The sequence below is a fragment of the Homalodisca vitripennis genome, chromosome 1 (assembly GCF_021130785.1).
Source record: "Homalodisca vitripennis isolate AUS2020 chromosome 1, UT_GWSS_2.1, whole genome shotgun sequence".
NCBI lineage: Eukaryota > Metazoa > Arthropoda > Insecta > Hemiptera > Cicadellidae > Homalodisca > Homalodisca vitripennis.
In genome coordinates, this window is record NC_060207.1 from 178,280,108 (window position 1) to 178,341,055 (window position 60,948).

General features: G+C 31.5%; 1 protein-coding gene across 2 annotated transcripts; it reads right to left on the reverse strand.

Moving 5' to 3' along the window:
• Positions 1-30,590: 30,590 nt before the first annotated feature.
• Positions 30,591-60,426, reverse strand: LOC124352771. 2 transcript variants are annotated; one of them, XM_046802433.1, is made up of 6 exons: positions 60,312-60,426; positions 59,804-59,880; positions 56,239-56,359; positions 52,501-52,702; positions 50,729-50,947; positions 30,591-30,809 (listed from the first exon to the last, which is right to left on the reverse strand). In XM_046802433.1, the coding sequence occupies exons 1-6, from the start codon at positions 60,388-60,390 to the stop codon at positions 30,647-30,649; spliced, it is 861 nt and encodes a 286-aa protein (XP_046658389.1). In that variant the 5' UTR covers positions 60,391-60,426; the 3' UTR covers positions 30,591-30,646. The 2 variants fall into 2 exon arrangements, with proteins under 2 accessions (XP_046658389.1, XP_046658390.1); XM_046802434.1 differs by having other exon boundaries at positions 59,804-59,877; positions 60,312-60,418.
• Positions 60,427-60,948: the final 522 nt, after the last annotated feature.

Below are 60,948 nucleotides of genomic sequence, written 5' to 3' on the forward strand. Positions count from 1 at the left end.
ACCATCAGATTCAGTCCACATTCAAAATTGTTTTTTTTGCTGAATACAAGGCGCTTCAATAAAGTTTTCCTCACTAATTCCCAAATTGGTAGAAAGCTTCAGTGCATGAGAAAAATTTGCACCACGATAAGAGTCGAGGTGATACGCCTGCTTAACATTTTTGTCAATAAAAAGGAGACTCCAATGCGAGCCACTGTCATCGCTTAGTTTATCTATACTATTGCTGACACAACAAAGAATAAGTTTTTTACTGTGTACTGACATTTGGCTTAGTAAACTTTGTGCTATCACTCCCTCACTTAGTTTAATCCAGTGAGCAGTGCAAGGGCCAAGCACAGTCACATCGTCTCTGTCAGCAATATGTTGCTCACAGGCATCCACGTAGCATTGAATAGTTTCGTCATCTACCCACCTAAGCTTACTCCACTCTTTATTACTAGGCTTAGAGTTAATATTATTCAGGGACTTCAGAAGTGAGGCCTTACATGAGTTCAACTCAGCAACTTTAATATTATTACTCTCAGCATCTTTGTTCAACTCAGAAATCCGATACTTTAAGCAATCGTTTTCTAAGCATACATTTTTTTAAAGCTACCTGGGAAGAACTAAGTTCGTCTTTAAGTTTACAAATTTTAGCCTCCAACTCGTCCCTTTCAAAAACTGCTTGGTCTTGGAATTTAAATGAATCGTTCATTTCAGAACGCCTTACTTCTTTCTCACACGAAAGTTTGCTTTCTAGTAAAGCTAGATTACAGCTAAGGTCATTTATTGTTGTTTGCAGTAATGTATAATCATATAGTGTGCTGTCAATTTCTTTCATGAGATATGCAAGTAAACTACAAGGTTTACCATAGTCAATATTTGGGTAATTAATAGTAAGGTACTTGAATTCACTAAGTAATTCAATGGAATAAAGACGTACTAATAGTTATCCTCTTGCGTAATTTAAAGCTTCTCATGTTAACAAATGCATTTTGACATATCTACTTAATATAAAATATTTGTCTTTAAAACCTTAGACAGTAAAAATAATTTTCCTTGTGAAAGGTCCGGTAAATTATCTAATAACCAATACCATTAATACATAGCTAAAGTAGTCATTTATACAGATAGACGGTTAATAAATCTTAAAAAAACGTACTATATCCTAATACTGGCTATGAACACTATCACATGATCACAAGTGTTCTTAACACACTCCTGTGATTACGGACTGCATCGATTTTGGAGCCATTGGTCTATTGTAGAGAGCATGGTTGAGAGTTTATAAAATTCTTGTCTGACTATCACTGGCTCAGGGATGCTACAAATAATGGCAGCCGATCACTTGCTTCCATGCTTGGTCCACAATCATATTGCGGCAATCATATTGGGATTCTTTTAATGCCAATAATTAAACGTTCACAGTTGTTGGAGAGGATGACACTTCTGTTGAAGCCGCAGCAGACGAGGCCACTTCAACTGAGAGCACTAGAGTGCGCGTGCTCGTGCGTGCGTACGTATTTAAACGTTTATTGTAAACTGAATAGAGATACATTTACATGAGTTTGGCAAAAGGATTACATTTCTCCTTGGATTAAATATTTCCTATGCAAACTTCAGGTTTCTGTTATTTCGGTCCGTTGAATTGTGACTTATGAGTTCTACTTTTTATTTGTGCTTCTTTATTAAGATTTATTAAATCCTTACAATATTAAAGCATTATTTACCGATAATCTTTAGAATACACTTATTAGATATGCTACAATCTTAATTATTATTTTCTAAATGGACTTTCTAGCCTATAATTTATATTAGCATCCAGACTACGTTAAATTACGTCTGCACCATAGCTACAGTTCAGTGAAACTTATATTTTAATAGCCGATAGTAAAGGTAAAATGTAAGTACAAATAAAATGCTATAAATAGCATAGTTTTAGAATGAAATGCGTTGGATTATCATATAGGCCACATTAGCATGACAACTAGATTCTGACTCTACCGTTAAATTTAATCACTTCCGTGTTCGGTTTCTCTAAAGGTTGGTCCTGAGTACTTTAAATGCATAGTACGAAACTATAGTTTTTATATCTCTCCTTAAAATATGCAATTTACGTAAGGTTAAGGTGAACCATAAATTATTCAAATGTGTTCAGTTTTTCTTTAGAGACTACCCCTACCTGTTTTCCATATATTCTTTGAAGCTAACACGCTTTTAATACTGGATATTTCCCCTGAGATATTGTTTCTATGACTACACGAGATCATTAGGTGTGACATTTAAACTATACAAATACACTCCGATTCACTTTAATGCAAAGTAATGCTGCTCATTGTTTTCCTTGAAATGTTAGAACAGGTGATTGTTAAAAGGTCGTTTTTTCACATTTTGTAATTATTGCTTTTTTCCAACTACAGATTAGTAGTTGACACACACTTAGTGTTTTCTCAGTAAGTGACAACAGGTACCTAATAAGTGAGTTACTTAGGTCCATTTTAACACTCAACGGTTGGTAGCACTTCAAACCATGTTCAACAGCTGTTTCTGTTTAAATATTTTTATTATTATCCTGGTTGTGATGTTTGATTAGCCACACTTAGGAGGTTATGTCACTGTAGTTTGCAAAATGAGTGGAGCCTAACAATTTAAATGACAGTCAAATTAAATCTAGAAAGAGGACGTACATTGCAGAAGTTTAAAAACGATATGGTACCAAGAAGTTTACATTACAAGGTAAAGAGTACAGATTGTAGCTTTTCAAAATTTCATGTATAAATCTGAACTATCTATCCAAAAGATGTATGACTTCTATAAGGTGAAATATCTTAACAAAATACCAAATATCTTTCTAAAGTTTGGACAATCTCAAATCAACACTTGTTGCTTTTATGAGGAAAAACGTATTCTTCACTTGGATGATACTGCAAAAAAGTTGCTAGTGCAGAATTGATGGTCCAAAGGTAGTGAATCTACTAAAAAGAGTAAGGAAGATGGAAATATATTAAACCTTATATATGACTACATGCGTAATGTTAATTTGCCGAAGATTACTATCCAAGAAATATTTTATTTACGCCAACTTACGGTGGTCATTAAGTGGTCAGTATTACAAAAAAGCACAATGGTGTTATCGAGTCAAGTGAGTATATAAGACCTGGTGGCTTTGAGAATGTACACACGTTTAATCTCAATAAAGCTCATATGTTACCCTTACCGAATCAAGAAGCATATCCACAAAGAAAAATACCTATCAAGAAGAAAGACATAAGAATTAAAAATTGAAGAAAAAACATATCTGATATATTTGTACAAGTTGTACAACTAACTTGTACAATGGCCAGTAATTGAAGATGTCCCCATTGATGATGATAAATTATTTATTTGTTTTTGAAATTTAATAATAATAGTTACGTACATATTGCAGAATTGAGTAGTTAGTAAATGAGTTTATTCACTATTTAATTATACCATTCTTATTTTTAGCCAAAACACCCCAATAACTTACTGAAAGGGTTCTAAAGCCATCAAGTGAAAAATTTTTTTATAGTTCTATATTAGGTACAGACCTTCAAATATATATGAAATTGTTGTTATATACATGTGCTTTATGATAAAATTTTACCAAATCGTTATTAAACGTGTTTAAAAAGATAAACGGTTTTTTTTTCTCAAAACTATGAAAAATGACTTACGTACCTTATAAAATTCACCACTTCTTTAGCAAAAACACAATTGATGCTAATAAGTTTATGTCGTTTAGCTGCGAATGTTGATTAAAAATGAAAAATTGGTGGTATTTCCATGAAGTTTTCACTGTTAAAGTTAAAAGACGAATTTTAAAATCACTTTCTGTGTTATCGTGTTATGCTAGAACATACACCAAATACACAAATACTCTCTCCTGAAAAAATTGAAGCTTAAAGAAAGTAGTGCCATATATCATTGAACAATACAATGACCTTTCAACGAACTTGTACAATGGCCAGTAACTGAAGATTTCCCCATTGATGATGATGAATGATTAATTTGTTTATATAATGTGATAATAATCATTACTCATCAAAGGCTTGAGTTTGTAGTATTTGGTAACTGATCTTATTCATTATTTAATCTTTTAAACAAAAAAAAAACGCCTTAAAATTTATTGAGTGTTCAAAGTGACTCAAGTTATCAATTTTAAACTATGCTTATAGTTCTCTATTAGGTACAGAACTTCAAAAATACATACAATTGTAGGTATGTAAATGTACTTTATGGTACAATTATACCAAATCGTTATTACACTTTCTTTTAAAGGTAATAGGTATTTACTCAAAACAATGAAAATTAACTTACTTACTTTACAAAAATAACTCTTTCATTACCAATAAATCAATTAATGCAAATAAATGTATATCGTTTAGGTGTGAATGATGTTTAAAAGTGAAAAAATTGTGGTGTTTCTTTGAATATAATCTGTTTAAATTAAAAGAGGAATTTTTAAAATCACTTTCTGAGTTATCGTGCTATGCTTGAACATACAACAAATACACAAATATTCAGGAGAATTGATTAAAGTATTTTTGAAGTGAGCGGAGGGCATCTTGTAAGTTCAAACATCCCTAACAAGGATCCGACAACAAACCGCACGTACATAGATTGTCAAAGGCAACGGCTCAAATACAGCTTTGAACCTCTAGATAATCAATTAGCTTTCCTTACTCCTCCAACCCCAAGCTAGCCTACCTGTCAGGATCATTCTGGCTCTATTTCAATGTGAATTAACATTATATCATAATATACTTACCACGCTGATAGCTTTATCTTGAAGTTAACAGATTTTATAAAAATGTTACATACTCATTTCTTAGCCTCATGAAAACTTATTCTAAAACATGGTAGGAGTTCACCACACCGCGTGTCACGGAAAAACCTTCGCTAACGCTGCAGACAAAATCTCATGTCTGTTGCTCATTTCAATCGGTCAAATTTGTTATTACCTTAAAAAGTTCATATGATTGTAATCAATTTATTTACAAATTATGAGTTGTGCGATTATATTGTTTTCATCACTGTTACCGAAAGACTAATGTAAATATGTTCGCTATACTCAGCCAAAATATGGAGGAGTGACATGCATCATCACAGAAATTTATCTTAATCGTATAGAATAGAATAATCGTACAAAGCTCTACAGATTACTTCCTTCTCGAAATATTCTGCGGGTTGATACACAGACACTATCCGTCTAGAAAGTAATTAAACTTTCTCACTCATTCTACAAGATACCAAGAATGATTTTGCAGAACTAGGTAGTTTTTGAGTATATATAAAAAGTTGAACTTAAAGTGTTAATTTGTTTGAGACCTTTTTAACAACAACTTTTTTTAAGTTTCTTGTCAATTTTTACATTATTTGGTTTAAATCTTCAGCATGGGCTGTATATGGGAATTTAATTCTCAAGCTCGACCAAGATTATTTATTGATAGATATAGTGAACATAAAGAATTTACTGATGCTTGAATAAAATTAAATGATTGGTTAGTTTGAATGTATGAGATTTTAATTAAAAATTACGAAAAGAAACAGTTATTAAACCAAAATAGGCTATTGCTTACGTTTCGGTTTCGGATCCTCCTGGCCTACAGAACACTATTTTAACAAATTTAGAGAGAATTTTTAAACATTATTATTATCACAATTTGACTACAAAACCTTTTGAATGACGAAATGGACTTAAATTTAATATATGCAATGAAAGTGTCCTGTTTAAAAGATGATCTGATTGTACTCCAACCGCTTAGAGTACACAAACCGTTTCCACGTCGTTATGACAGATAGATTTCACGCTGAGATAGCTTTGGGCAGAAAGAAACGAGATACGCTAACCTGTTTTATTATTTTCACTTCTTTACATTGAGTACGAAATTATATTAATTTAATTTTAAAATATCATATCCCTAATACCTTAAGAAAGTGTTTTTATATCTTACAAGTGCAAGATAATATATAATACTGACTGGATATACACTTTAATCTATAATATTACAAGAACACACAAGAAAATAGTAATTGTGGAAAAAAGTACTCATGACCTTAAAATTCTATTAGCCTACTTGCTTCACAATGTACGCCACTAAACTGTCTTACTCATATGTTTTGGACGATCGCCAGAACCGTTAAGGTTTCATTGGGTTGTGAAAGTGGCTGTCAGATTTTACGACCGTAGACCTTCCAGGATTTGTACATGAAGCATTTACTACTTTTACCCCTGAGTTGGATGAGGAAAACGTTTATCCAAATATTGTATTCATACATATGTATTTTAATGGTTAGTGAGATGTTTCTTAAAATTCTAGAACATAATTATTATCAGAGCTTAAAACTTAAAACTACAAAATATCATTAATTTTCATGGATATCTGTTTTCATGTCTTAAAGTAATCATATCCTGTATCCTATTCAGAATTTCCTTCACTAATGTTGAAAATAAAATTTAAATTGCTAAATTTTTTACTATGACTAATCTCAGGAATGGCTGGACCTAAGCAGCAGATTTTTTTTTGTATTCGTTGATGGCCGAGGATAAATTTTATTGGGAGAAAAATTGGAAACATGACCCGGAAAATGATAATTTTGAAATGTTTTATTACCTTAATTTAGGGTTTTACACTCTTCATCTTACATCGGAACAACATCAACTGAAGTAAGAGTATATAATTGTTGACTGAAGTAGTCTTTTAAGATTAAGAGTAGTCTAGTAACCTATTTATCTCTGCTCTAGAGGTAAAGCAGTACCTCATGAGTTATGCAGAACCTGTTTTTGTCTCTAGGCATATGAAAATTATATTGGCTATACATTTTTTCCATCCGTTATAAACGGTAACTTTAGGTAAATATGTGGATTTTCAAGTTGTCTACTTATATTGTGTAGACAAATGTTTCGCCTATGAACCTCCACCTTTTGGATCTATAATACCCTACAAATATTCTGGATTATTTCATTTAGCCATAGATGAGTAGATTATAAAACAGTTTCGCGTCTGTTTTATAAAAGAACCAGGTGGTCCCAAATTGACTTTTTACTTTAAATTTCCATGTTTTGATCATGAGATTATGTGATGGTACCATCACATTTTCGTAAGATTCTGTTCATAAGGACGGACATAATTTTGATGATAAATAAAACACAAAGAAATAATTTTATTAAAACATAGTGCAATAGTCAGATCATAACAGTTACCAAAAACTATTAAAAAGCCGTGATATTGATAATTAATGTAGGCTAACTGACATGACTAACGAGCTAAGTTCTGCACAAGCTAAGTGAAATTTCAACATACAACAAACTTGAACTATGTGATACATTTATTGTAAATGTGCTATTAACATTGTATCCACGATAGTCAACAAAGGATTATGCCATAACCAAAGTTCCTGCTTGTCAAAGCTATTAAGGTTTTATTACCACGGTTACGTAACTGAGAGTTTCCTCGCGGCTATCAAACAGCGCTTTTCAAGTTAACCTTAACGTTTTAAGGGAACATCACTCTTCTTGCAGAATGGCTGCCAATAATATCTCCAGAGTGGAATGATACATTACTCAATTACTCTAGGACACATTTTCTGGCTCTAAAATTTAGAGATAATAATTTACAGATTGTGTTTCTCAATATAAAATTCATATCAAATAAAGTTGTTATCCGCGTAATCTTACTGTCTAATAGGCTCAAGCCTGGTGGAAATCTCTAAAATAATAGTGTTACAGAATTATACAAAACCGACATGTGAACCAGTTTTTAATAATTTCGTAGTCTTATATTATTACTGTATTTTAATTAGGAAATGTTATTATATTTATTTCAGTCACATCTCTTATTAATTATGTTTATTGTGAGTATATTTAAAATGTTATTCTAACTGATAAAAATAACATATGTGGAAACACATAAAACACTTTCTTACTAGTTTATAGTACAGTATATTTCGCAGTGTTGTTACCAATCAATAAACAATAGAACAATAGATTCCCCTCGTTCCAAGTTCTCGCCGGTTCTCAGGGACTCAATCGGGTACAACTACAGTAGTCCTCCACTTAAAACTTTCTTAGCAGTTGTCGGTAAGTGGTTTAATATTTAACAAGCGTCACAACTGTGTTACAAGCCGGCTGAGTGTATCGTTTAACACATTATCCCACTTGAAGCTCAAATTTAATATAACGGTAATATTAAGAAATGCTTACTGAATTGTGTACGTATATTCATACCATATATCAAAATAGTGAGGTAGTAGACAATTACAAGCTGTAGGTTCTTAGGTGGAGTAACTTGGCACTCGCCCACTAGATTAAAAAGGTTAAGGGCTATTTTACTTGTTATTTTAACTGGAATTATTGCTAAAAACCGACATGGACGGAGACAGGACTTCATGCACCGTAGTTAAAAAAATATCTATCAAGTGGTACGTAGACGTAGAAACCTTTTAGTGAGTTCAACTTAACTAAGTAAAGATCATATGTCTTAAAATTAGGATTTAAATGTTTCATTTGCAATTTATAAAGATAAAAGGTTGGGCAATTCATGATTCTTATTTATTTTTTCTTTTCATTCAAATCTTTCTTTCGTAACTGAATGAACTTCATGACCTTACCATCATTGTGAATGTTGAGTTAAGATCCAATTCTTCATATTAAGTTCTTATGTTAGTTCTTAAGCTTAACAGTGTTTTATTTTTCATATTTTAAGCTGTAACTTACTATTTCATGTAAATACCCAATATTGATAGTTAAGCATAAACAACACTGTCAGATTTAAAGGGTGGCCCTATTGGCTCTAGAGCAAGTGGAGTGTTCACTTGACCTTGCTACTGAGTCACAGTGTTAGTCAAAAGGTTGACAGGTATCCTGCACTCTGCTATAAAGATCAACTGGAACGTACGCCCAACTAGACACTATCGTCTCAGATTTAGTTAGGCCCCATATGAGTATACACCACATAATAAACCGTTCATTAATCTGGGAAAATAATGTTATCACTTTTAATAATATAACATATAAATTTGGTTTTTAATTTTACATATTCTAATTTCTTGAAGAATATTATGGTGTAAAAGCATAAACTGAAAAGCATTCTGTAAATTACTGGATCCTAGATCAGTAGTGAAACAGTAATTCTAATTTTGTACTTATATTAAGAACGTGAACATTATATTTAAAGTTTCGAAAAAGAAGTGTGGCCAGTAGGCTTACGGGAATAGCTATCGTATTATTTAGTATATTTTAGTAAAATCTAGTAGAATATTAAGTGAATTAGAACAACTTAATATAAATATAAATGTGAATAGAAACTGCTACTCAAATATTAAGCAGATTAATTTAGCTATATGTATTAAAAAATACCCACGGACAATGTCGTCTCTTTACGTGCGCCTCCATTGCTCGAGGAAGCCAACATTTTCTCTCCCACGAGTAATCTGCTGAAATTGGCCGCTACAAGAATATTTGAAGCAGATGCAGTCTTGCTACTATTAATTGGTTGAACGTAGTGAAGCCTAGCAATCAACATGCAGCAACAATGTTAAAGTTTGTCTGGCAGTCAGTATGTCTATAAATACTACAATGTTCGTTATTTAACCCTATTAGGCCTGAGAGGCTTTTCCATACGATAAAAGCTATCACCAATAATTATGACATAATGCGCTTTAGGTGAGTCTTTTGCTTGTCACACGGTTGATTCCTTGTTTTTGGTTGCGTTTGCAAATAAAGCAATGAGTAACTGTTACAGTAAAAATACAACGTTATAATAAATTTGGAGGTAAGTGTTGACATGGGGAAAAGGTAAAAAATGAGAATAAAAGAACTAACGATAGAGTTGTGTCTCACCAAACTGAAAACTCTTCGTATCTGACACATGACAGACACCGGGTAACAGTCCGAGGCTTGGTGGTAGCATACGAAGCATTCTTCATACCACATATCAAAGTGGTGAGGTGGAAAACAGATAGACGTTGTAGGTACAGAACTTAAGCAATGGAACTTGGCTCTCGGCTCCAAGACAAAATGGTAAATGGCTTTATTGGGATTACTAAAGAAGACTGAGATGGAAGGAGACAGACATCATGTATGGTATCTATTAACTCACTTTTGATATGTTTGTTACGTACAAATATTTTATTAATTTCAAGTTAACATAATGCAGATCAAAAGTGTTTAAATTATGTTAGCTTAGAACTAGATAACACTGCTATAATATGCAGTTTACCTAGTAAACACTAGTATATATTTATTCAAGTGTTTGCTTATTCCTGGATAGTTTCATAACAACAGGGGCTACCTTCCAACATCTGAAAATAATACTTTACCTATAATTTACATTCATGATTTTGCAGATTATATATAATAGCAATAGTTAAGCATTCGCGGTTAAGTTTTTGAATCTGTAATGTTTCTTTCAGGAGTCAAAAAAATCCACATATCATTACCTTTTTGAGAAAAAACTAGTCCACTTTAAGGCCTTTAGTGATCTTTGGGGGGAGGGGAGGACTGTTTGTGGCGTTTGGGCACATGAACATTTAATATTTCAATGATAATTGAAATAATATTAACAGCATTTTTACTACTTATATTATTCATTTATTTATTCTTATTAATTATTAATAACATTTAATATTTCAATATTCCTATTTACTTCGCTTACTTAAAAGCCTCAGAGTAATTTTCTTATCATCCCTCATCAATCCGTTTTCATAAATAAATATTGGTATAGGATATATTTCGGAATGATATTTGTAAATAAAGTTGTGTAAAGTGATAAACGAAATCCAATTTCTATCTGTGCGCGTAATAATTAGTTGACCAAGAGCAAGCAAATTTGGTGTGACGTTCCAACTTTATATTGGTATTGAAAATAGTAAATGTATGTCTATTGGGAGATTCAATAACTTTCTGTCAAAAAGTGACCATAGTTATATTAATCTCATGGTTACCATAATGGTAACGAGAAAAGAAGATCAAACTAATAAATGGAGTATATTACGAAGATTATCGTATATCATGTTCCAGTCATTTATCAAAGCACAAGATGAAGATACGTCCTTGGATTTTAATATAGTATGAAGGACTTAACCTAGGACGTTTTAGATTAATCTGCAATGTCATCTTCACAGGGCCTTTTTACTTTGTTTTAACTAGGATTTACCGATGAAAAATCGAATAGACGGTGAATGGATCGTATTTATAGCATTTCAAAAGTTTCAATTGTTTTTTTGTCTACTAATTACAATAACAATTTAAACCAATTTATCTTGAGTATTTACATTTTAAAGATAGCTTAGAACTGTAAAACGGTGCTACAATATGCAATTTACTACTTTACGTAATAAACACCCATATACTCATACTTGTTTGAATGATCTTAGGATATTATCTTAAAGTAGAGTAAATACATTCTGCCAGCTGAAAATCGCCAGATATTATTTAGTGGATTATACAGTTTTTGTTAATTTGCACGGTTTTGCAGACATAAGCCCTTGTAATTTTCTTCCGGTTAGAGTTATTACTGGTACTCTAGTAGCGTTTGCATTGTTCTGATTAATAAAATAATACGCACCTTAATGTAGATCTACAAGATATACTTCGGCCAATAATCTATCTATATTCAGCCATTGTGCTCTAATTTTGGTCTTAAGTACTCCGGTGAAATTGTTCCCCCAATAAAGAATATATATATATATATATACATAGATCTTAAAAGTCTTGCTCAATCAAAAATCGTCTACTTTCAACCACTGTAATCTACTTCCGGTCAACTTTATTCCTGATGACGTTGTATGCGTTTAACTTCGTGCATCGATTCAGGAAATATATACATACGTTGATCAGAAAAGTCTACTTTGATCACCAGGGCCTATTTTCGGCCGTTGTATTTCGGGTCTAAGGTATTTTCCGTGCCGAAGCCATGCTGAGAGTGTTAAGTGAGAGAAGGCAAGAAATTAAAAATAATTTTTTTAGGGGTATAAACCCTATTTTAACCCCTGTGATATTGATCTTCATGAAAATGGTATACAATTTCTACATAGGTAACGAATGAAGTATATGCGTTTGTCAAATATCATCTTTCTAGAGCATTGGGAAGATGCAAAAAAATATAGCTCTTCTAGGAATTGTAACTTTATTTCAACCCTGATGCGTGATTGATATTATGAAAGATGTTTTATTTCTTTTGAGAGCATAAGATGTATTTTTGTTAAATTTAATCTTTCTAGACTTCACTTTTTATACATGAATATTACTTCTCAATTAAAAATTATGGCTTAAATTATGCTACGTAGTTTATTATTAGAAAGTATTATCGTTTTAAGCAGAATAAAATGTATATCAGTAGAATAAATCGTACGTATCTATCATTTAAATAAAGCACAAATACATGGGCGAACAGTGGTCAGGTATAGGTAATGATATGGTCAGGCGTACTTACTTAGTCATTTTATGGCACGCTATCGCCCACGGAACTGTAATTCACCAAAGGTCACAACCTATAATTTTGTGTGATTTTAAACAATGGATCGATTGCTGAAAGCAAACAGTTGTATAAAATAATCTAACATGTACTGTATTGCAATATACCCTGAGTATTTTATATCCCAGCACTAATTAAACTTTTCTTTGACCTTTTATTAAAACTATTTACTGAATTAATAAGGAATTATAAGTATTATTAAAAAATAATATAAATACATTATGAAATCTGTGAATTATTACTGTTCAAATAGAAGTCTTCAAAATCTAATTTTGCTAATTTATATATTAACTTTGTATATATTGTTGTTTCTCATTAAAAAAATGGATTTTCATGTTGATCAAGATGAGAAAAAAATAATAATTACATAATGTTGTAGGTTTTACTGTCACTCATTTTATTAATTTCTCCTTTCTGTACAAACACCACTGTCTCTTTGCCGCCTCTGGAGGCCGAGTACATCTCTTCTACCTTATGGGTATTTACATATATTAATTTATTCTCTGTAAAGCCAAGGTATATAAAAACCTGTAGTTAAAATGAAGTTTCTCACTAAAATACTTAAAGCATTTCTCGACGATTTAAAAAATATAACTTTCGAAAAGGGATTACTGATTGACTCTCCTTGTATACTGCATGTAAACGTTTTAAATATTAACAGAGTGGATATTTCATGAACAAGAAAGTATGATTTATTTCTATAATAAATATTTATATACCTATAAATATACTTATAATAATAAAAAATATTATTATAAGTATAAATATTTCATGCGCAGCTTGAAATAGGTACTATTTATTGTTAGGCTATCAATACAATATTTTGAGTCTAGCAAAATCATATAATTCATAGGATTAGTAAATAAAAATTGTTTTGCTCACAGGTGAGTCTCTGTGTGACACTATTGCCCTGTTATCTATTGGTACTTCAGAATAATGTAAGTCAAACCTCAGTAACAATATAAAAAACAACAACGGGTTTTCATTTAAAATATTATTAAAAACCAAATATTGCAGTATTGTGTTACTGACAAATACATTTCGTATACTAACCAAACGCTTATATAAGTTTTGAGATAGTCTTGGTTATTACTCTGGAGAATATGATTTTTAGGCTTTTAAAGACGCAAGTTATTTGAAAAAATTGCTGTCTAGTAACGCTTTAAAGTTTATCAGGAATAATAGGTTTCTGACAGAATGTATGTAAATTGATTTTGACTGGAAGTGCTTGAATGGGTAACATATCTTTCAGAAATCATTAAAATACCACAAAATAAAAATATCCTTTGGAACCTAAGATAAAAAAATATCTAATATCCATTCGTATAAATGTATTTTACAGAATTGTATGAATAGACTAAAACACAAGTAGAATCTGTATGTACGCAATTGCCGTATTTTTAGTTTAGTTTACAGTTGGAAGCATAGTAAAATTATCATAGTTATTCAATCATAAAAGTGGTTTACTCGCTTACAAAATAACACAATAATATTAAACTATACAATGTTAAATTATGTTTTATAGTGGTATGTATTCAGTAACCCAATATTTTTAAACGTCAGTCTGCACATGTACTATTTTAACTTTTTAAATTTAACTATGTTACATTTACTCGTATGTACTATATAGTTGAATAGTATACACTATATTCCTATACATAAATCAGCCAGTCAAAGCAAAGAAACCCATTTTTATCAAAGTTGATTTCCTATTAGAAACTGAATATTCGGCTATAATCATACATTCGTTAAATCTTTTATTTTATTCCGTTCCAATCATTTCAATTTATGTTCACAATAATACTTTTACCGCTGTAGTGTAACGTAATGCTGTAATGTTGTAGGTAAAGTACGTTTTTATGACTTTGGGCATGTACAGTATATTCAATTAATAAATACCTACAAGAATCATTAAATTGTTTTGGATTGAATGGAAATAAGTCATAATTATCTCAAACATATATAGTCTTCTTTTGCTTAAACTTTCTTTTCTCAATCTAATGCGTTCTATAATAATTTTCTTGAAATTTTAAGATCTTGCAACAAGTTTAAGACGGGCTTCAGCTTCCATCACTATTTAAAAGCAGCGTGGGACCAATTGGCTGTTGTGAGTAATGTATCTACAGGCCATATAAGAAGAGTTAATATATCAGTGTCCAAACCTTCTTACATTTTTGGACTGAACTACAGAAAAATTTAGCTCTATAAATTAAAACTTGCTATGGAGTGCTTAGATAACTGCTTAGACAAACATAGCATCATGGTGCTGTTAAGGCTACGGATATAGGAATCGCATCGATAAAGCTTAATAATTATTTACAAGGAGATGGATTGAAACAGTTCTCATCTTTAATTGTTTAATACACTCTGTTAACATGGAATTAAAAAGTTAGAGAGAATGGTTTTGATTTTTCCTATTGAATGATCCGAACTCTGGAGCAATTCAGTCAATATGCTGGCGGACTAAATATGCCAGAGATGTTATCAGCAGTCGGAAGGGTGTTGATGACAGCTTATCAAACTCGAGTGCTTCCCTTGTGTAAGAAATAACACGTTTACCTGTCACTGCTCCCCCCCCTCTCTTATCAATATATCTTACTGGCCCTATTGCCTAGAATATCGCATAACTTGTATGTCACGGACATGGAGAATTACTAAAGTTTGATAAAAAGAACTCATCTGACATAGTTCGAAATCAGAGTTACGCTTATATGTCATCTTAGAATTACAATTAGAGTAGGATAACGTTTCGAAGACTATATTCTGTTCTTTTCTTCGTGTGTTTTGTAATAAACACAAGTTGAATCTTGAAGAAGTGTAAATAAATCAATACATGGCGGTAAACACGTTAAAATAAAAATTCATAATTGAAATGTTACTTAGTACAGATTGATTTTGGGTTATGTGTTAGGCATTTTCTTACTTCAAAGGTTTCTAACTTAGCATCTAACCGAACTTATGTAACTGAGAAACCTCGACTTCTGGAAAAAAAATCAATCGGAACTAAATTTACATGTAACTTGAAATAATTTAGACCTTTGGATTGTACAGCAACTTTGCTTCTTACTCTATGTGATAAATAGTTTTTCATTTTATCTATTGTTGACATATGCTCATGTTTCTTGGGAGGTAATGGTTTGCAGTATGAGTTATTAGTTTTGAGAATTCTTTTGTTTTATACGACGGTTTGATATAAAAATTGCAGGATTCAGTGCAGTTAAGGTTTATTAATTTTATTTTGAACTAGCATTTACTCGTTGCTTGGAACGCAATTTCGTATGATTCGCACGTGTAAAAGTTCTGTATCTCGACACCAATATTGAGCTTGCCTTGTTACCACGATTTAGGAAAGTCTGTAAAAAAGGGGATATTTATGGCCATTATTCTGGACTCAATATTTTTCTGTGCCTTACTCGATTATATACAGTATATTCTTTCTAAATCGTGGTAACAAGGCAAGCTCAATATTGGCGTCGAACCACAAGTACTTATATATACGTGCAACGTATATACATACATTCACACACAAGTTTGTTTTATATCTACACTATTATATAAAAATCTAATGGTGTCCCTCCGTATATTCGCGTGTGTGTTACAATAACGTGTGTCCCAATAAAGCCACAACTTTACGTAATAACAACTACTAGACCGACTGCACTAAAAATGTACATAGACATTCTTATGGTCCTTGGTTTAACATACTATTCTTACTTTGAATATCCTTCCGGGCTAAGCTAACTAGTCTCTAACGTGGCCTAAAGTCAAATATTGGTCTCTAAAGTTCTATTGAAGAAAAATATTATCAATTAAAGGAGCCTGTTAAATGTGACAAACGATCAGTGTAAACATTGTTTTACACAGCATAACCATAAGTTTAATGAATTTAAACTACTCTTTCAATTATTTTACAATTATAGTCTTGAAAGCATAAACAAAAATTTGATATTAACAATATTTCTTATTTCAATAGTTTCTGCAATCACTGTTGGTGGCAGAGTAAGAAAATATCCAGACAAGAAAATTATAAGTTTCAGTAACAATATACTTTCAACTATACATTTGAATAAATATTAAGAATGCTGTGATTGGTCAGTATTGTAATGCAGATATCAAAAACAAAGTTACTATAAATTTAAAGACTATTATAAAACCCATCTTAGTTATCTTTTGACAAAAGTAGTCTTCTCAGAAAAGTGTATGTATCGGGGAAACACGGCAGAATAAACTACTGAGGCTTGCTCCTTTAATTGACAAAGAACACGCTATCCTGCCTGTTGTCTGTTTATAGGCTACAGTCGCTGAGCTGTGCCTTCATAATGACACGAAACTTCCTTGTCATTCTCATCCTAACTGTTGTGATGCGCGTATCACGTGTTACGGTGGTATATGAAGTTTTTACGTCCGTGCTTCTCTCACCGCGATGCGAAGTTCTAAATGTTTACTTCTTTTGACACGCAACTGTTTCGCCGTTCAATTTGAACATGTGTTTATCCTTTATACTAATTAGCTTATTTATTTGGATACTTATTCTTAAGTAATTAACCTCTGAAGAAGTAGCTGCAGTCTTCGAAACTTCGTTCTTTGTTGTATTATAACAAGTTATTATACTTTTAAATGTTTTTTTCCGTATTATTAACATACTCAAACACAATCTATTTATAATAAGTAAGAATTAATACTGGAATTATTAAAATAATAATATATGTCTTCAATATTTCATAAAGATTTTAGAAAAACTGTTTACTTATAGTGGATTTGTCTCTTCAAACGGTAATAAAATAAATCGCAATTGGTCAAATGCGTTCATTTTAAGTTTTTCAGGAAATAAAAACTACAACACTAAAGTTTTAGCATTGCAGCATTGTCGTTCAATTATAATACGAGCACGAACAACCTATTTACCGAAGTATGCAACATTTTATGATAAATACTATAATCTCCAGACAAGGAGAGAAAAGAGCCCTATACAATCTCAGTACAAAACTTAAGTATATTTTAACATAAGGGCAGCGGCATAATAGATTTGTAGAACTTAATAGCCACACCAAGTTCATGACTACAAATGTCAAAACATTCAATATTCCATATTTCATATTCCAACAATTATTCACACATAAGCTGATTTAATTATATTTTAATCCTGACCTTGTTACGAATGGATCTGTTCTTCAATCGCTAAACGCATTATAACTGTTTGATACTGGCCACTGGGGGCGCTTTTCAATATAGCATACAAACCTTCAATCATATTCTATTTTTGCTGCAGTATGTATTGTATAACATGAAGGAAGTACGTCTACTCCTTTGTATTTCTTACTAACATTTAGCTGAAAGTCTGAGCTGAAATATTGTTGTGTTAAACTTCAAAATTATATGTACTAATACGTACTCTAAAATCTACAATAACCGTTCAAAAAAGTAAATTTTTCCCAAAAGTTTTATTAGGAAATATTAAAGGATGACTGCAAATTCACAACTGCTTTGTGGTAAATAATCACACATAACCATATAAACATCGTTGGACGTAAGATTAGTATAGAGAAGGTGTTGGGACACAATACGTTTTGTTACTTATATTTCCCGACAGTGCTGATACATCTAAAACAAACTTTCTAGATTCATTACCATTTTAATTCATAAAAATCTCCAGTCGTTTTATAAATTTTAATTCAGCATCTATTGAAGAGCTATCAAAATATTTAGCGCCTTTGAAAAGTAACTCTAAATACTATAGCTCAAACTGTGGTTACAAATTTAATATACATCATTTTGTTCTTTTTTTCCAGGAAACAAGCAGTCAAGAACGGCAGGAGAAAGTATTTAGGATATTATAATTTTAAACGCTTTCTTTTATTACTTCTGGTTTTGAAAACTTTCATAGAAGCTGTCATGTTTATTCACCGAAAGTGGTTGTTTAGATCATAAGAAATGTGTTATATTTCGCAGCTCAATTTATATTTTTTATGTTCTTAAGCACCATTTTACGTACATCGTATATTTATACAAATTATAACGTTTAAAGTAGGAAATGTTGTAGTCATTTGTCTTTACTCATTCAGGTTTTAGTTTGAAAATTATTTTTAAACATCTAATGCAATTGTGTTATCTTTTTGGTTTCTTAAAAGAATGAAAGGAAATCTAAGCGCCTCAGATTTTATAACCAAAAGGTTAAAATGGTGCGCAATATTGTAATATTTAATAAATACGAAAAATCCACTATTCTGAATAAGACACTAGCAAATTCGATATTATTACATAGTGCTTATACTACAAACACACACACACACACACATATATATATATATATATATATATATATATATATATATATATATATATATATATATATGTATGTATGTATATATACATTGAATCACAAAAAGTACTTGCTCTGCCGGGACTCAAACCCGGATCTGTCACTTGCCGGGTGAATGTGCTACCGTTACACCACAGAGCCCTTACTTTTTACGATTCAATTAAATTGTACGAGTTTGCCGTATCTGTCACATATGCGTTTAAATAACCAGACTAATATAACTCGTATGATAGAAAGACCAGATACCTGTAAAATTACTTTTGTTTACATTTATTAAATTTGTATAAGTGGCAATAGCCTAATTTAATTTCAATAAACAATTAAGAGCTAAGTTTGCATGGATTTGAATCAAAATTACTACAAATATCCAATGGGATTCGTTTAATCCAGGATGCTTGCGGCCCATTAGTTACCAGATTGGACGTTACAACATTCTTGAATGACCCTCATTCATAGATTCGAGCCAGAATCGACATACACATTATATGGAATGTCTTTCAAAGAGCCATAAACGTTTTCCGTTAAACTATCCTACACGTCTTGTACATGCAACCAGTCTGTTTAAGAAGTAGTTTTATTGTATATTAAACGAACAATACCCTACAGAGATAGTATGTTTTTCATCAATATTACAAATATTCCATTAGAGTTTATGCAATTTTATGAGTATTTGGTTGTATATTTATTTAAGTTATTTCGAATATTATAAAATAAAAATTTGAGACAGTTATTTGTTTTAGCTACGTTAATGTAGTTATTTTCAAAACACGTATAAGCACATTTTGTCTTTAACTGAAGAAGTTGTTATACGTACTTAATATGAAAATAGCTTTTTGTTACGACCTAAAAGATTTAAAACCAATTTGAGCAGGCTTTTTTACACTGTCTTGATTGTGTTACAAGATGCCTGCTACATTACACTGAATAATGAATATTTCAATTTTTAACCGTTACCTGAACAAGTGATTGAAAATATTTATTTTAATATTTATAAAAGAATAAAATAACAAACACAGTCACAAGCTATAACTAATATAACTAATAACTAATACTAACTAATAACAAGTATAACTAATACTCACTAATTATTATAATCAACAATAATAACAAAACCAATTTAATATACTATTTAAAAATGAATCACTACATGTGTCGGTAAGCGATAATCTAGGAAACAACTATTGTAGGCTTTTCAGTTGCACCTATGTATATATTTTTTTCTTTCTAAGGGAATACAAGACAAACTAACCTATGGCATTTAAAATATCTGTGACTGAAGTATATGACAAGGGATGAAAGTAAACTTTTTTACCGAAGTACTTTTCTGAGACGCTTATTTATTAGTCTTTTTCATTATCCGGGCAAAAATTCAAATACAACTGTGACGTCGGAAATATAATTCATTTAAACCAGATCTCATGCACGAGCAAAATATGATATAAGACTCAGATTAAACTTTGACCCTCTTGACCATGAAAACTGAAATAATATGTGACTGACGTATGCCTACTTATATAAGTGATTTTAATTACTTGTAAGAACTTCGATTATACTGCGTGCGAAGTAGCCGCGAGTAACATCTAGTAAATACTAAAAATAATACAAAATTTCAAAGTAGTAATTAATAAACGATTGATTCAATAGTAGGCCTAATAATAAAAATTACTAATACTACTAATAATAAAAAATAATAAATAAGCACAAACAAACCTAAATAGCAACAATTAATCACACCAGGCTCAAAAAAGGTTTAAAGTACCAGTCCAAAAAATCCCGACAAGGCAGGATTTACTAATGCCACAAGACGAAACATAGTACTGTGGTAGGTATAAGCAGCTTATCTTGTGACGCTTAGGAAAAGTCTGCATCAGACGAATTCCCTGTGGAGTATGGAAGGCAATCAGGGAGAGTTCAGGACAGTCAACTAAGAATTAAGTAACCCTAAGTAAAAAATATCAGGTCCAGGGGAAATTTTCTGGAGTAAGGGTGATTAGCCTACATTGATCTGTAATATCTTAGCGTCAACGTCAATTATTTGCTAACTGTTTGTTATTGATGATGTGTGATTTGATAGGATAATACAATTCCGGCTGTTTCTATCGTTATATGTCACAAAACTATAACACAAAGTTTTGAGAATTGGAATCCGTCATCTTTCTCAGGAAGCAAAAAACCTAATACAATACACGTACGACACTGTATGTTTATTATTATTAAACTTATGTTAAATATTAGATGCTAAAAATAATTAAACAAGGAGATATATTTTCTTCTACATCGTGAACATGTAAAAAAACCCATTTATTAATTTTATGAACGTGAAAGTGATAAAAATATATTAAATACAGTCAGAGAAAAAAACACAGAGTGTGTATGTATGGGTTAGACAAGGATCCTCTGAATTAAGATGATTTCTAATATTAATATTGAGAATGCTCATCAAAATAAATTATAATTTAAAAAGGAATTCAAAAATGTTTGTTTTCTCGGCACTTGCAGCTTATTACAACAGTATATTATTGGTCCAAAAACATTTCTTGTGATGGGGATTAAAAAGTTTGAGACAGTACCCAAAGTTTAAAACTGAACACCAGCCCTGAAGGTGAAGTTGAGAAGGAGGAAGTTTAAGCAGGAAACGGGTTGCAGGAAACACTCAACAATGTTTGGTGCACAGCCTTCTGTCTTAAAATCTTCTCGGTCGTTAATCACACATCACATCACTTTTTTAAATGAAGAAAAAGTTTAAACATAAAACTATACTTAAAGTGGTTTTAGAAAAACATTAAAAACTTATATTTGCAGAAATAAATATATTTGAATTGATAATATGGATATTTATGTTGATAAAATATCATTTAAAATTTAACAAGAAATAGTTAGTAATAAGTAATGATATTATGTAATGATGATATATTCATATAGAATTCGGAAACCATTTGGAATTACCTATATTATGTACGGGATATAATATAGTCAAAAGGTTATTATTTATGAATTTCTATAATACATAATATCTCAGACTACATAATAAACGTTGGAAATATCACCAAGTGTTCAGATAGATGTACGCATTACTGGTTTAAACAACCAACGAGATCAATATTCGCACTTGAACTGTGAAGTTAAAGATTAGAGGTTGACAATAAATGGTTAAGGGCTCTTATGTAGTAAAGTGTACAGGATTAGCTTATAGCATAAAAGGACAGTACCTATGTGTATTTGTGTTAGGTTTCAGCTTCACAAGCAGTTCTAGTTGACGTTATAATTAATCATTATTATGTTTTATATGAAGTGGACACAAACTAGCTAATAAACATTTTATACTTAAGCGAAATAGTTAATAAACAGGCTCCAACTAGGTCAGCTAAAATATTACATAATCTGAAATTCAGTTTATATTTGATCTAGTTTACAGCATAGATAATAACTTTAAAGCCTACATAGATTTGCCCTAGTAAAATGTATTTAATTGGATGAAATGGAATTAAGGGCTTTATGATATAATGGTAATTATTCTCGCCCGAAAAGAAAGGATCTAGGATTCTATTTTGGCAGGCAACTTTATTCATCAATAATTATCAACCATTTAAGCTCAGGTTATTTATGAAAACTATATACATATATTAGTGTTATTTGCGTTGTTTGGAATGTATTATTTACGTCTTCATTGTGTAGTAAACAAATCAGTAAACACCTAAAAGCTACTATCACCACGAATGTAGTAATATTACTGTAGCTCAATGTCAATCATTGGTAGTACTAGGATACAGTAGTTACAGGATTTAAAGCTCTATTGGTAGCCTTTTAATCCCTTTACTCCGTAACACTGTAATACTCTGTATATTCCTGAGTTTTTCATCTATCATTTCCATGCAATAACACTAATAGGTTATGATAAATTTAAAGTTCATTATTGATTTTTCTAAATACAAAGAAAAATAATGAAACCTCTATTAGTAACATACTCATTGCTAAGGCATAGTATTGAAATATCTCCTAACAAACTTTAACTGCGTTTCTTGACATTTCCCCGACTTTTTAGGTAATTGCTATTCTCTTTCAACACATGAAACGGTTTTCAGAACTGTCGCGTGTGTAAAGTGACCTGAAATGGGTCGTATGAAGGAAGAGTTTCATTGGCTCGGATCAAGTTTATTGAGCTCAGAGACTTCAAAGGCTCTTTGTAAGAGGGGTGTATTGAATTTGTTGATGGATATGGCCTACTCGTCGCAAATTTTCTCTCAGCATCTACCCACGCGTTCCAAAAACTATCCAGACAGGGTAAACAAAAAACTAAACTGGGCCTATGCTTTAAATGGAGGCAAAAATAAGAAGTAGAAGGTCATCGATTACTTAACGATAAATTAGGTTGCCGATTTCGATTTCCAAAATTCGTTCTGAAACCAAACCATAATATTTATAATGTATATTATTCTACAGAGAGAGCCTGACGAGTTCTTATTTCTTGTACAAACCACGGTTGGTATTCTGTCGGTGTCAGGTTCATTTTGGATTTTGATAATCTTCTATTCTACCGAGATGATTTTGGGAAATGATTACACAAATATCACTAGGTAAGGGAGGTATTACTGTAAATTATTACATTCAGAACGGTTTCGCTTGGAATGTACTAATTCCCGTTAATATACTCTGTCCGGGTAATGTTATTTGTTAGTCAGCCAATGTTACCAGTTGATAGTAACTGGTAGAGACTTCAGCGTCACAGGCCAATTCCTAAAACAAGATTTATATATGTTTATCTGAATGCATTTAAAGTATTGGGTTAACAATTTTTAAATTTTCTATTATTAGCAGCTAACAAGGTCAATTTTCATAGGATTTTCTAAATGAAAGTTGTACACCTCTGTTTTCCACTGAGAGTGGTTTAACTATCAAATCTAATGAAATATTTTACTCTGCATAATTTCTTGACCAATCAAATTAAATAAAATAATAATATCAACTGAATTTTAAATATTAAGCTGTTACAACAGTCACGTCGATTTTAACTGGTGTGTCACAGAACTTGGCGGATCGCCATTAATTTTAGCAGGTTAACAGGCTGAAAGCGACACAAGGGTTATTTCTAATAGATTAACCAGATGTGATGAACGAATTAAGTGAAACCTTACTTAACAACTTTTTGTTCTTGTTTAAATTGTCAAATTTATACGTTTATTTTTGTTTACATAACATCACATGTCCTAAAAGAGTTTATAACTTTGCATATCTTCTCATTAAAGTCTTTAACAGATTCTCTTGGATCGTACTTTTGAGAAATAAAAATGCTAGAAATTGATTAATTCTTTCCATGGTAGAGAGTCATACCATACTATACCCTGAACATATACGGTTTTGTATGAGCCATCAAAGTAACACCCCCATCCGCACGCTCAGTACAATAGAGCAACATGGAAGCTCAACACCATCGTAGTAGAGGTCGGCTCACTAAGTTAAGATGACGTGGATCGCGTGCACAAACTATTTATTAAATATGTCTTAAACTTGTAACACTGCAAGTAAGTAACTAAATAATAAATAACTATTTATAACTACTCATTCTAACTTATAAATAATATTCCTCCTGCCTCAGATATAACTACAACCTCTCCTCTATTGTTCTGGGTTACAAAAAGTAGATTAGCCAAAACATATCTAGTTAACTTATGAACAATTTCAATTTTGAACTGCCATAACTTAGACAATATACTCAGAATACCAAATCATACTCGGAATCGTGTGGCATTGGGTGGGTTCCTCATAGAAATAGAACTCGCAGTTAGTTAATAAAAAATTTAATTCGAAACAAATACGATGAAATTTTAAAGACAACAATAAAAAAAAACAATAAGAGCACACTGAAACACTTTTACAGCTATCACAGGGTATAAATCACAGTCTACAGTCCTCAGGAAAGCGGGTAGTACATCAGCACATTGATCTTGTCAGAAGAGCATTCTACGCTTAGCTATAAATAAGTAAACTTTATAACTTTTAAACTGATACAAACAATGAAATAAAACTATTAAGGAGGTTGGTAACCTTTTGGTTGGCCGCGCGCATATTTTTGCCACTATAACGAGTTGACCTACATGACTTTTATGTTGAAGTCGCCAGTGCCTTCAGGAATCAGCGATAAACGCCGCAGCAACAAGTGTGCACACGTACCACATAACTATATCAGTCTGGAACATCGTAACGGCTGCGATAGGTGCTCATGTCAGTCACCTATATCAGAAGCTTCGATTACGCTCAGCCACGGTTATTGATTTCTTTAATCATCATCATGGCAGTTTTCAAAATATTAAAATCATCTCATTGACTGCATGTTGTAACAAAACTAAAACTTATTTACAGAGCTTATCATTGAAAATTCTACATTTTTAACTGCACACTTCCATTTCAGAAGCCGATTTCAAAGAATGAAATAGCCAATATTATTAAATTCCATTATCAAAAAAATATATTTTATTTTAGAAATTTGACAATTCGTAATGGTGTACAAACGTTAAAAGCAGTAGGAGCTTTAAAATTATGAGCTATTTATTAGAAAATTATGGCTTAATAATTGTTAATGCTTTAAGTACTTCAAGGTCGTTGCAGGTTCCTCGCACTTTGAAGATTCCAGTCCTTAGATCATTTCTGTCTAAGATAGGTTATCTCAGGAACGTATCCTGAGTAATTGCTTTCTGAGTTTATGAAAATGGCAGATATAACTATTGTAATTTATATAATCTTTATTATTCTTATTATTTTTTTTCAATTACAGCATTTCTAATGAACTTTCGTTAAAACGACTAACTTTAAAGATGACTATTTCAAGTAATAAGATTCTAAAGAAAATCTTATAACATTAGTTTTTGTCCCTTGTAAGGGAATCAGCTGTTATTTTCTTTGTTTGAAGGTTATTTTTGACGATGGAAGGATTGTGAAGGAAACAGGATTTTTCCGGACATTTGCCATCGTTCAGTGAGCCAAGAAATCAGTAACACTACGTTTCGATATCTGCAATCTGATCTCTTCTTCAGGTAATAACTAACCTAATACATAATTACAAACTAGATTAAAATAAACAAATCATACCAAAGCGTTGTGGCACATCTAAGTCAGAAATCACAACCACCATGTTGTTTGTCAACTTCACTAACTCTAAAAACACGCACTTAATAAAAAAACTATACACCTCACTAATCATTAAAACTGAACTACAGAATACAGGTCAAAATACATCTGCATTCGTCTAGATTAGTTATTAGCTGAAGAAGAGTTTGCAGATCTCGAAACGTAGTGTTACTACTGATATCTTGTTTCACTGAACGATGGCAAATATCCGGAAATAGCTGTTATTTGATTAAACAATATATATATATATATATATATATATATATATATATAAATTATTGGAAAAAACGATGAAAACATGCTCTAGAAGTTAGGATTGGTACAATAAATACTCATACTCACGAGGCTGTTACCACAATAGCACTTTTCTATGTGCAGTTTCCATATTAATTCTTACTATTCCATATTAATATTAATTCAATGAGTACCTAGGTCAAATTGCAGTATACGTTTATATTACTGAAATCTAAATAATTTAATTTAATAATACGCTACTAAACAATATGTTTTTTCTGTATTATTCGATATTATTGGTCACAGGTACAAAGCTATCCCGTTGAGAATCCGCCGTGGCATTTTACCGAACACCCAAGTAATTGGCTGTCTTGTGACCAAAGATAAAGTTAATTGGACATATCTCGAACGGCAAAAACTTTCCTACAGTGACAGTATTACAAGGGAATTCTTCAACATAAAATTCATTCTAAATTAAATTTATTTCTCATTTTATAATTATTCAATGTTTAATGTTTTATCAGATTATTCAATTAAAACAGAGCTTCGTGGAAGATTTTAATGAATAGTGTTGTGAGATTGAATATTTAGATTTGAAAACAATATGACCAAAGCTCAGTATTCAATATTATTTTTAAATAGATTTATTTGTTAACAAATCCAGACAGAATGCTGAGCCTTACTGTAACAAGAAAATCTAAGGCTTAGCATTCTGTTTGGTTCTTTTGTTGTGCTTTCGCAAAGCCAAAGGAAAGTCGATGTGGATCACATACTCATAACTTTTGAGAGTTGGTCTTTCCCAATTCTAACGGTAGCCTAAACCTGTTTGTAAAGAGTAATGATCCTCCTTCCTGTTTGAAGTAGAGATGAAAGTGATACAGAATAAAAAATTAATATAAGAACTATAAAATGAGATTAAGATTGAGTAAGGATTAGACAATTTTAAAAGTTAAGTAAGTTGAACCCAACCTTCTTCAATATAATCTTCTTTTCAATATTTGTTTTGGAATAAAATTGTTAAACGACCTGTTTGGACTCGGAACTCCTTTATTTGAAATGGTACCATTTATTTACAAAGCACTTACCTGAGAGGAGTATAATAAACTACTTCACATTATTTTTGATATATTTAGACGTATAATTTGAAATTTAGGAACGATCTGTCCTTGATGTAACTACTGCACTCCTCTTCTAATGGCACTGCGGTTTTTTATTTATATTGTGTTTAATCCGCGTTTAAATAAAACGCCGCTAAAATGGAATTTCCTAAAGGAAGAGTGCTACATATGGATATCCAGTACCTAACACGTATTCTTTTGGCTCTTAAAATTTGAGGTAAAGATTTGCGAAGTTGCAAACTTTATTTAATACCATTCTAATATGACCTAGTAGCATACCAGACTTTCAGCACCCTACAATTTACTTAGACTTAATAGCTTTTTTGTCTACTGTGACTGGCCTAGTAGTAATCCTACGTTGAGTGGTTTGTTGCACAATAACGGCTAAGTGAACTGCCCTATAGTTGAGGTTAACTTCTTACAGAAAGGAAGAACATAAAATTGTCGATAAAAAAAGTTCCTATTTCAAGGTGTTATTACTTGGTTTAGGTTTTACTGTATTATTCGTAGGAAGCTTAAGTATATAACTAGCGCTATGACATCAGTAGATGACAAACGATTAAAAGAGATTATGGAGTCAGGTAGTCCATCCAATTGGTCTATGTGTGAGATTTAAATGTTCTAGGAAGGGATATTCCAACGTTATTCTTGTCCTTGTTAACATCTTAATAATAATATAAATGCGAAAGTAACATTGTTTGTTTTTTGTTCTTTCACGCGTAAACTATTCAGCCGATTGTACTGAAATTGTACATGGACTTATGGTCTCTGCTAGGAATATGACCTATTATTTTTCAAAACTCTCTCCGACCTACGCACAACTAGTCTCTAAGATGGCAAAAAATACCACCTTGGTGTCTAAATTTGTGAAATAAGAATTGAAAGTGACTGTTAAATTTAATCAACTGTTCTTTGTATATAAATGCTATATGATAGCACAACCATGTGTTTAATTAATTTAACCACTATTTTTAATTTGTTTACAATTATAGTGTGTAACTTCTATGAGTAGTAATTATTAGTTTCACGTCGTGTTTAGATTTTGACGATTCTGTAAGTATTCATCAACCTTAGAAAATGTCCTAAAACACAAGTTGGTAATAATTTTATTCCGGTGACTCCCTTTGAAACAATCGGCAAAAACTACGCTATATTATGAAAGTTTGCTGGACTGTGATTTTGAACTAATGTACCAATTCCAGCTCTAAATGTTAAAAAAATTTTAAGTTTATAAAGAAGCAAACACGTAAAGAGTGCCATCCATTGTTGCTTTTCACTGAATATTTGTAGCAAATAAAAAATATTAGGTATAAAAACAAAGTTGTCATCTAATTTTTGCTATAAATTTAAATACTGTCATATATATGAGTGTGTTTAGGGTTTCATTAAACGTATCAACTGTGTAGGATATAGCCCTGGATAAGATCAGGGAAGTGTATGGAAGGGTAGTTAATAAGATTAGTTTGCTGATTATATTCAATCCCTCTGGACGGCTTGGTTCGGACACCTGCCAAAAGTGATTAATTTACACCCATCGTCATTGCTCTTCTGGCAAAGCTACTTACACCGTACTTTGGCAAAACTAAGAATCTGCAAAGTGAATGCAATAGTCTTTCTATATTAATCTACCAACGGTGTATACCATAGCACTGGATAAGATCAGGGAAGTGTATGGAAGGGTAGTTAATAAGATTAGATCGCTGATTATATTCCATCCCTCTGGACGGCTTGGTTCGGACACCTACGAACAGTGATTAATTTACACCCATCGTCATTGCTCTTCTGTCAAAGCTACTTACACCGTACTTTGGCAAAACTAAGAATCTGCAAAGTGAATGCAATAGTCTTTCTATATTAATCTACCAACTGTGTAGGATATAGCCCTGGATAAGATCAGGGAAGTGTATGGAAGGGTAGTTAATGAGATTATTTCCTGATATATATTTAAACTCTTGCAGATAATTACAATTTTCTATGTAGTCTGCCTGCCTATATAACACGTCCGGAAGTTCCAACCAACACGTTCTGATAGTATGAAAAATACTTTGATAGAAAATAACTCTCTTGCATTGTCATAAACAATTGACATATTAAATCGTTAAACTAAAGACGTCCGATTTTCCTTTTAACTCAATCGGAATGGATGACGTCACGAAGTGTGAGTAAACTAACCAAAATTTAAATTCAGACGTTGTTTTTCAAAGCACGGCACAGTGATAAATTTATAACAAAGGGAAAAGGAGTACATTTGTAAGCAGTGAAATGTGAGGATAAAGAATGTATCACATGTATAACACACGTTTTAAAGTACAATGCGTTGAGCGCTCCCTTACGAACCCATATATCTTACCGCTCAGATTTCTGAGACAGGGCGTCGTATGTACGTAAGAAACGTAACTAAACTAGGACATATATTAGCACTCGTCTTAGTGGATATGACTCCTAAATGAAAAGATTTAATGAGAAACATAAGATGTTACGATTCAAGACCAAGAAAATGGTGGTCATACATCATGATGAATAACCAAAGTTTTTTAAATTCTGTGCTCATTTTTCTTTTCTTCTAAATTTATCACACATTTTTCTAATAAAGTATAATACATCCAGAAGCCTGTAAGCAAAAGGGCAGAGCAGCTTACTTTAGACGGATGCTTGTAAATTTAAACTTCGTTTATTTACAATTTCAGATGCACAATTTACAATCCTTGATTATGATTGTGCTTATTGCTTTTATATTTGAGTCATAGGTATGAGCAAACGATCCCCCAGTATACACATAAAAAAGGGGAGAAAACGTTGAGTCCCGCCGATTACCATTAGGTTATCGAAGACTGTTAAAAATATAATACTGATTGCATCATAAATCATATTGATTGCATTAAGCCTATTCATGCTGTATGCAATAAGGGAGCGATTGTTTTATTATAAGGGGACTAGTGTGTTTTATTTGATAGCAAATTTCCGGTGGTTTTACTCGACGAAAGTGCTAGAGTAAATCGATGATTATTCATTGACAATTACTCAACCCTGGAAATAAAATGTTATTGTTAATATCATGTACAAGATCATTTCTTCGTGCACCCTAGTGTGCATCTAGTGATATTAGAGCTCGATGATCTTTACCAGTTATAGGGTCTCGCATTTCTGCTGCTGAGGACAATTTACTCTTTGGGTTCTTTGGGGCAATTATTTTACACTTGCCAGAATAACATGACCACAAAAGCTACAAGAGTTGAAAATATCGTTCATTCATCTAATGTACACTTTCATTAGTATTATAAAGGCGAAGCTGGCAAAAAGGAAATGAGCACAAAATATCCGTAACTTTACATAAAACAGTTTATTCACAATAGTAACACTACAGACCATGTGCTCTCCTAGTAGTCAATGGACCGACCCTGGTGCACGTCTCTTGTACCAGACAGGTTTGCGCGAATCTGTTCCACCAGTTGTCTCGCAGTAACGTGATTGGAGACCCTCTGTAGCTCATGGATCAGGATGGGCAGCTCAGACTGCAGATGCCGGTACAACTCTAGTTTCCTGCACAGTTTAGGTGCAGTTAGGTCTAGACTACACATGATACCATACATGAAATAAAGTCACAAAGCCCTAAGTCTTTTTAAAGAAATGTATGTTTATTAAATAAGAATTAAACTTATTTAACAATTACTAAAAATATTTGGATGATATATACTTTTGATTTGCTCTCCATATATTATTTAAGCCTAAAGCTCCTTAGAGCATTCTTTTTGAAATGACTAGTTTTTTGACGGGATATGATGTATGTATGCTTTGCACCGGGAAACCTTTCGTTTCGCGTCACGGAACGTCACGTATGCCATATAACGTGCTTTCAAAGTAGAATAACAGCTTTACCGAAACGTAAATATACCGTTATAAAAACATCTTATCTGATCTAACATGCCAATTAAAGCATGTTTTACTGACAAAACCAGTAGTCAACAACTAAATAATGAGAATGACATCTAGAATCAGCTGTGATGGACCGTATGTATTGTTATTATTTGGATTAGCAGGTAGTATATATTTTTTTATTTCTTATTCAGCTAATAATTTATTGTAATGGAGGAAAAAGACGATAATTATTCCAATTCATCCACAAAACCAAATCAAAAAGTGGTGATGAAAGCTCTGAAAACAGCTAAGCAGAATTTGTAATTTACAAAAGGCAGAAAACAGAAGTAAGTGTAAATACAAAAATAATATGAAACTGATAAATTGAAGCATGAATTGGCTAAATTACGTTTAATACAAAAGAACTTTCAATACAATGTTCGCAAATAATAAAGACAATAAAATATGAGATTTGTTGTACAATGTTAATATTCCTACGAATAATGAAACATCATCTGTCAAAATCTAATAAAAAGTTCAAAATAAAAATTCGCAAATGACAAACCCATCCTGGTTTAAATGTTACTTTTGTATGAGCTAAAAACACTGACAAACATAAAAGAAAATCACGTTTCTTCAAAAAAAAACCTTTATTCAACTTCAGAATCACATTCAAAAGATAATAAGTTAGGTTTGGTTAGGTTAGGTTAGTTAGGAATAACTGAACAAGAAAATGTGAATATGAGTTTGGAAATTTCTCACGATAATAGTTAACAAGAATATCATACATTTCTCAACGAGATACACCAAACACTGCTGCCTCAACATTCTCATTCTCAGCAGCGGTATACTATGTATAATACACATAGCAGTGTACATTCAGAGTTTGTTAAAATGTTCCGTGAGAACGAATAATATAACCGTTTATTAATTAGCAAACTTTCTCAAGATTTATATTCACAGCTCTTAAGAAGTAGTCACTTATCTCACGACTGACTTAATTATTTATACTTTAAGGGGGGTTTTCTACATAAATAGCCTTTTTATTGATTAAAATTAACGTTTTAAGGGAAACTGAGAAAACCACTTGCAAGTTGGTGATGCATTTAAAACCAGTGACGTCAAAAATGCAGCCTTAATCTTAACCTATTTAAAGCCAATTCTGAGTCTATCAGTAATCAGAGATGCTTAACTTGTTAATGACAGTATCTTTATACAGGGTGTCAATTAAGTCTGGAACCTCTTTTTTAATTTTTGAACCACAATAGAAAGAAATACCAAAGTTCACACGTGCTTACTGGTGATAGTAACGCACACATCTGCCGAATCACCGACCGGATAATCCCTTTGGGGGACGGTCCACAAGGAGTCAGACAAAATTCTTAAATAGCAGCATAGGTCAAGTTTGATATCAAATTAAAGGTCTTACTTAGCAGAGTACAATGCCGCAAACCGGACTTCAAAAGGTGGATTCATTCAGTAGTTATAGCTATTTGAATTTTAAACCAATTGAACAATGTAAATTATTATGTATTACAAGTAAACACCAATTTTTAAGTACCTGTGATCAAAGTAAGTGTTCAAAATGTTCCCCTCCCATCATCTGACAATGTAATGAATCGAAGCCAGGAATCAATAGTTATTACCAATAACACAACTACTGTTAGAATGTGAAAGTGGCAGATAGAGTCATACACAGCATCCACAGAAACTTAACGTTTGGGCAGGTATTACAGGAAATCAAATTATGGGCCCATTATTTATCAATGGTAATTTAAATGGTGACTCGTATCTAGCAATGCTCCAAAATGAGATAGTTCTGTACTACAAGCTGCTCTTGGTCGACAATTTCAAAGAATTTATTTCCAACAAGATGGCGCGCCACCACACTTTGCTCTCCTTGTTAGAGAATACTTGGATACAATATTCCTTCACAGATGGATTGGAAGACATGGTGCAGTAGAGTGGCCTGCTCGTTCCCCTGATTTATCTCCGCTGGATTTTTTTTCTTTGGGGATACCTCAAAGATAAAGTTTATGGTACTAAGCCTCGAGATTTGGCGCACCTAAGAAATCTCATAGTCCAAGAAGCTCAAGATATTCCTTGTGACTACCTTCAAAATGCAGTGGATGGCTTAAACAACCGCCTAGGACATTGCCAGTCGATGGGAGGGGAACATTTTGAACACTTACTTTGATCACAGGTACTTAAAAATTGGTGTTTTCTTGTAATACTTAATAATTTACATTGTTCAATTGTTTTTAAAATTCAAATAGCTATAACTACTGAATGAATCCACCTTTTTGAAGTCCGATTTGCAGCATTGTACTCTGCTAAGTAAGACCTTTAATTTAATACCAAACTTGACCTATGCTGCTATTTAAGAATTTTGTCTGACTCCTTGTGGACCGTCCCCCAAAGGGATTATCCGGTCGGTAATTGGGCAGATGTATGCGTTACTATCACCAGTAAGCACGTGTGAACTTTGGTATTTTTTATATTGTGGTTTAAAAATTAAAAAAGAGGTTCCAGACTTAATTGACACCCTGTATAGTGACTATATCAATTAATGACTAATATTTACAAGTCCAGCGGCCAGATGGCCTAAGATATTCAACGCAAACGCAGTAACGAGAACTTACTTCAAACATTTATGTTCAAGTTATTTTCCACTCACTAGTACACTTTTTTCAATGTGACGTTTTACCAAGGAATTATTATTATTTTCACTAATATATTAAAAATCATATCATATTTATGTTTCTGGGGGTTCCCTTATTGTAAAGTACTTAACTAAATAATCATGGTTTCTGTTTAGAAGAGCTCTTTTTATCATAAAATGTGATCTTGCGATTTAAAGGCGACATTACAAAAGGTTATAGCCTGTTATCAGACATTGCGGAACTATTAGAAGAGGTGTTATAGCTTTCCTGCTTTTGTTGCCAGGACTATCTCCTGGAAGGGGCAGCCTAACTTCTGCGAAAATTTGTTTTATCTACATACTGCCCAAGCCAATCTGACCTTATGAATGGTATATAAGCGGATGAATCAATGATGAGGTGACTTTAAAGGTATAATTCATGTGCAACCAAACGCTTGTTTGTTTTTTCCCTGTAAAGTATATTCGTATATTCTTTTTAACACTGAAATGATGAAGTGCAAAACAGTTTGGGAATTTTTTAATGAATAACAAATACAAAAAAAGAAAGAAAGAAAAATCCCATGGATGCGTATAAAGCTGTTTTTACAATTTAAGATCCCACAGCTACATATAACTTTAATATGTGAATTATTTGTGGCAGAGAACCACTGAAATTATCATTTACCTTTTTACTAGCATCTCTCTTTAATTACATCGATTTTTGTGCAATTAATCACTTTCTCCCGGCTCCTTGACACCTGGCTATTATCTGTTTTTAAGCTTGCCCCATAGATTGTACACATTGTTCTTACCTTAAGCGTTACTGTTATTATTGTATCCTCCTATTCTTAGTGATACCGTACTCAAAGAAGACGGCAATAAATAGCTGTATTAGCCACCTTAGTTTATTTTAAGTCGATCAACGCCCTGTTTAGGTTGTCTAAGAAAAACTTGAACTTGAGTTGCTGAAGTCGTTATTCAGATTAAATCAAGATTTCGATAAGTTCGAAGACAAAGAAATGTTCATGAGCAGCATCTAGTATGAGAAGGTTTTATACATTAGGATATAATAGTACGTATTTACTAAATAAACTGATTTGTTAAATTTATATGTTAATACTCTTTAAAAAAACATTTCATTTGGCCTTTGTGTGTATGAGTGTGTGTATGTGTTTTGTCTTTGTATTTGTGTTTACTCTATGAATAAAAATTGTATGTGTTACAACTCATATGATTGTATTCGGTTCGTTTACTAATTTATCTATTCTACTCCTACATTATTTCCACCTTTGTTACCCATAATAACAACATTCGCTAATGTTCAGCCAAATCACATGGAGTCTCATGCACCATCTTCAGTGCTCTCCCTATTTAGAAATGAAGCTTTATCCGAAATCGAAAGTCTCTAAGTCCGTTAGTTTCCGAGATATCATGCGGACATACAGATAAAATTTTAGATTTCCAGATCCTTCTGTAACGCTCAGCCAGTTTTAGAAAAAATATTTGAATTTACGAACTTATTTATCATAAAATCATTTTGTTGTTAAACAATAAAACAATTAACGAATTCCTTACAAAACGATAAGCTATCGTAAATGGTTTTGCATGAGGCAAATCAAATTGTCGTTACCGCTTTTTACGATCTAAAAGTCTTATGATCTTTAGTTCCTCGTAAAACAGTACATTACTTCCATAATGTTTCATAAATCAAACTGAGGCGCTAAAAGTACGTTTTTGTGGCTTTTCGTGTCCGTTTTCAATACCTTTAGACAATACGATTGGATGAAGGGGGTAAAGTGGTTACAACCTGACACGAGTGTTTAAAATACAATACTAATTTCGGCTATTCTTCTCAGCGTGAGAATCGCCCCAAACGTTTTAATTATAAATAAAAAAAATTCTGTGACATTCTAAATGTGAGAATTAGGGTTTTATTTATTTAATTGCAAATACAGCAATATTTTTGTAAAATATAAAATTTTATGAATTTTGCAGACACAGAAACACATAGCCTACATAACACAAAAAAATTAAATACATATATACGAGTATTTTGTCCTCTCATATATACAGGGTGTCCCATGAAGAAACGGAGAAACTGTCAGGACTTGTTCTTACGGTGAAAATAATGAAAAAAGTTAATATACACATAGGTACAGAAACGCTTAGTTAGCGAGCTATAGAGGGTGAAAGATTTCGCCCAGATTTCAGTGCCACCGTTAAAAGGGAGCCCTATTAAATTATTTTGGGCGTTACCCAGGAAGTAAAATCTAATGTATATTATGCAAATTGAACTGAAAAATTGAATAAAATTGGTACCAGACCTCTAGCTGCAGTAATATTTTTAAAATATCTGAAGAAATACGCAAAATTCGGTGTCCAAAAACAAGTTTCATTTAGGTTTCAAGTAGATTCACTTTGTTAAATGTGTAACAAACACGTAAAATTCTTTAAAAAAACTTGTAAAGAATGAATTTCTTAAGATAATGATGTAAAATAAGCCAATAAAAATTATACGTAAACGTTAAGAAAATCAATTTTTATTTAAATAATTAACGTACGAAAAATATACAAAATCGGTTACACTTTTTTTCTTGCTGAACGTACATGTTTTTATAAACTTTTATTTTCACTTACTATTTCAAAAAACATAAATGCTAACAAAATAATTAACCTTAGTTTAGCAACTTTTCGAAATTCCCTCCTTCACAATGCACACAGCACTCTGCTCGACGTAAAATATTTATTTAATTTTATTTAATTTTTCAGTTCAATTTGCATAATATACATTAAATTTTACGTCCTGGGTAACACGCAAAATAATTTAATAGGGCTCCCTTTTAAACGGTGGCACTTAAATCTGGGCGAAATCTTTCACCCTGTATAGCTCGCTAACTAAGCGTTTCTGGACCTATGTGTATATGAACTTTTTTTCGTTATTTTCACCGTAAGAACAAGTCCTGACAGTTCTTCTCCATTTCTTCATGGGACAACCTGTATATGAGACAAAAACTGACAGACATGCAGACAGAGTGTTAGACGGACCCTTTGACTATTTGATCCTAAAATCTATAGCGTTCTTCCCTGTGACCTTTTTATTATCAAGAATCTTCGCAAAGACGGACGGAAACACCGAAAGGATCGCAATGAGATTCTTTCGAAACCTTAATGATGCTTTTGTGGTAGAATATAAGGTTTAATATAAACAGTGGGGAGTGGTAAATATTACTTTCAGAACATAGTGAAAGAAACTAAATGTTTCTATAATGCATATTTTTCACTTTCTTAGTTCTGTGTTAAGAACATAATCTAAAAGGAATATGCCCACGACTCCTGGTTCTCAACAGGAAATTTCATGCGGAGTCGTGGGTAACTGCTAGTTCTACATTTGTCTAAAAATGTATGTGTACAATAAAAAGTATAATAAAACAGGTACATAACATCACAAAAGTTAAGATTTTGGATTTTCATATAAAATGTAATGTACAATTTAGATTACTTATTAATACTTAAACGTAACATAAACTGTTCTTAAAATATGTGTTTGGGAAACGCTTATATGCATAAAGCCATTTTTATGTATTAATTATTTATCAGTAATTATTCAATTATGTTGACCTAATCTCTCATATGTGTATATTATCGATTCTATATAATAAAGGCAACATTATTATTTTGTATATTTTTTGTTTATGAATGTTATTTATTTCCATTGGAAACAATTAATGTAGATTGTGAAAATATTCAACAGACGTTATTTTAACAAATAATAAGTACTAATACGGCCACAGTCTAGCTTATTAATTTTTTTTAGAAAATCCTAGCAAGTACTATGTTTTGTAATATTCGTTTTGGAACATTTTTTAATATTTTTTGTTACATTTATGGTTTTACTAAGAAATTACAATCATGCCGCAGTTGATATAAAGTATAAAATCATATAAGCGCAACTACTTGTGTACACTGAATGATTACTCATATAACACAATACATTTTCTGTACTTACAACACAGCATATTTAATGATACTGTTATTTAACGTAGCAACTTCCAGTTTATACGCTGTTAATGACCGTGTACTGAACCTAGAATAGCGACATAACTTTTCTCTAATACTGGGCGAGAATACTGATTATGTTTTGTAACTAACTATCCGATTCCGAGATTGTACCATAAAATATTTCTAAAATAAGTATTTATGGACTAAAAGAAATTCTTTATGGACAAAATATTCCCAATTAAATTTAATGTGAATTGAAAGATTGTAAGTATAAGTTAATTATGTGTCTTAAAAAGTATGATGTATGTAAAAGGATTGAAACAATAATATTCATTTTAAACCGTTATACTTAAGTTGAACCTTCATGCATGCATTTATGTGCGTATAGAATAAATTATTTAATTTTGCAAGATTAAATCCACCATATGCTTGACCCATAATATACAGAATGTCTCCAAACTTTCTATATTTATGATGGTCTCTTTAAGAATATTATGGTCACAGTTCAACAATGCATGAAGTGTATCTGAATTTATCAGCTGATTAGAGCTGCTAAAATTAAAACAGCTTTCTGTCGTGGGTAACTAACTGCAGATAATGACAGAGTTGATATTGTGAATGTAGATTTTAGCTCCATTCCTCATAGTGAAGCATCTGAAATCTAACACTGCCACAGACTTGATTCCTGGAATTTTAAGACCACGTCCGTCTGAAAAGATCCAAAAAAAGGTGGTAACGTTCAAAACGAACTCTTTATATCGTTTCGACATTATAGACATCTAGACTGAGAAAGAGGTCTGCCTGGTTACCCAGCAGCCATCTAGATTTAAAGTGTGTTCTCATTGTACTTTCAGGTGCACAATTGAATGCTAAACGATATTTTAGACACGATACCAAAGCATGGTGGAGTAACACAAGTTTCTACACTTAATGTAACTCTGGTGGGAAGGATATCATTAAGTTTGTGACGATATGTAGATTTTCTTTCGCCCAGGAATAATATATGAACACTTGGTTCATATATATACCACCAACTCCACTCCACCACCACTTGGTATAGTATATTATTTACTTGGTAGAGTTCTGGGAGACGCTGTATGGATAATAAATTACGGGATTAAATTAGCATATTGTAGATAAATAATTAAATTACACAGTTTTACTTACGAGTATTAATTTAAGGAACTTTTAACTTTGTGGGTGATGTAACATAGTCTAGTCCCAGTAAATAACATTAACTCTGTCCTACATTTAAAACAGAAAACTTTCAAGGAAAATTAAATTAAATTTTCGCTTCTACACATTTCAGTATGAGCTGTAACTGTATAAGTCAACCCACACCAAAAGTTATTAACTTCCAGGAAACGTCAAGCCAGGCGTTTTAAATACACACTGAAAGCATATCCTGTAAATAGAACTGCACGTTGCTATACCACTGCAAGGCTGACACACTTAATCAGTCGATCTCAAGAAACCTCTGGACAAAATATTTGTATTAACTGTGGAACTTATATTATTTTGAGGATTGAAATTATCCCACATGATTCGATTTATGCATGGCAATTTATGAGCAAAAATTGTACGATTTTTAGTAAACTTGTATAATTAGTTAAGAAATACTTGTATCAGTTTCATGAATAGTGTTGGACACAGAGCCAATGATGGGTCAAAGTTCTTTATTAACAAATTTCTTAATGACAAATTCAAATATACAGTTTGAATGATATATTACAATACTATTCTCTTACTGAGTATACCTTTTTATAATAATTTCAAATCAAATGATCCAATAGTTGTCTTCTATTTCTGAGGGACTTTTATTTTTTTGAGAAATTGCTAGATCACAATACAGCTGATTAAATAATATTTTTTATACAAACGACAAATGTGGCTTTTTGTATAAAAATTGAAAATTTTAAGCATTAGGAAATTATTTTTTATGTACTTACAAAATTATATTATGTTATGACATTTCGAGAGCGGTTGGCAAAACTTCAGGAAACATTTATAGAGACAAAGTATAATAAAAGTCATATAAATATATCCTTTTTATTTTCTATACTTTATATCTGTCAATATCTTTCATTAAGAAAAGTTTACCTATTCACTGGGCTAAAGAGTAATGTTGAGCTAATCAAAAGTAGGTAGCCTACTTTAATAAAAATTAAATAAATAATATCACGTTCAATGTAAAAACGGCGGAACGGTGGCATTTAAAAGTTTTCAAAATCTCGACAGCCATAAGTCCTATAACAAACATAAAAAGATAATTTTTTATTTTAAATATAATGCCAAATCCAGCGATATCAGCTATGTATAAACTGTCTGTGTCAGATTTATGGCTTTTTAAGTAGTTGGGTATGTGTGTATTCTTGAGAGTGGAAAGGTTATTCTTAAATCCAAGTATTATTTTTTTATAATTGGTTTATTCATCATTAAGAGTTGTTAAATTAAAGAAATCCTTCGTTTTCTTGAAATGAGTTTCATATTTACTGACAAATATGTTTCTTGTACAAAATTAAAGTGGATTTCCCATGGTATAATTCCATCAAATTGTTTGCAGTGTTCGTCTTGAAATTGAAATACCTTTTGGAACATGCAAAGAATTACCGTTATGTAATCCTCAACAATAATTTGTTTGCCAGGGCTACACCTTTCTGAAACTACTTAAATATGTATCTTAGAGTAAAGAGATCCAACGTTAAATTATCACTTCAATCTTTATGTGTTTGGTGTTAAGAAATCATATCCATCTTTAATGGATAGAATTTAAATCGTTAAACCTGCTCAAAAACATTTTTATATAAAATAAGGAAGATACTATTTAGATGTTATATTTTATTTCCATATTTATGAATACAATTACCATTGGGATCGTTGATTTGACAATGAAATTTAAAAGTTTATGTTGATATGATTGTCTCGCTGTGCCTTTATAACGTTAGTATTGATGGTATTATGCTTTAAAATAACTATTGACTTAAAAGATTACTTCACTAAAGGATCCTTTCATCTGAAATACATTACGTATGTTGATGATGGTTGTGGAATATACAATCAAGAAATAAAATCTGTGATGTTTTTATGAATGAATTTACGTGTTTCCGTTTGACATGTATGCTGAATTTTGCTGAAATGCTCTCAATCTTGGGATAAACAGTGGAAAATAACAAATAAATAAATTGGTATAAATATCGTAAGTCGAAAATAAACGAAAACTCAGTTCAAGTCAGGAAAAGCCTAATATTGAATACAGAGCAATATGAACTCTACGTACGAGTTAGGCAAACAAAATTGCAAAAATCTTAATTTCCATACGTATTGGAACGAAACATCAGTGAAATTTGGATAATAGGCCTAATTTCAGGAACAAAATATTAGGCTTATAACTCCCTTGATTAAACTGAATGCACTAACTTATGTAATAATGTAACATGTAACTTGATATACATGTAGAGACATTTATTTGGTATTTAAACGATTTACACAAAAAAGGCTCAGTTGTAAAACGAATAATACGCAAATATGCAGTATACTACAAATTAAATAAAACATCGTGCTGTCACAATAAAGAACTTCAATCTTTAACACACACACACTATAAAATAATAACTGTTTGAAGAAAGGATAGTATAAAACTTCAATTGTAAATAAGTAACAGTGACTTCGATGATTGTGTGTAACATTTCATTTTGGGTAGCCAAAAAGGCAATGAGAAAATCACGGCATAAATAAATTTGTAAACAAACTGATATGAAATTTAACATGCTACATAGTAACATATGTGGCCTAATAAAATTACCTGTAGACTTGACATTTTTGTTGACAACCTCAGCGAATACATCCTTGTTTACTATAAGATCTAAAGCCAGAAAATGTGTCCCAGAGTAATTTAGTAATGTAACATTCTGCTGTGGAGATATTATTGGCAGCCATTCTGCAGAAAGAGCGATGATCCTTTAAAACGTTAAGGTTAACGTGAAAAGCGCTGTTTGATAGCCACGAGGAAACTCAGTTACATCACCGAGGTAATAAAACCTTAATAGCTTTGGCAAACAGGAACTTTGGTTATGGCGTAATCCTTTGTTGACTGTCGTGGATACAATATTAATAGCGCATTTCCAATGAATGTATCACATAGTTTGTTGTTTGTTAAAGGTCCACTTATCTGTGAATTTGCTATTGAATTAGATCTTTCATACTGTTACATACTCTTCAAATTTAGTTTTGTATAATGTTTTAACTAGACTTGTAATCTTAATTTTCACTGTGTTAGCGTAAACATATTTCTACGTATATTTATAGCTGTGATCTTAGATCTTTGATTTGATTCTTCACGAAATATGTTACAAAACTCGGATTGGACTTTCTACAAGAAATTGGCAATTCCATGTTTGTTTTAGAACCGAAATTAGTAAAGTCCTAGAAAAAAACGTTTTCTATTCTACTATTCTACTCGCCTTGTGATTACATGGATTTTTACCAATATAAATATAAAAATTCATTACCTTTTAACCCATTAAAATTTATTCAGCGTTTTTTCATCCAAATATTCCCAAGCCTATAACAGTCTAAATAAATGCTGAACATTCTATGAATTTATAAATGTATCTGAATTTGGCATGGAAGACACTTAATTTCAACAAAATATATTCCCGGCGCCTGTTGAGAAAGAACGGGATTAACCAAAAAAGAGCAAAAATGTCTCCAAAAACTAATCAAATTACATATTAATTCGTTAATTTTACATGGAATTGGACAAAGACATTTTATAAAATTCATTGTAGTCCTGGACTGTTTATTTAATTTGTATACCAAAATAAATAGATTTTTAATTACCAGTGTAGCTTAACGGGTTTGAAGGTTTTTGCATATTTACATTTCCCGTCTTATAAATTCTTGGGTTTGGATATGCAACATCAGAATAAAGAGAATCCATAAATTACTCTAGCACACTGCGCTATTTGAACTGCCAGGTAACACTATTGATGTAAAATTTCATGTAAAGTATAGTTTACTCCAGCTTAGTTCACCGTATGTCTCTTTATTTGTGTATTATTGGAAAAAATATATTTTTTAAATAAACATATTTATACATTATAATTTTGTGAAAAATTTAGTCTAATTAGTACTTTTTTTAAGCCTTCCTATAAAATATATTGTCGTGTTTTAAAATAGCAACAATACAAATTATTCATATTACAATAACTCAATCACAAGAGATTATATGAAATCTTTAAAACAGCTATTAAATAATATATCATGTTAATTTTGTAAAAAAAATAATAACGGAGTGTTACGGTTTTACTGAGTGGCATTCGTCATTTAAATACATTAATAGAGCTGTTATTTAACTGATGTATAATCAGCTGATTGTTGCACATAACTGCTGAAATTACTACCTCTCACCGATAAACCACTACCAATGGAATGTTTAGGCGTTATATTTACTTTTGCTTCAAGCTCTAATTTTAATAACACGGCCGAAATCACCGTCTTCACACGTATAAATGTAAATTTTTAAGATAAATTTTGAACATATAAGTAAAAATTCAAACATAGTATACAGGGTAACAATTAAGTCTGGAACCTCTTTTTTAATTTTTGAACCACAATAGAAAGAAATATAATTTACATTGTTCAATTGTTTTAAAATTCAAATAGCTATAACTACTGAATGAATCCACCTTTTGAAGTCCGGTTTGCGACATTGTACTCTGTTAAGTAAGACCTTTAATTTGATACCAAACTTGACCTGTGCTGCATTTAAGAATTTTGTCTGACTCCTTGTGGACCGTCCCCCAAAGGGATTATCCGGTCGGTAATTGGGCAGATGTGTGCATTACTATCACCAATAAGCACGTGTGAACTTTGGTATTTCTTTCTATTGTGGTTCAAAAATTAAAAAAGGCAATTTCCAGACTTAATTGTCACCCTGTATATATATATTAATCTTCAATAAGAAATCTTCAAATGTATTAACAGTTTCTATATTTCGGCTTAAGCCGTCTTCAGGAAATTACAAACATATAAATAGGGCTATAAGAACATAATAAAAATAAAACATCAACACAGAAAATGAAAATTAAGAATGAATTATATATATAAAGACAAACACACATTTAAACAATAATAAAAATTTCTAAGGAAACTAATTATTTAACGTGTCGAAATTTGTTTATGGATTACACCATTTTATTTCAATAATTTTAGTTTAGTCCAATTTAATTGAGATTTGGGTTCAATTATAAAAACACACTTGTTGTCTATGAATTTATATAATGGTCATCATTGTTGGTTATAGAAAACGTCAGCATACAGGAAAACCTACATACAGGCGTGAATCTTACTCATATAAAAGAAATATAAAACATCTTTACATACAGGAATGAATCTTAGTCATGTATAAGAAGTATAAAAGAATGTTACACAGTCTATAATACCGCATTTATTTTCAGAAATAGAGAAGCAAAGTGCTTATTACAAAATTTAATTCAGCAGTAAATTCTCATTCAAGGAGATAATTGAAAGCGTAGTGTCTGTTACCAGATATACGAGCTGTCAGTAGAAACTTTTCTAATTACAGAGCGTGAGGAACACACATTGTGGTAAAACAACGATGTATTATTTATTGTTTACTTCAGCTTTATTGAAGATTTTAATATTTACGAGATATTAACTTTACAATTCTTTTATTCTATTTTATATCACTTATTGTGTTTCGGTTCATTTTACAGTAATAATGGAAAGTGTCTCGGATCCTGTTATCCTTTCAAATCATCCATCAACGTCAATAAGAAACATCAATAAAGTAGTGAGCTGAAGTAACTACAGTGATATTTTTTGATTATTTACACTAAAGTACCTTTTAACATGATTCAATGTCATTTATAAGAAACTATATCTCCAATTAGTCGATCAATCATCTAAGTGTGGTCACTAATTGGGATTAGCCTACTGCTTAGCAAATTATTTTACCATTCTTAAGGTGAATTTGTGTGAAGAGCATCCTTTTTCGATACTAAAACAAGGAATTAATATTGTCTACTATGTTACATATCCATCAACTGAAGTCATAATGTTTTTGACATAAGTATAATAAAACTTTAGCTGTAACTATTAAACTATAAGTTTACTTATAACTTAATTGATTTGGGCGGGGAATTTTGTAACAATTTCTGAAAATACCGTAAAGCAATATAATAAATATTGGTTTTGGATTTTTTTACTAATTTTGTCAACATTAAGTAATACTTTCAATGAATGAATGTTTATTACAAGTTGTAAACGGTTTTCTAAAACAGTTACTGTTTCTATCCAGGACACTATACAATAATGGTATTCTTGATACAAAATAACGTAAGCCATATTATATTATATTATCCTGCTTTATATTATAATATGTTTAATATGCGTTTAATATGTTTCAATCACACTTCGTGTACAATTTTTAATGTTACGTTTTTATGTTTGGGTATACGTCATTAAAAATGTTCTTCCAGAACTATCAGACAACTATCAGAATTCTTGATTTCATGCAAGAATGTATCTTAACAATTTTAAGATTAGCTCATACAAGTTATAGGTAATATTGACTCTATGATGACCAGAATTTTAACATAAGATTGTTAAAAATAAGTTAGTGTACTTTGTATTTTACACAATGGTACTAATTCGCTTGATCATAGGGATGAAACATAGAAGTGAAAAAAATTCTTAGAAATATCAAGTTATACCATACAGTAATTTTGCACTGAATGACACCAGTAAAATATTTATTAAAGACACATGTCGTACCAACTATCTTAATCCAAAGTTTAGTTGGAATCAGTAGATTGACTTCCACGTTTTAATTGTACATTAAGATAAAGGAACGCGGTCCATTTTATTATAAGAAAAGAATGAAATATATAGTAACACATATTGGAAGAGCATTATCGTCATCCAATTCACGAGCAAAAGCAGCCAATGTTCCAGGATACGAATCCTGGAAGGTCCACAATCGTAAAATCTTACAGCCACTTTCACAAGCCATGGAACCTAACGCTTTTGGCGATCCTCCAATACGTATAATTCAACTTAGTGGCGTAAATTGTGAAACAAACAACATAATTCATAACTCAAACCAGCCTATTCATAACACATAACACTGTACCATTCAGATTATATTGGCAATTCATAAAAAGTGTATTTTAATATTAAAAATATGATTTAAAATTAAAGTTGAGAACCGTGGAGGGTTTAAGAAATGAATAATTGATGCGTATTTATTCACTACCATACTTTGTAGATATTTTTGCTTCGAATTTTATATTATAGTAATTTTCTATTTATTAATGTGCGCTATTACATGAAATATAACTAAGACCTCTGATTATGAATCTGTGTGAATGTATAAGAAACCATTTTACACTTTCTCGTATATTTACAACAAATGTGATTTGTTTTATTATTTTATTTTATTTCTACAATACCAATAATTTTTTTATTAATTATTATTATTTTATTAATTAGTTATTAATTTTTAAACCTTTTTTTAGATTAATATCTAACTAATATAGGTAATTTTATAAAAGTTTTGATCTAAGCTAGTTTGTACTTTAATATTTTAATATTCAATATCACAATAAATTAAAATATTTAATGTCTTCATAAATTACACTTCTCATTAGCAAATTAAAAATATTGTATGCATTCGATTTCAAGCCGTAATTCTAGACATACTCAAACAATCAAATGGGTATATACACAAAAATGTTTAACAATTTTGAAAATCTGACTCATTATGCTATGAACATTGTTATTCTGAGCTACAAGATGTTCGAAATTTCAATTATCTATTTATTTGCATAGTTTTTTTTAAAATTGGTTAAAACCGGTTTTACTTGACAGATAGACGAGGTAGCGAGTAATAAAACAACTCTTATTTAGATGGAGGGTATGGTACATAATATCCATGGTCGGACCACCCTATTTTTCATCAGTACACAATTCACAGTGAAAATAATTACGTCCTTTGCCGTTTAGGTTGCTATGACGGCAACATAGCAGGTGAAGTAAAAATGTTTTATGAAACCATCTAATCCAACAAAGCAGCTTTATAACTATTATTATAGTAACATTACTCTTTTTGGTCTTTCAACTGTGTTTTATGATTCATTCATAAAAGATAAAATGTTTGTCTAAAGCATTATTATACCAAAATATTGTCTATTAATCTGAGACACAATAGAGGAAAGAAATTTGAGTGTTCTACAAAACCCATAGAAAATTTGGCGTATGGCCATTCGAGTAACCATTCGAGTTCCCTTAATTTTGAAATAATTCTGATCTATGGATTTTGAAATTCTTCATCGTTGAAATTGATAAATCAGTGAAGTTAGAAGGTTTGTTTAAGGTTTAGTTTTATTTGAAATTTTCTTCAACAAAATGCTGGCAGCTTGTAAACCACTTTGATGTGGATTGTTCTGCAAAGCGATTCTACATCTATCTTAAAAGAATCATTTCATCAGGAAGTAGCTGGAAAGTGCCCTGTGTCTTTGATATACGATGGAAGATTTCTCAACAGGTTTTGCGGTTTTCATCTAAGAATGCTGAGATTCGCTCAGTAGGAGAAACTATGCTTGCAATGATGGGTTTGCCAGGAGGTGGTCTTCATGGTACGTGAGTTTTTGTTAAGTGGAAGAAAATTTTTTTTTTTTTTTTGCTATTGGGAGATGTAGCTAACACATCTTTTTACTAGGTTAAATGTAGATATTAATTCTTTATCTGTACTTTTTTATGTAGAACTCTCACTTATCTGCCTTTCTGCGTCTTTCATGTAATCTGTCAGAATATAATTTCATTTGTCCGTAAGGCAAAATCATAATTTGATCATTATCTTTATGTAACCTTATTGTTTTTCGTTCGCATGAGATATGTTTTTGGATTTAGAACTACTCTCTGGTAGATCTTGTTTTGAAATATTTGGCAAGATTATACTTATGAACTGCACAACAGGGTGTTCTAGTGGAAGCAGTGGAGGTTGCCAAGATGAGCTGTCTTTGAATTTAAGTAAACATTGATGGATTTTATTTTGATCGTCACAATCTTTTTGTCAGAAATAATATCTTATTCTTATGTTTCTTGTGAATTCCAACGCATTAGCTAAGAATTTAAAGTGGTTAAATTTGTGTGGTGTTGGATAAAAGGTTGACTTTCTTTAATATCAACAGGTTTTTAGCCGATGGTTTTTAATAGTATAAATTTTCAACGTTCATGAGAAAGCTATAAGTTTTTTAATTATTTTGATTTAATTTTAAAACATTTATGATTTTTGTGTGTTTGTGGTTTTTGTCGCTTTAAAACTTGCTTGGAGATTGTTTATTAATTTTAATTACTTTAAAGTTTGTTTGTTCTAGTTTAAATGTGTGTGGTTCATTACAAGTTGTTCAGATCTATTGATTATAAATCTTTTAGTACCAAATAGGATTTCATCGTAAAATTGCACAGGGTCTGTGTTTTTCTGTCAAGAATATGAAATGAAAATCTTGTGCAGATGTGTTCCATGCTCCTGCGCCAAAAATCATATAAGAATTCAATACTAATCGTGTAAGCTCTAGAGCTTATAAGTGCCATAAAAAGCTATAGCATATACCTAAAAAGCTTATATAGCATATAAGTGCCATACACAATGACATATTGTGAAAGGATGAATGGAGGTAAAGTAAAAACAGGGAATTTTAGACGAATACCATGTGGCGTGATACCAATTGATAGACAAACATTCAAAACCAAATTATGGCACTTTAATTTTGCTATTTTTAAGTATAAGATCTAAAATTTTATATGAGATCAGGTGATTTGTTCATTTTTCAAGTATGATATATGCTGTGAAGAGTGCAACGATGAAGGTGAAGTTGGTTCGTTACCAGTAGGTTTGATAAAACCTTAACGTATTGTCGTGTGCTCCCTAGTGGCTCAAAACAAATTCAAAAGAATACTGCAATTGTATATACAACATTTCGTTGTCATTTAAACTTCTTCAAGTACACAAAACACTGTATAAAAATAAATAAACACCTCATAGCAAACTTTATAAAACGTATTATAAGTTTTGAAATTGAAAAAATTTAGATATCTCTTCTGTTATAAATTTCGATTCCTACCCCATAAAATTTATAATTGTATACAGTATCTAATAAGGGTTTCAATATCTGTCTAAATGAATGATATAACCCTCAACCGTATAGAACTATTAATTAATAAAATTACACGTGTCTCCAAACTCAAATGGTGTAAGCGTAGAAATACTCCTATTAACTAAACTAACTCATGTGAAGAAGTCAAGTGATTGAATTCTTTATCTAAAGCATATTGAAATTTACCTGCTTAGGTCCTTTAACCAATATATCTTATACTTTGATACCAGCCACTCGGCAAAATTAATCAGAAAATATTGTGGAAGGGCGTTGTCAAAATTTGAGTTTTTAGATCATAAATCATTCAACATATTATTAAATCAGATAGTTACGAATCAAGATAAAGACGCCAATAAAGTATTTATATGCTATAACGCACATTTGCACTTAAATGGAGCCAGAATTGTCGTGAGAGGAGTGCAAACTTGGGGTTGGAGGAACAAGGAAAGCTAATTGATTACCTAGTAGTTCAAATCTGTATTTGACTCGGTGCCTTTGTCTGTAGGGGTTTGTTGTCGGGTCCTTGTTGTGAGTATTTGAAGGGTACAAATTCAAAACAACTATCAATACTATATAACCTCTTAAAAGTCAATCAGTCAATCAATTTGAATGAATATTTGTGTTATATGATTCTTAAAAGTTAACTTTTACGTTTGCCAATCAATTTGTTTAATGGATTTTTAATTAGATATAGCTATGGCAGAGATGTAGTGTTCGTTATAGAAGGAAATTCTTCTCCATATCTTCACTTTGAAATTTTGATAACTAGGATGGTCGATAGCCAAGTGGTCTAAGATGTCGGACTTTGGATCAGAGTTAGGGAAAGCCTAGCTTCAAATCCTGCCTGTGTCCGTCGAATTTGTTTTGGAAACTATCGACTTTGTACTGGATTGACTATCCTTCTCATACTGTTTCATAAGATCCTCGCATGGGCCAGTGGCCCAGTGGCTCTGTTTTTAAATTCATTATAAAATTATATTTTAAAGTCATTACAAAAAAATTAACTTATCTTTCTGCTATATAATTTTCAGAATATCTTTTTAAAATCATTTTTTACAAAAATGAGTCAATTAAGATATGTTTAACTGTCGTGTATATCTAACAAATTTTAAGCCAAGGAGAAACTTACAGAAAAGGAGTTAAAACTTAAAAACTTTAAAGTCTTGAAAGGCTCGCTGAATTTTTACGATAGCGAAGATCTATAAAAGGACAAAAACAAATCATTTGATACAACTCTATGAATTTAAATATCAGGCTCTTAAAGTTTAAAGTAAGTTTATTGTAATAACTTCTGGGACGTTCAAGTCATCAACCTCTCTCTGATCAGAATGCACAAAAATAATTAACACCCTAACTAGAGAATCCTCAATCACCACAAAGTTGTGTTGGCTTTATAATTACGTAAAAATGTTTCACTTTTATCTCCAACATTATTTTTCTTATAGGTTTTCTTCAAATTTACGAATTGCATGATAAAATATATGATACTTAAAACAAAAAGAACCATTAATCTATATAAAACTATAGTATTGACGTAGATATGTTTTGAGCGTAAAAACAATGAGTTGTAAGATTGATGATTGCGTAAGGTATTATTCCTAGATACAAGCCAGTTTAGGATGTAAAAGTTTTCATTCAAATAATGTGGCTATTTTAATTTCTTGGAAAGAGTAACATATTTTTATATACTAATAATATATAGTTCCAATTTTTCTGCTGAATTTATTTGGGGGTTAGGTTACAATTTAAGCAACATCCAGTTATTTGCTATTTTTATAAATTACCTCTTTTTTAAGCTGAACTGCCTCCTGACGTTGTCTATTTTGTAGTAAACGGGCTGGGCTGGCGTGGTGGTATACAGGGCTTCACTAAAACTAAGGAAAACATGAAGGTCAGGTTGCATCAGGTCGTCAGGGTAGCGGAAGAAGTCTGCAGAGACCGGCGGTAGTGCACCAGCCTGGAAAGATCTGCTGATGGCGGATGATAGTTGTTCCGTCCAGTAACTAAAAAAATTAACAGTAATCACCATTATCTTTTTTATAAGCAATGCTACACTTAGGTATTTTTATGATAACGGTTATAGAAGATCTATAATTTTAATGTAACAGCTGTTTTCTGTAATGCTTTACTATTAGAGGCTTTAACGTATAAGTTTTAATACTTAATATATAATAATATTCCTAAAGACATCTAACTGCCATTTTAAAATAATTTTTCATTTCTCATTTTAATAATTCCTAGGAATTTAATAAATAACCAAGTTGTAATAACCAAGTTAACTGCTACTTCTCTCTATCACCACAGTCGTAGTATACTGCACATAGTTACGTTAGGTAATAATTCAACTTTTGCTATAGATAGCAGCAGTGAAAAATTTCGACAACAGTTTCTTTTGACATTGTGGAATGGCATATTTTGCAGCAGCTGAGGAAACAAAAACGAAAGGATAAGGTTCTAACATGACTCAATGAACGATTCACAGAGAAATTTAATTTATTTCATTGGAATTTGTAAAAAATGTTCCACTCTCCGACATCAGGGGCTCAAAATACTGATCTTTATAGTCTAATCATCCAAAAATGGATCATGAGATTCGAATGTAGTCCAGTGACTATGACTTATCACTGGAGTATTTCGTGTTTCATTTAAGGAGGATATGACTATGATGTTCCAGTTGTTCAGAAGGAAATTTCGTGTGAACCCACATATAAGAAATACTCCATCATAAGAGCTCCATATTATTATTGTCTTACATCAACTGGTGATCTGCTTTTGTTACAGAATTATACAACCTCAGCTTCTCTATTAATTATTAATGAATCGACGTGCTGTGTAACGACCAGCTGATGACAAACAGAAAGTCAGCTGATGAAGTGATTTCTGTGTTCCTTTTGTCTTAACAATAATCATTTCTGTGTCAAGGTCATAATTTAATCTCTATGCTTAGCATAAACCTAGTCTGAAAAGCTGTACTCATTTCTTGCCTAAGGCGAGTTTCTTTCATTCAAATTAAAATTTTGCAATAGTTGAGATTACAGTATAGGTTTTACCTTCAGCTTTTTATTTTATTTTAGCCAAGTCTTGTACTGTTTATTACAGTAGAATATAGAAAATTATATCTGGTTGCGAAATATTTCTTTAAAAACATGCTCTCCGTGACCTTGGTTATCAAATAGAAACCATGTTTTTACTCCAAAATTTTATTCTGGATATACAAATATTAATAAAAGTTAGCAAATCCAACAAAAGAAATTGCTGGTTAGCCAAGTGTATTCTTGAAAATCCTTCACGTACTGTAGGTTGAGTTGATGGCAGAGCTAAACTTCAACTACCGTGGTATGTCTTCCAATACTATGATGTTCCAGTTGTTCAGAAGGAAATTTCGTGTGAACCACATATAAGAATGAATTTTAATTGGGCTTTAAAATGTTACATGGAAACTGAGATTGCCCTAGAGTTCCAAAAATGTAGGAATATTTAATGTGGAGGTCTATCACCGACTAAACAATTTCCAGTAATATATGTTTATAATAACGATGATACATAATTAACTCACCCACTAATAACCACAGCTCTATTGAGTGTCATCTGTACCCGAGCCTCGAAGGCTGAGGCGTACAAGGAGAGGAAGTGGAAAGGCTGCATCAGAGGACTGCTGCCTAACAGCTTAGAGGAGAACCGCCTTAAACATGGTGCCAACCTCGTAATGTAACGTCCATCAAGCAGGTTTGCCAACTTCAGAGCTATAGAATGTTTACCTGAAACATTCATATACTGCTAAATCAGTAATAATGAATCATAATTTAAAACTTTAAAAATAGGTTATCTTGATTTATTTGTACATTACTTCCAACATGTACACCAGTATAGATATATAAGGGAAGATTGTGGCTCTCGGATCCAGCTACCATGACACCATAAAGCATTAACAATAATGTGATGTAGATAATTTCATGGGTATCATAGTGCACACTAATTAGATTGAGGAACTTGAATATACAAAACTTTTATGTACATGGTTAATGTTTTTATGTTTGAATTATGCTTGAGAATAGCAATTTCTCAATATAAATAGGCATGTAAGGATCTAGGTAATGACCAAATATGCTATATTTCATTGCCATCAGAGTTGCATTTACCAAATGAGCAATTGTGATCATCGTTACTTAAAAGCAAACCATAGAAGATTTTAATATAATGTTTTTCTTATCAAGTATACCATCAATTTACTCCCTATTATAATTAGATCTAATGTAGGTTTACTGGCACCTTCATCTTCAAAATTTTAAATTATTTCCTTCCCCTTTTTTATGTTTAGAGGCCGTGGGTGCTCTTTTAACGTTTTCATGATGGAATAAGATTCCGAAAATCTGCTTTGACCCAACTACCGCCAAAACGTACGAACATATACTGCTAATATAAGATAATTACCTTTCTGACTGTACACTGTTGGACTCCTGGGCATCGACTGGCCTACATAGAAATTAAGTTCCTTTCAACTTTCAATCTATTAAATAATATATAGCCTTAAATAACGCTCATTCATAATACACAAACTGATACGCGCCATCAATGAACTCGATCTTGTCTATGTTTTTAACGCAAATTTTCAGGTCTGTGGCTCATTCTTTCTTTGAATATATTCCTAAGTGATAGCCTTCGTAACGCTCAAGCAACCTATGGACGGATGCACTATCACAAAACACGGTGTTAGCTGTATGGAAATGAAGGTTCGTGAAAAATGTCAAGCCTATGCATCAATTTGTTGTCAGGATCTGCGGGCAGGCTGACAGATTGACATGTATTGGAATGCATATTTGTCACCCCATCAAATGAAGGTCAGTAAAAAATCTTCTTAAAAAGTTACTAAAACAATTTTTTCGTTCACTTCATTTCCCACCAACAGTTTTCCGTCGATTCTAGTTAAGACCCTTATTTTAACCGCTACAAGCTTTATAATAGAAGTCAGCAAGGTGAAATTGGCATAATATTATTCAAATTTGACCTTGAGAGCAAAGTTTTGTGTCATAACTACAAGAGACAAGGCAAAGTGTCGTTTTTGTATAGTACTTCATTCCCAATTTGACGATTCTTCATCAGTTCGAGTTACGAGCAGATAATTCTTCACTGTTTTCCATTTTTCAGACTTTTCCAAGTAATGCTGCTCACGACGGCAGTTGTTCATAAACCGCCGTCCTGTATCTCTCAGTACGGTAATTTCCCTTGCCTCGAGTTTCATATTTGTGCACGTCATATCCTCTTGTAAGAGCACATTTAGAGAGACAGAAAAGTGTTGTTTGCAAATCTTAAACGCAAGGTAAATTCAACTGTTGCAGCTTTATGAACGTTCGTTTCCACGAGTCTTTGTGTCCCAAATTAGCAATTACTCGAATTGCTTTTTATAAGCCGTAAACTTTAAGAATTTTGGCACTGTGTCGTCCCCCCACAGCATCACTCTGTAGGAAAAGTGTGGATATTTTCAGGTATTTATCGGTAGGGCAGTCAGTATTTAACCAATTAATTAAGACATGCTTGAGGGTAATTTTGAACTCACATAATTTTAATGAACATCTCAGGTCAAACATTGACACACCGCGGACATACGGTGACATACCTAGGAATTTAGTTTAACGGACTTCTTCAACCATAGCGTCATACAACATGGCAGATTCATCACAGTCATGATCACCAGAGTGCAGAGAAACAGTTATCAAACTTGTTTTTGCAATATTGGTTTTTAGATTTAATTATTTATGTTAATTTGTATATAAAAATAAGCACTTGTATCCTTCAGTCAGTTACATATAGAGGGTTGTGTAGTATATGGGATTATCCAGTACTCCATTATTCGCCTCCCTTCCACGGAGACATACGTACATAGTTCCACTGTCATCTCCCCACGGTGACTAGTTCTATAGTGTTTGACCCCTCCCATAGAGACATACAGTGCATAGTTGCTGTGTGTATGCACACAACATGGAGATACACAACACACAGTTGCTCTGTTCTGGGTAACTAGTCCGCCCTCGGAGACTGGGAAAACATACAATATCAATTTGTTTACGCATGGGAATTGGATAACCAGCTAAGAAGCGACCAGCAACGGATTTATGATAAAACATTAAATATACTTGAACAATTTACTTACTTGTTGCTTTATTGCTTATTTAAATTGGTTGTAGTATTACTACTTCTGTTCCCATACAGCATATATGAGAGGTTTAAGCAATTAACGCTAGTTACTTTACACTAACTAAAAATAATATAATAAATAACTTAATTATTTTAGGTAATAGGAACTCCAACGTAGACTCAGTTTTTAAGAAGCCAAAACAGATTTCCAAGATAGCACCTTCTCTGCATTACGCAACATCCTAGGATATCAACACTACAAGTTGTTCTGCGCATATAAAATTTGTTAGCGTTAGATTTTTCTCCAAAGATTCTAATTTCTAGTCTTATGAACGGGCGGTCATCCAATATTATAATTTAGAGTAATATAAGTTACTTTAAACATTAACTAGATCGTTTCATTTTTTAAATCTCGTGTTGTATAAGATTATAAAATATGATACAATTTAAAACGAACATGCAATTGTTCTAATCAGTCGCAAAAATGTCAGTACCAATCATTTTCAGACTGATCTTGTATAATTTCTTTGTTTCACAAACAGCTTATTCCAACAGTATATGCAGTGAAATATCAGTCAGGTTTACCAACTGTCCGAATAGTATAGTAAAACTTGCCCGAAACCTCCCAAAAACGGGCTTTTATGAATTATTTGGTGTAACTCACAAGGAAATTATAACATAACTGGTATTTTTGAAATAAGTAAAAATATACTTTCTTTATATTAAGTAAAAGACGGGTGTTTCATTGTTTTTAGATTTACTTCAACCCTACATCTTCTGATTTCTGATCTTGAAAAAGTTGTCATTATAATACGTAAAAACTAAACACAATTTTATACAGATTTATTTTAATATGTCCCAATGCATACTAATAAGATAACTGTGGCAGATTGAAAATTTGGACCAGAACCAATTTTTGAGCGTTTCGAGTGAACGACGCAACCAATAACTAACTTAACCATATTGATTTCTTGCTCATATTATTACGCACAACTTCCATTTAATTTTTGCTGTATCTCTTATAGTTTCCAAGATTCCTACAGTAGAATATATAAAGTTGAGAATACACTGTGTAGTACTACAAAACTTTCACAAGTCCATTGGCTTAAGTTTATTAATTACTCTGAAAACTTTTAAAAAATAACTACATCAACAAACTTACTCGATTTCTGATTTCCTTCAACGACAATGAATGGCTTTCTTTTTCCCATGGGCAGAACTGGGTCTTCCATATACAGGCATTTCTGTTGAAAACTTTCCAAAATCTCCTTGGATATGTTACTCTGTAAAACACACCACGCTATGTTATGCTTGGGTGAAATAGCCTAAGTGCACTTCAAACAACTTAAACATCAATTTTTAGTTAAAAATTACTTTGACAGTTAATATTAGTTATAAAACTAGTTATTTTCAGTTTATTTTACCAATTCATATGCTATAAGCTGAAACAGGGATGAAATTAAATATGAAATTTACCAAATGAAAAAATCGACCTTGATTTTGGAATCTTGGGGTGTAATTCTTTTTGTTTCCAGTTTTATGTTTGAATTCTAGATTTACGTGAAGGGTGTAGTAACATGTTGCTTGTGTTAGTAAAAACACTAATACAATCTGATTTAAACATTAAATATGGTTGAATATTTATTAATAAATTACCAAGTGGAAGATATACTGTTTCCATTAACTCCACTTTTATTAACATCCACGTTCTACTTGGAAACGAACGTTGTATCAATCTCATTTTCTGTTTTCACATTGTTAGTAACTTCACAAAGTTATTTTTGTTTTATTTTCCTCATCTTTATCAACAAAGCCTTATTAATGGAAGTAATATATACTCTACTAAATTTAAATTTCGTTTGAAACTTATAACATTTTTAAATAACACATCAACAATTGTTTAGTATTTAAGCATTTTAGCGTAATAGTTTTAAATTTTTAATTGAATTTGTAATGGATAACCTAAGGGTTTATTCTGTGACCACCATCTTTAAACCTTGGTAAATGTCATAGTGGAAAATATGAAAGTGGTTTCATACATTAATGATGTATGTAAACATAATTATTCCATAGGCAAAAATGTTGTTAAATTAAACATGTGAATATTATATTCACATATTAATATAATATTCCGTTACAGAAGGTGTATATGGCCTACAAGTCTGGCATAACACGGTATATATATATAATTAAACTTGTTTCGTTTGCAATTATTTAACAGTTGTTGTACCGTCATATTCAAGTCAGGTTTGTTAAGCCAAGATAAACTTGTGCCATCTTGTAACTATTTACTGGATGAAGCTTATTAAGGAAATTATCTAATGGATCCGTAATTGATATATCTCATATGTTACGTTTAGTCGGGACTAATAACCTTAGTTACCGAGCTCACAAGTCAACCGAATATTGTATAAAGCCACCAAAACTTTTATAGAAATTTTAGAGATATAGCAAACACCGCCATAAGTTTCGTCATAAGAGTAGTTGCTCTAGGCAGATTTCTATACGTTGTCGAATATCTGTAATGGTGTTAAGCAGTATTGTGCTAGCTATTTATTTCTTTTCTTGGCGGCATATACGGAGTGTGTCACAATAGGGTGAGTAGTCAGGAGATGAAGCATATAAAATGGATACATCTTAAGTAAAAGGTTAAATGAACAACTTTGGAGGTATACTGACATACGGGTATTTGGTAATTGGATTTATCCCGAATTGGTTAAATGATGTAACATTTATAGATTTCTTATGTATAAAATAAAACGTATCTTTAGATTCTTTACTAATGTTCTTTTCTATTCTTCACGTCATTTGAGCTGTGAGTTGAGAAGTAGTTTGCTATCCACATAGTTACATGTTAATTTTAATTAATTACTTTATACGGATTTGTATTACATTAAATCGCTTATAGCAGCTGTGAGCACATATAGCTCTAACCCACGCGATCATCCGCCGTTGGTCACCAGGTTATGTTAGTGGGCCTGTTAGCCGTAACCTCGCCTAGTAAAATAATACATTCTTTGACTTTTTAAGCCACAGATGTCCTTAAATATTTTATAAACTGTTTGGAAAGTATATAAAAATATTGTGAGTGTTTGTCATAAATCTTAATTTCAGACTTAATATTATATTAATATATGTTATAATTTATATATATATATATATATATATATATATATATATATATATATATATATATTATTTGTGTGCCTCCAGATGACAGCATCTTTGAGATTAAAATGCACATATAAAAAATTATTTTAAAAACCATTAATGATATTACTTATTTTTGCTGTTATGTTACTATTATGTTATGCTACAAATTTTAACTATTTTTGCGAGTCAAAAATAGCAAAATAAATCCAAATAACAAAAATCATAGCTTTTACAACTCCATACATCCCTAATCCATATGGACAGGTATTTCATGCAAATAATTCTTAAAATATTTAAAGATGAATGTAAGTCAATGTATGTCTATGTAAACAATGCCTAATTAGCGCAGAGACCATAGGTACTCCCTTAGCATGTGTCCTGAGGCCCCTGTTGCCATTAGTCCTACATGCAGAGTTTAGGTACGGGATAATTATAGTTGCACTAATACTAGCAGTTGCCAACTGCTTCTTGCGCAAGTTTTTAAATCGAAATCCGTAGCCTTCTTAGTAATTGCAATAATGATGTATATTGTGGTGTATTTTTTATAATTAATATTATGTACATTCATATTAATTATATCTTTAAACACATCGCGTACCGAACGTACAATTAAACGGGATCTAAAATTGTTCGCACAGTGAAAAAGTCAATGTCTTTTAACTTCAGCCGGCAAGGTACGGTAACGTCACAACCAAATATGTTATGGTAAAGTACCAGCAGTTTGTTTCGGAGACCGAGCAGACTATGCCACCTGTTCGGTGTTTACTGACATTTGCGTAACATTTGTTCTTAATTTGGAAGCAGCTAGTTGAAAGTGTTTTTATTTTATTCCCTATTTTTATTAAGCGTATGTATCTGACTGCTCAGTCCTTTGAATAGGCCAGTTATTAGGTAGGAAGCTTGCAATGATAAAGGCAAAACTACATATTCATATGAAGGTGAATCACGGTTAACCAGTAGTGTATGTGACTGTCACTGTTGAACAATTTTCTGTGAGCCTAATTTAATCCAATATTTGCCACACGATCCTCGACAGCTGAGACGGAATTTACTATCTAGTACGATCTAACTTGTCCAGACGTGTCTATCAGTTTTTTTCACCGGACCTGCTAATCCCTAATCCATGGAATTTTAAATTAAAGTCAGTTTATTCTGCCTATAGTGTTTAGATGTTCAAAAGTACTTGAATAATTCTCTGGAATTTTGGTCGGATTAGGATTCTAGGTTTGTGGATTTTAGAAAGACAATAATCATTGTTGATTTTGTATTGGTAGGGAATTATTTTGGTTTTTAAATTATCCGGGAAAGTTATTTATGACTCCTTAGAGTATTCGCAAAATTATAGAAACAAACTCTAAAAAATGTATAACGCATTTTGTTACTTATAAATTTTTGTGATGTATAAATATTATTATATTATATTATAAATATTATATATGTCTTCGTAAATGTTATAATTTACAAATATTTGACAAATATTATTTTTGCAAAGAAAGAATGTCTTAGTAAATGTAATCTATATATTTACTAAATAATTGTTTTAATTATAACCTGTGTAAGTAATTTTAACTTGCCTCGTCTCTTTTAAACACGTTGAGTACCTCTTCAAGATTTCTGTACAAACCAAGTTCGTTTCGGGTCTCAGATACTTCTGAAAATAAAAAAATAAAAGTGATAACAAACGTATTAAAATGTAATTTCTATCATTACTTGTATATTCCTTAAACTTGACTAGTCCAAATTACTTCTGTAAAGTTAAGTTGGTGTTTGTAATGTAAAATGTTACATTATTAATTCTATATCAGTATTTAATGAACTTAGAAAAAGATACTCATGGCATTTGATCTGACTGTTGCAAATTAAATATATATGTCATGGAAACATAGTTGACGAAAATATTATTACACAATTTAATAAAACTTTATAGTGAATGAATTGTACTCCATATACATAAAAATGGTATTCAGTACTAACGCTCATTATAACAATTTATACATTTCTTGTCATTGGGATTAAATGACATTTTAAATTTACCACCAATTATTTATTTATATATTTTTTAATACGAACTACATCACTTACCATCAGCGTAAAGAATGTGTGCATGGCATGGAATAGTCAGTAATAGTAGTCGTAAGAGTGTGGCAGAAATATACAACATTGTTTTTTATCAATCGAGACCATCTTAATATCGAATGAGCTTGAGATAAGGAAATTCTTTCACACCTCACCTACAATATAATGATGGGAAATAATAACTTTAAAATTTTAAAATGTTGCAAAGTTCTTTTTGTTTATTATCTTACAGAAATTCTTAAAGTGGTCATCTTTGTTAATTTTTTAATAGATTTCAATACGACTTTTTATTTAGATTCCTATTTTACTGATTAACGACCTTCCTTGTTTTATTACAAACCTAACCTTCTATTACAATATTATTGTTTGGAAATAAACAAAACTATGATTATAAATAAACACAAATATTCCCATGACTCATTGAACCGTCTTAGCAGGTCTGGTTATTTGAGGCTCAGCGTCTCAACCTATTGAAAAGATCGTTTCTGTTGCAGAAACATGAAATTCATGTGGATAGTTATTGAGGATAAATACTGATATAGAATTAATAATGTAACTTTTGACATTACAAACACCAACTAAACTTTGCAGAAGTAGTTTGCACTTGACAAGTTTAAGGTGTATAACTATCCTAGTCTCATGA

What these genes read in the sequence shown, in the direction of transcription:
- LOC124352771 (XM_046802433.1), bottom strand. Translation starts at nt 60,390, where the DNA reads ATGTTGTATATTTCTGCCACACTCTTACGACTACTATTACTGACTATT. An exon ending in ACGTGTTTAAAAGAGACGAG is followed by an intron (nt 56,360 to 59,803) that starts GCAAGTTAAAAT and finishes TGTGTTTTACAG; the next exon opens with AGTAACATATCCAAGGAGAT. An exon ending in TGAAGGAAATCAGAAATCGA is followed by an intron (nt 52,703 to 56,238) that starts GTAAGTTTGTTG and finishes TGAATGTTTCAG; the next exon opens with GTAAACATTCTATAGCTCTG.